Source organism: Drosophila subpulchrella, unplaced genomic scaffold (genome assembly GCF_014743375.2).
Source record: "Drosophila subpulchrella strain 33 F10 #4 breed RU33 unplaced genomic scaffold, RU_Dsub_v1.1 Primary Assembly Seq41, whole genome shotgun sequence".
Lineage (NCBI taxonomy): Eukaryota > Metazoa > Arthropoda > Insecta > Diptera > Drosophilidae > Drosophila > Drosophila subpulchrella.
In genome coordinates, this window is record NW_023665629.1 from 896612 (window position 1) to 968700 (window position 72089).

The 72089-nt window shown below is 46.2% G+C and overlaps 3 protein-coding genes across 3 annotated transcripts; 1 reads left to right on the forward strand and 2 right to left on the reverse strand.

Annotated features, from left to right (window-relative positions):
• Positions 1-5329: 5329 nt before the first annotated feature.
• LOC119562264 lies at positions 5330-9210 on the reverse strand. The gene is made up of 2 exons (XM_037875440.1): positions 5562-9210; positions 5330-5493 (listed from the first exon to the last, which is right to left on the reverse strand). The coding sequence occupies exon 1, from the start codon at positions 7363-7365 to the stop codon at positions 6736-6738; it is 630 nt and encodes a 209-aa protein (XP_037731368.1). The 5' UTR covers positions 7366-9210; the 3' UTR covers positions 5330-5493; positions 5562-6735.
• A 9378-nt stretch (positions 9211-18588) lies between these two features.
• LOC119562268 (protein-associating with the carboxyl-terminal domain of ezrin) lies at positions 18589-20796 on the reverse strand. The gene is given in 3 exon segments (XM_037875442.1): positions 18589-19161; positions 19164-20510; positions 20563-20796. Coding segments are annotated over 3 exon segments (2058 nt in total). The 5' UTR covers positions 20773-20796; the 3' UTR covers positions 18589-18660.
• Positions 20797-22656: 1860 nt separating this feature from the next.
• Positions 22657-24574, forward strand: LOC119562261 (serine/arginine repetitive matrix protein 1-like). The gene is made up of 2 exons (XM_037875437.1): positions 22657-22780; positions 23937-24574. Exons 1-2 carry the CDS (start codon positions 22657-22659, stop codon positions 24572-24574), a joined length of 762 nt encoding a protein of 253 aa, XP_037731365.1.
• The last annotated feature ends 47515 nt before the right edge of the window (positions 24575-72089 follow it).

A 72089-nucleotide genomic window follows, 5' to 3' on the forward strand; every position in this document is an offset into this window, starting at 1 on the left:
TCCAAGAGCGAGCAACGTCATTCGAAATCATATGTATGTAGACGATGTCCTTTCGGGAGCTGACTCCGCCGAGGACGCTAAGTTCATTGTTTGCGAGCTACAAAGTGCTCTAGATTCCGCGGGGTTTCGAAGGTTAGAAGGCGACGTCCGATGAGTTCTTTTTCGTCCCACCAGATTTAGCAACGGAAATCTCCCACACGAAACGCCAAGTCCTTTCCCAAATTGCCAAGCTGTTTGATCCAGCAAGAGATTTGGCTTCAGGATCTAGGCTGGGACGATAAACTTCCAATTGAGCTGTGCCAAAGGTGGAATAGCTTTCTCCAGAGCTATTCGGTCCTAGACCAGGTCAGAATACCCAGATGGGTTTCCTTCCGTCCAGAGTTCCGCGTAGAGCATCACGGATTCTGTGACGCCTCGCAAAAGGCATACGGTGCTGCGATCTATGTGCGCGTAGAAGTGGGCCACAAGACGATGGTGCACTTGCTCACGGCCAAGACGCGTGTGGCGCCAGTCAAAACGGTGTCCCTTCCCAGGCTGGAGTTATGTGGGGCTCTCCTTTTGTCCGAGATGGCCGAAGCCATTCTTCCTAATATGCCGAGACTGACCTCAAAATTCCATTGTTGGGCCGATTCCACAATTGTGCTAGCATGGTTAGCCAAACCAGCGTGCCATTGGACAACGTTCGTTGCCAACAGGGTGACGAAGATCACCGAGTCCACTGAGGCGGCCAATTGGTCGCACGTTCAATCCGAACATAATCCTGCTGATTTGGCTAGTCTAGGAGTTCCCCTTCAAGAGCTGGTGGATAACCCGCTTTGGTGGCATGGACCCACTTGGCTGCAACGTCCACGCGATCATTGGCCCTCCCTGGCTGGGAGACTGCCTGCCGACCTGCCGGTGACTGAGATCGAAAAGCGTGCCGTTAAAGTCCATGTGGCGTCTATGTCGACAGAAGATTTCCTAGATCGCTTTTCCAATTTAGATTGAGCTTTGCGGGTCCTCGCGTATGTCCATCGATTTGTCCAACGATGTCAAAGACGATCACCGCTTTCCGGGGTCCGTCTAGAGGCCCAGGACGTTGCCGCCGCGGAAGAACTTCTGACAATTTGCACTCAGCGCAGGTATTTTTCTGAAGAATACCGCTGCTTGAGTCAGAAGCGTCCTGTGCCCGCGGCAAGTTCGATTCTCTCCCTGAACCCCTTTCTAGATAAGAAAGGGGTAATCAGGGCATGCGGCCGCGTAACGGCCTCCGACAGTTTGCGGTATGATGAACGACAACCGATAATCCTGCCGTACGAATGTGCACTCTCGCGGCTTCTGGTAAAATTCACGCATCTCATTACGTTACATGGTGGTAACCAGTTAGTGGTGCGTCTCACTCGGTCCAGATACTGGGTTCCGAGAATAAAGAACTTGGTGAAGGCAGTGGTTAACTCCTGCAAGGTCTGCGTTATCCACAAAAAGAGATTGCAAGTCCAGATGATGGGAAGTTTTCCGAAAGAGCGAGTGTCTTTTTCCCGTCCGTTCACGTACACAGGGATGGACTACGCCGTTTGACCCGTTTGACATAAAAAATTATACCAGAAGAGCTTGGTATGTGTTGGTTTTCGTTTGTTTTTCTACAAAGGCCATCCATCTAGAGCCTACATCCGACTTAACGACTGAAAAGTTTCTTGCCGCTTTCGCTCGTTTCGTCTCTAGAAGAGGGTGTCCTCGCCAAGTCCAGTCCGACAATGGAAAGACCTTTGTCGGCGCCTCCACCGTGCTTTCCCGAGACTTCCTGCAAGCCGTTAAGGAGTCTGTGACTGATGCGTATAGTCATCAGCAGCTCACCTGGCAATTCATTCCTCCTGGGGCACCCCATATGGGAGGCCTATGGGAAGCTGGTGTCAAGACCTTCAAGACCTTGTTTTACAAGTCTACCGCTACACGGAAGTACACCTTTGAAGAGCTGTCCACCCTCCTAGCGAGAATCGAAGCTTGTCTGAATTCCAGACCGCTATCTCCCATGTCCGAGGATCCAACTGATCTCTTAGCGTTGACACCAGGGCACTTTCTTGTTGGTGGACCTCTTCTATCCATAGTGGAACCTGAAGTAAAGGGCGAATCCAAGTCCATTCTGAACCGGTGGCAGCACTTAAAGTCTCTCCATCAACAATTCCGCACTTGATGGAAGGATGAGTACCTTAAGGAGCTCCACAAGCGCAACAAGTGGCAAGTCCCCAGAGAAAATCTGCGTGTCGGCGATCTGGTCGTCATTAAGGATGACAATTTGCCCTCAAATGAGTGGCGATTCGGAAGAATAGACTCTGTTTTTCCGGGAGCCGATGGCAATGTCCGCGTAGTCGACATTCGTACGACACGCGGCATTGTCAAACGTCTAGTGACCAAGGTGGTTCTTCTTCCAAGAGAGCCGTCCAAAACTACCTCGTTACGAGCCGCGTTTCTTACACACCTTAGTCCGTAGCCATTATCCACGTCATTGTTAATCAGCCCTGTTTGTTTTTTCCTTATCCACACTCTAAACAGGAAAATGGCTCCCCGTCCACGTAGCGCTCAGGCTTTGGATAGCAGACGTACGAGAGGTACTCAGTCTGCCGCGGAATCCATCCTCTTCGGAAGTGTCAGAGGTTCCTAAAGCTGAGCGCAGAGACTGCGGGCAGTTCTTATAAACAAGTACTGCGCGAACTGTCTCGCACACGAGCACTCCACTGGGAGCTGTCGTAGCGGTGATCGGTGCAGAACGTGCAACCGGAACCATCACACGCTGCTCCACATGCACGAACTTGTTTCCCGGAAAAAGTCCGGCTCCAAGCAACAGCCCGGTTCTCCGCAGCGTTCGCGCCGGCAAGATCCGCCAACTCGCCAAACGCTTGCCCCTCCACCGCGCTCAGCATCCTCGACACCAGCTCCGTCGCTCGCGGCACTTCTCCAGCGTCATAGCGTCAATGTCCTCCCGACTGCTTTGGTGATCGTCGAGACCGGGGAGAAGACGTTCGACACCGCCGCACTCATCGATCCGTGCACCCCGAAGAGCTCCATCGATGCATCCCTGGCCGCCGCGTTTCGTTTGCCGACAACAAACGTGGGCGATGAGAGCATCTGCACGGCGACGATTCGTTCGAAGGTCGACGAGGCCATCAAGCTGGAGGTGGTCCTCAAGATCGAGCCGAACGTGCGCATCCGCACCCCCATCCGTGCGCTCAGTGAGAGCGTCGTCCAGAAATTTAAGGAGCTACCGCTCGCGGATGAGCGTTTCCACCGGCCAGCCACTATTTCATTGATCCTGGGCGCGGACGTCTACCCGAAGGTGATACAGCCGGGCTTCCACATGGTCGACGAGGGACTGCCAGTAGCCGAGAAGACGGTGTTCGGGTGGATCCTCTCCGGATTCAGGCCCACTGTCCGGCGAATCTGGACCGGCCCCGCTATCCAGCTGCACCGCTCTACCGCTCTCCCGCTCTCTCGCGCTCCCGCTCTCCTGCGCTGTTCCCAGCTCCCTCCATGAAGTCTCCGCAGCGCTTTGGAGCGCAGAGCGGAGCTTAGACTTAGTTAGTTCGATTTTGGAGTTCAATAGAAATAAACCGCGGTCGCACCCCGCCTACTATTTACGTATATTTTGAAGGTATTCAATGGGTTCCGTTAGCCGAAAGTGGATGACGAAATGTTTTGTGGCAAAAAAAATCCCGCAAAGGGTTTATACACAGCTCTAAAATGTAAATATACAAATTGAAAAGTAAAACGCATGTTTTAATCATATGCCCATACAATTTTTCAGGAGCGTAGGCCAAGAACTCCGAGAACCCGGACACATGTTTGAGAAAGGCGATGACGAACGTGAAAAATAAACTAGCAAAACAAAAAAACAGAAATACTAACAATAATTGTCCCCTTATTGAAATTCTGAATAATACGATTTAATTAAAATGAATTAAAATATAATTAAAATTGTATGAATTAAAAATTCTATATTTTCATAAGTGAAAACTCATGAAAAAAATTCTGAATTTTACAAGTGATTTCACTTGGGACGTGTCACTTGCAAGTTATTTCACAAGTGAAAACTCATGGAAAAATTCTTATTTTCATAAGTTATTTCACTTTGAACGTGTCACTTGCAAGTGATTTCACAAGTGAAAACTCATGGAAAAATTCTGATTTTCACATGTGATTCACTTGGGACGTGTCACCGGCACGTGACAGGCCATACGAAAAATGAGTATAAGGAACAAGTGAAATCCCGTGGGACTTCAAAAAATTTTCATTTGAATTTTCACTTGTGAAAATGCGGATATCCCATACATTTTCTACATGGAGCGTCACTTGTTCTTCACTTGTGCAAGAGGACATGTCCCACGTGATTCTCAAGGTGATTCACAAGTGAAACTTTTTTTTTGGAACTGAAGGGTAGCTTTTCGTAGCGGGATCATCTCCACCCATTTGGAAAAGATGTCGTGAAATACGAGGAGCATGGTGTTTCCGTATTTCGATCGGGGTAGCGGGCCCTACAAAGTCCGCGCGTAATATGTCGAAGGGTTCGTTTGTTACGCGGGCTAACATTTTTCCCACCACTTTCTTCTGGGTGGTTTTAAGCTTCTGACACGACTCGCATTGCTGGACGTAACGTTTCGCGTCTCTAAACATTCCGGGCCAGAAATACCTCTGAGACAGTCGAGAAACGGTCTATCGGACCCCCAGATGCCCAGCCGTGGGCGCGTCGTGGCATTCTCGTAGGACTCGGACTCTGCCTGGGCTAGGGACGCACTGTTTCCACGGGAAGTAGTCCTCGTCAACAGCTCTGTGCCCTAGATTCCGGTAGAGTGGTCCGTTTTCCACTACGTATTCTGAGAACTTCTCGGGACATTCTTTTATCTTTACTTTCATACCTGGGATCCATCTACATGGTGTCTCCACTTCGGCCATCTGTTGACTTCACAGGGTTGTCGGGATAACGTGTCCGCCACCAAGTTCAATTTGCCCCGTCGGTAACGCACGTGGAACTGGAACTGCTGCAACTCCAGCGCCCATCGTGCTATCCGACCAGAGGGGCTTTCGATCGGTATCCACTTCGAACCGATAACCTTCCAAGTAACACCGCATTTTCCTAATGACTAGAGGTGCAGAAACATCGATGTTTGCAGACATCGATGTTTTTTCGATGTTTTTCAAAAAACATCGATGTTTTCCGTAATGGTATTATAAAATATAATTTAAAAAATATTGATGGAATTTGTATTAAGACTAGAAAAACAATTCATTTATTCAAGTAATATGCTAAGAAATAAAAATAAAAAAATAAAAACAAAAGTTCAGTCCATTGAGATCATCTTAGATTCAAGGGGATTACTTTGTAAAGCTTTGATAATTTTTGTTAACAAACATAAGTTGGTCAACGAAACCGGACTTCAACCGGGTACGGCGATCTGATATTCAAGAACTTATCCATCGCTGAAATTTTAAGCAGCGTCTCGCCTACACCACCGATATTACTTCCTATAGTTGCAAGTAAATAATTAAACATTATTATTAACAAAATAGAAAAAAAGTAACAAATTACAAACCTTTAGCGTGCTTTTGTACTTCTTCTTCTTTGAACTGTGAGGGCCCTAGAAACATCGATGGTCCAAAAAAACATCGATGTTTTTAGAAATTTGAAAAACATCGATGCATCGATGTTTCCATCGATGTTTCTGCACCTCTACTAATGACCCATATGATGGCCAGACACTCCTTCTCTGTTGTTGTGTAATTGCCTTGCGTGGCCGTGTGTCGACGGCTGGCGTAAGCGATGACTTTCTCCTGGCCTTCGATGCCTTGCGACAGGACTGCTTCAAGTCCCACGTCACTAGCGTCAGTTTGCAACACAAACGTCTTGCCGAAGTCGGGACACCCTAACACGGGGGCAGTGGTTAAACTCCTCTTTACCTCATCTAGCGCGATCTGCTGTTCGTGGCTCCATGCCCACTTCCGACCCTTCTTCAACAGGGCCGTCATTGGCTGTACCACAGACGCGAAGTTCGGGACGAACCGGCGATACCAAGACGCCATGCCTAGCCACTGCCGGAGCTCCTTCAGACAGGTAGGGGGCTTCAGGTTGATAATGGCCGTCACTTTCTCGGGGTCGGTCTGGACTCCTTCGGCACTAATCACGTGGCCTAGTTAAACTAGTCTCCGCCTGAAGAACGCGCACTTCTTTGGGTTTACCTTCAGGTTCGCCCTCCGCAGCCTACGGAAGACTTCGGCCTGGTTGGCCAAATGTTTTTCCTCCGTGGCGCCTATAACGATGATATCGTCCAAATAGGCGAAGGTGAACGGCTCCATGTCCGCACCAATCACGCTATCCAAAGCGCGTTGGAAAGTTGCGCTAGCCGAGTGAAGTCCGAAGGGCATTGGCTATGAATTGGCGGCTGTTCTTGGCCATGGGTATCTGCCAATAACCGTGCTTTAAATCTAGCATCGAAATGTATCGGGCTTGACGTAGTCTTTCCAGGATGTGGTTGATCCTGGGGACGGGGTACGCGTCGGGCACTGAGTAAGCGTTCAATTATCTGTAATCAACGCACATGCGCCATTCACCCGTCTTCTTCTTGACCAACACTATGGGCGCGCTATGCGGATTCCGTGAAAGTTCGATGGCGTCTTCGCGAAGTGATTCGTCCACTTGGGTGTCGATCACGCTCTGCATTCGGCAATGATTCCTCGGGTAGTACCTTTGTTTCAAGGGTTTATCGTCTCTCATGATAATCCGATGCTCCGCCACGTGTGATACACCTGAAGCTCCTCGAAAAACGCTAACTCACGGGTGATGAATTCCCGCTGGTCGGGTCTTAGGTCATCCTCTTCCGTCATTGGATCTCCGCTCTCTGGTTCGACGATTTTGTCCGGCCGAAAGTCCTTCAAGGCCCTTCCCGGCTCGTCGCACCTCCTGATATCGTCTCCTCCGTAACCGATATTTCGTACTCCTGATGTGGTCATCTGACGCATGATACACGTAGTGCCCTTGTCGCCGGATTTCTGTGTCTCCGGAACCGTCGTTCTCCATCCTTCGAGTGCTTCCGGGTTCGTATCCTCTGACGACATCAGATCGATTTTACTTGGCCGCAGTCGGGGGTCTTCCGCCGACGGGCTCAATTTTACTTTAAGGGTGGCTCCTCCACACTGTATTCGCGTTCCCATCGCCGCCAAGAAATCCATACCTAATATCACGCGATCCAACATGGTTGGCATCACTAAGAATGGCATCCACACTTGCGTGCCAGCTAATTCCACACGAGTACGCCATAACTTCTTCACTGCCAGACTTGACCGATCAGCTAACGCTATTTTAGTGATGATCTCTTGCATCTCCTCACGCCTTGCTACCATGCGAGCATATCCTTCGCTCGCAAAACTCCTCGATGCTCCCGTATCCACCGTGGCGTCTACCCATCGGCCTCCGATCCGCACGGTAGCGGTGATCAGGCCGTTGCTTATCCTTAACGGTCGGTTTCTTGGAGTCGGGCTGTTACTTCGCTCATCTCCGCTGCGCCCGCATCTCGGCGAAGATGTTGTTCGTTTCCCGGGGCGTCTCGGCGACAACAATCGACGGTCAGTATGTTCCTACGACCGCAATCCCAACAAAAGTTCAGGCGTGCATTAGTACAACCCCGCATAAAGTGACCGACTTCGCCGCATCTACCACAAGCTCGCTGTTTGATAGGGGCTGCCTGATCATCCGATGAGTTGCATTGCCTCCTTGAATGAGTATCCCGGGATTTCGAAAGAGGTTCGGCGTCAGACGAGGGTTGGGTCCTATCCCGGTCTGCCGCGGGGTACATCCTCCTGGTTTGTTATTTTCTCCTCAAGCGATCTAGGTCAACGGGTCAGACGTTCCATCGAATCGTAGGTTCCATTTGTGCATCCGCTCGGCTAGTAAATGTCGGGGCAGAGTGGCGGTTACTGGGACTTCTGAATCTGGCGACATCGGCACGCCGCGGCATCCGAATGGTGGTGCGATGAGATCTCGTGACGTGCCGGGATGGACTCCTCGATAACTTGTCAGTCTATCGGGAGAGGCATGGCGACACATGGAACCTGACTATGGCTAATTTGCCACCCAGTCGGTTGAGACTTACAGCTCTCGAGATGTACTGCTCCTGTAGCTAAGCGAGCCGTTTCCACACCGACTCTGGAAACGATCCTGTACTCACAAGTGCAGCGAATCCCTTCTGCGTTTCTGCTACGGTGCCGTCGGCGCTGAACCGGAACTTGAGTGCTAGAGCGGCTAGCTCATCTTTACGGCGGGCATAGCTCCATCGTACTCCTATGCCCGGGTTTTCAATCAAATCGGCTTCTTCGTACTTGCCGTCGGACTCCTTTGGTTTATTGAAGTACACGAAACTCCATCCTTTTCCTTTTCAATATCGGTTCTCTATTCTTTCCTTCTCCTTTTGCTCGTCGCAGTCCTTCGCTTCAGCAGTTTGCGGGTCTCGGCAGGTGTTCGATTCTACAGGATAAAGATATTTATCTTTGTGGCTCTTTAAGCCACTTTGGTGTTGCTCTAGTTATCCTCAATGTCCCTGCTCGGGCGCCTCTTGTAAGGATGCTCTCTGGCCTGATCAGTTGTTGCGGTAATATTTTCAAAAGATAACGACGAAGGATAATTGGTAGATTTACGCTTAGCGTTAACAAAATTATAAAAGTTTATCGGATTCTGAGAGAATTGAGAATTGAACAAAGACTTAAATAGTTTTTGTAACACAGAGAGTTAGGCACTATAGAACTAGACCGAGCAGTTAAGTATCTAGAATAAATAGACTGAGAACCGGTACCTTTGAATTTCCTATAAGGTCTGGACTTCTAATTTTTTAAGTATGTCAACTTTTTACTGAACCAAGGTGGCTTGTTGGAGACTGACGGGTAGTATAACGGAACACAAGAATTGAAAAACGAATTAACTGTACTATAGAAAATATTATAGCATCATCCATATTTTGGGATGAGTAGATTTAGGACCAATTAAAACGTGATATATAAAGATTTAGCCGCTGAAAGTCAGCCTTGCGGAAACAATGTAATTGCTTAGTTGACTTCTCTAATTTTTATACCCTTGCAGAGGGTATTATGGTTTCAGTCAGAAGTCTGCATCGCAGTGAAGGAAGTATATATATTCTTGATCAGCATCACTAGACGAGTCTATCTAGCCATGTCCGTCTGTCCGTCCGATTCTACGTAAACTAGTCTCTCAGTTTTAAAGCTATCGGTCTATTACTTTCCCAAAAGTCTTTTTTCTTTTACAGGTAGTATATAAGTCGGTACCAGCCGGATCGGACAACTATATCTTATATAAAAGTCGGAAAAAAACTAAAAAAAAAAAGTGATATCTTTGGTGTTTTTTAACATATAACAACCTACGCTTGGAAATAACATATTTTAATTAGTTCTGAATTTCGAATTTAATTTTATTAAAACTGGACGACTATATCATATAGCTGCCATAGGAATGATCGGAAAATTGGTGGGAAAATAATGTGAAACAAATCATAGCTTCGGTGTTTTTTGACATATTATCTTATACTATTGGGAATAACATTTGTGTATTTTTAAGAATTTCGAATTAAATTTAATAAAAATCGGACGACTCTAACATAAAACTGTCAAAGAAACGGCCAGAGAAGTAATGAAATAATTGTTATACCCTTGCATTTAGTATAGGACCGTCCGTTCCTACGCAAACTAGTCTGTCAGTTTTATAGCTATCGGGTTCAAACTTTCCTAAATGTCTTATTTCTATTGCAGGTAGTATTATAAATCGCAACCAGCCGGATAGCTCCCATGGGAATAATCGGAAAAAAACTAAAAAAAATGTAGGATTTGAACTGGCGGGCTTATTACACGGCACACTCGAAGCGGGTTAAGTTATATGGCAACTCTTAATCAGTTTGCAATCTAAATCCTCGATAAAGTACTCGATTCTTTTAATGCCGCCGATACCTACACGAGTGAGCGGGGAGTCGTCGTTTAGCGTTCGTGAAGACAAGAATACAATTAATGTGACAAACAGAACTCTGTAAATTTAATCTAAGCACTTCTATGTTTAAACTTTATCCCATTAAAACATTGTGAATCTAACGATTCCCACAATTTGGGGGCTCAACCGGGATTGACCCAAACATTAGAGTGCAGAAGTTCGTTTTAACAAACACAACTACAATGATTGTTAAATTTCAAGCCTGGTGAAATGACAATTTGAGACAACCGCGAAGTTAATTTGGCAGTGTGTCCAAAAAAGACGACGAAAAAAACCAGAATTCGGCAGATGTGTGTGTGAAAACGCGCAAGGGAAACGCTTGGAGCCAATAGCGACTACAGTCCAGGAGGTAGTGTATCATAGATCCCATGAGCGTCGGTCTGAGATCCTGCCAGTCACGGTGAACTGGTAACTTGCAGAGGCTGATCTGTGGAAGACGTTGGGAGCAGCGATAGACAGAGGCGAGCGGAGCAAGTCAGGAGCGTGAAGCGGGTTGACGGAACCTGGAGGGCAAGATTTCCAAGAAGACCAGCACTGAGTTTGGAGTAGCAGATCTTGGTGGAAGGCAACGACGTCAGCGGACAAGCAACGGCAAGAACTTTTAAAGTTGAATAGTCCAGAAGAAAATCCAATTGGCAGGCAAGCAGTCTTGAGAAGCAGTGCATCGAAAGGGGTGGTAATCAGAAAGCTGACCCAATTAAATTGAAAGTCGGTCACAAGCAGTAAAAGTAGACTGTATGTATAAAACCAAAATTTGTCATTAACTGAAAAGTTATTCATATAATCTATATTTATAATCATATAATCTTTTTGTTACTGTTAAGCTAATATCAATACATTTTAAGGAAATTTCATCTCAAAATGCAACTCGAAGAGATAATGTTAATGCGATGCGACGATTTGCGCGCAAAGCTACTAGAACTTAATTTACCCACAGCCGGTAGAAAGCACGTTTTACAGGATCGACTCCTGGCTCACTTTGGTATTCAGGACGATGATGATAACAACGACTCGGATGGAGTCGAATCTGTAGCTACCGCTCTCGATTGTCCAGTGCAGGCAGCGCCTATAAGCCGTTCTTTGTTTTCACTTAAAGATGTAGAAGGCAGTGTTTCAAATTTTGCAGGTATAGGTAGTCCAGATATAGATCAGTGGATCCAGCAGTTGGAGGAATGTGCTTTGACTGTGCAGTGGAGTCAGCTTCAACTATTCATTTATTCTAAGCAGTTGCTCAGTGGGGCTGCAAAATCGTTCATTCGCAGTCAGGTTAACATTCGCAACTGGGATTCTCTTAAGGCAGCATTACGTGGCGAATTTGCTGTTAAAATATCATCTGCTGAGGTTCATCGCAAGCTGGGTCAACGTGCACAGAGAAAAGGAGAGACACTTCAGGAATATTTGAATGCTAAGCCAGATGCCAGATGCTAAGCAAACAAAATAATGTTGTATCAGGCGAAAACCATAAGGGATTTGAAGGAGCAGATTGAAGTATACAAGAAGGTTCGCGGCTCATACAAAATGCCCTACAAAAATGAAGCGCGTGTAGCTGAGGCAGAAGGATCCAAAAGCTTCGACTCAAAACACGTAAATGCTTTAAGTGCGGGGATCCGTCCCATTTAAAGAAAGATTGCAAGAAGAAGGATAACAATAATTGTTATCGGTGCGGACAGCCAGGTCATCGTGCTGCACAGTGCAAAGTCGAGGTTGAGGTAAAACAGGAGAGCAATGCTAATGCCGTTCACGTGGAGAACGCGGCTACTAAGCCAAAAAGCGAGTTTACGGCTTCGGGCCTTGAACTAAAAATTATCAAATCTCCCTACGCTCAATTCAAAGGACTCGTCGACACAGGCGCAGATCTATGCCTAATGCGCAGGAACATTTTTCTCAAGCTGGGCAACGAAACTCTTACCGGAAAAGAAAAGTGTTTGACGGGAATAGGCGAGAGTCAAGTTCTAACTTTTGGGAGCATTGTCATTCCTGTTAAAATAGACAACATGCACATGAAGGTGGAGTTTCACGTGGTTCCAGATGAGGACATGGGCTTCGAAGCAATTTTGGGCAGAACTATCCTGGATATTGTGGACATGAAAGTTAAAAAAGAAGGCACTGAGTTTATGCGACGGAACGTATCCAAAAGTAACGAAGATAAACATATCAATTTCGGATCCGAGTTTCTGCAAGACTTTAAGGGCATGTGTGCAGAGCAGGCAGCAGTTTCGGATCACGTTGATTTATCCCATTTGAATCAGTCACAGCAGTCTGCGGCCAAAAGTTTGATTGAAGAGTATGCACCCGAGCGCAACGCAAATGCTCCGGTACAAATGAAAATCATTTTGAAGGATGAAATACCTGTCTATCAGCATCCACGTCGTTTACCTGTCTGTGACCAGAAAACAGTTGACGATCAAGTTCAGGATTGGCTTGCAGAGAAAATCATCCAACCAAGTACCTCAGAATACGCATCGCCGGTAGTTTTGGTGTCGAAGAAAAACGGAAAGAAGAGACTGTGCTGTGACTACCGAAAACTAAAAGAGAAAATTATCCGAGACAATTTTCCGATGGCTCATATGGAGACCGTGCTAGACAAGCTGCAAGGGTCCAAGATATTCACTACTTTGAATCTAACAAACGGCTTCTTCCACGTTCCGATTGAACCAGGCTCTCGAAAGTATACATCATTTGTGACCCAATCTGGACAATTTGAATTCCTTTATGTACCATTTGGCATATCAAATTCACCTGCGGTTTTCACAAGATTCATCATGGCAGTTCTAAGGGAGCTCATCGCCACTAACGTAGTCGTTGTGTACATGGACGATGTAATTATACCCAGTCAAGACTTTGAAGAAGGACTTGATAAGTTGAAAGATGTCTTGCAGTTTGCTTCTCGGAACGGTTTACGTATCAACTGGAGTAAGTGCCAAATATTGCACAGTAAAGTACAGTTCCTAGGATACATCATTCAAAGTGGAACCATCACCCCAGGTCCAAAAAAGATTCAAGCTGTGAAAGTGTTTCCCACACCACATGACAAAAAAGCGATTCAGCGATTCCTAGGTCTGACTTCTTACTTCCGAAAGTTTATAAACGGGTACGCATCCATTGCCAGGCCCTTGTCGGATTTACTGAGAGGCCATTCCAAGTATGAATTTGGAGAGAAACAACAATTTGCGTTTGAAAAGCTGAAGACTGCTCTTATTAGCGAACCAGTCCTAAAGTTATATCATCCTTACTTACAAACGGAAATCCACACAGACGCGTCCAAGTACGGTTTTGGCGCAGTCTTACTGCAGAAGGACCCCGTAGATAGTGTTTTCCATCCAGTCCAATACATGAGCCGAAAGACATCACCATTCGAGGAAAAATACGATTCGTATGAACTGGAAGTACTGGCTATTATTGGAGCACCAGCCAAGTGGCGAGTCTATGTGCTAGGCATAAAGTTCACAATCGTAACTGATTGTAACGCGTTTAAAATTACAATGAACAAAAAGGAAGTTCCTCTTCGCGTAGCTCGTTGGGCTTTATACTTGCAGGACTTCAACTACAAGATCGAACATCGCTCAGAGACCCAAATGAAACATGCTGATGCCCTGAGTCGAGTCTCATGTTTCTTTTTGTCAGACTCTATTACTCATCGCTTAAAGGAAGCCCAGATTAACGATGATTGGACAAAAGGAGTTCGGAACCTTGTAGAAAAGGATGCATACCAGGACTTCTATATACAGAATGACGTTCTCTTCAAAGATCCGACTCGTGAGCTAGTCGTAGTACCTTCGACTATGGAAAATGAAATAATTCAGAGCATCAGATGCATAATCGTAAATGCCAAAGCCGGCAAGAAAGAGGGATTTCTAACTTCAATTGACAAAGTCGATTTACCCTTCATTACATACCACATCGACCACGTCGGGCCCATGGAAATGACGACCAAGCGATATAACCACATCCTTGTCATAGTAGACGGATTCTCAAAATAAGTCTGGCTATACCCAACTCGTAGAACTGGTGTAGACGAAGTTCTAAGCTGTCTGGATAAGCCATTTTGGAAATTCTTACCGCATAGTGTCCGATAGAGGCACTGCTTTCACATCTCTTGCATTCAAGGAATACTGCGAGTCACACAACATACAGCATCTGCTTATAGCGACGGGTGTACCACGCGGAAATGGCCAAGTCGAAAGACTTCACAAGATCGTCGTACCAATGCTAGCAAAGTTGAGCTATGAAAGTCCATTAGCTTGGTATAAATACGTGGGACGAGTTCAGCAAATTATCAACAGCACTGAGCCGAGAAGCACCAAGATTACGCCATTCAAGCTTTTAACTGGAGTTGATATGCGATTAGCCGACTGCCATGAACTGAAGGACTTGATGCAGAAGTTTGAGATAAAAGATCTAGATGAAAAAAGAGAGAAGTTTCGCCAAACAGCCAAAGAGAACATCAAAAAGGTACAAGACGAGAATAAGAAAGCGTTTGATTTGAAGCGAAAACAAGAAAGAGTCTATCAACTCAATGACTTGGTAGCAATCAAAAGAACTCAGTATGGTGTCGGATTAAAGCTTAAGGGGAAGTACAACAAGATTGTTGCAGTAAAGGATCATGGGCGGTACGAAGTAGAACGTATAGGTGATTCAGAGGGTCCATTTAAAACATCTACGGTTTCCGAGTATATGAAACCTTGGTCAGGTCCATTCGAGGCGAATGAACAGTCAGGAGGGCCGAGTGTAGGATTTGAATCTGGCGAGCTTATTACACGGCACACTCGAAGCGGGTTAAGTTATATGGCAACTCTTAATCAGTTTGCAATCTAAAATCCTCGATAAAGTACTCGATTCTTTTAACGCCGCCGATACCTACACGAGTGAGCGGGGAGTCATCGTTTAGCGTTCGTGAAGACAAGAATACAATTCATGTGACAAACAGAACTCTGTAAAATTTAATCTAAGCACTTCTATGTTTAAACTTTATCCCAATAAAACATTGTGAATCTAACGATTCCCACAAAAATTATATCTTTGGTGTGCTTTAACATATAATCACCTACGCTTGGAAATAACATTTTTAATTAGTTCTGAATTTTGTGTTTAATTTTATCAAAATCGGACGACTATATCATTAGCTACCATAGGAACGATCAAAAAATTGGTGGGAAAATAATATGAAACAAATCATAGCTTCGGTGTTTCTTGACATATATCCCTTTACTATTGGGAATAACATTTTGTGTATTTTTAAGAATTTCAAATTGAATTTTATAAAAATCGGACGCCTCTAACATATAGCTATCAAGGAAACGGAGAATAAATGATATAGTTATTTTAAAAAAAATTTTGCTTTGTTGGTTTTGATCGTATTCTACTCTGGGATATAGAATATTTTGACCTTTCAGCATTGCAAAATTAATTTTACACAAATATCACTGAAGCTAGCAACAATCCTTAAAAAATTAACATGGTGTTACTAACATTGATTATTTCTTATAACTTCAAAGGTATATAAACTTCGGCTTGCCGAAGTTAACTTCCTTTCTTGTTTTTCTTCTAACACAGCACCAATGTCGATTGAGATCTCGAAAGCTGGATGATATGGATCTTCAAGTTGAGTAAAGGGTCCTACTTTGTACAGAAACACGCAGTCCGGATTAGTTACAAAACACAGGTCCAGTAAACGGCCTAAGGAATTTTTAATGTAGTTAACTTGAGATAAAGATATGTCAAGCAAGCCTTCAGTGAAATCATTATGAGCTAAAGAAAGTAAGACATTCGTTTTTATATCTGTGGCCCACGTTATTCCAGGTATATAAAAGTCTCCCAGTCTTTCTAGTGGACACCTTTTTAAAAACTGCCTGCAAAAAGATGATCTAAGTACTCCGGGAACTCAGATGCAGGCGGAATGTACGAGCAAGAAATGTATTTAAAACTAACAGAGATCGACAGCTTTACACATACGAATTCAGTATTATTCAATTCAACACGTATCTTTTCCGACTTGAGGTTGGAGTCCACGGCTAACGAGGTAACATAGGTAAAATTAAATTGTTTCACGGTCTTTGTTTTATGCTCCAACACCTCGGAGGCCCTTTGGTCAAACCAATTTTTGTTTTTTTTTTGCAGAACAACTGTTAGGGGCTTGGTGCGGCCGATTGGGTTTCTGCAGGTAGAATATGCTCAGTATTAACTGACGGTGACAATTGCAGACGATTAAGATATATCTTTTTTAGCTGCTGATCCTAGCAACATTTGCGGATTTGTCATGGTCGACCGCTGCTCCATGATGGAGCTCTGATCGTCCCTTTCCGGTTGCGGGGCGTTCTCACTAGGCTGCCTACCACCAGTGTCATTTTAACACCTTGGAGTCTCATCCAGTATCTTCAGGCCATTACATTGTGAATCCAGCGCTAAGAGTAACTCATCTGCTCGGCGAAAATTATATCAAGCTTCGCCGAAGCTATTAATTACTGCCTTTAAGCCACTTTTAGTTTGGCGCATAAGAGATCTCATCTCGTGCGCAACTTCTAGAAAACAAAAGTTCCGTTTCTGCGGACCTTTTCTTGACTAGACTGCAATTGTTGACATGGCTCACACTGTCTGATCAGTTTATCCATTCTAGGCCACCAAATATATGAACGCGCTAACACTTTTGTTTTAACAATTCCTAGATGAGATCTGTGCATCTCAAGTAACACTTGCTTTCTTAGTTTGGTGGGAACTACTTACTACTCGATATCTCCATAAAATGCAATCAAATTCTACTGATAATTCACTATCCCTCCTCTTAAAACTAGAAAAGTCCTTACTGGTTATTTTATATAGAGAACCATCCTTAATTGCTTCACAAGCCTCCTGGATTCTCGGGAATATCCGTAAAATTTATTTTGAAGACGTTATTAGATTGAATGAATTGAAAATAGTTATTTCCTCAAAATCTCTAGCCTTCCTCAACTGTGGCATTCTAGAAAGACCATCTGCTATATTAATGGGACCCTGTACATCAGTGTGGTCCAAAAAATGAAAACTAGTTCTCACCATTTTACATGGTATATTAAGGTCTGTAAAATATGTAATCAAAAATAAAAAAAAATTTTGTTGTCTTCTCCCTTCTTCTTGCGGCGTTCAAACGCTTTATGTCCCATTTTGCCGCAATAATGACATTTAATTTGCGGCTGCGCCTAAAACCTCTGCCTGTCCGGTCCTTGAACCAATCCAGAGTAGTCGCTCACTTTGTTGAACGCAAACGCTTTTAAGAGATGCTGCAGTTCTTTCCTAGTTTTTATGTTTGTGGTGAAAACGGAACCTTGCAGGATGGGATCGATTTGGGACGTGTGGGCCAACACAAAAAAAACATCTATCTCCTTTGCTCATACATTTCCACTTCGTCAGCAGTGACGTCACCAGCCTGCTGCCATACTGACAAGGACTCATTTGCATTCGGCCGTCCGTTGAGAATGTTGAGCAATACGGCAGACGGTGGCTCGATGCCTTAATAGCGGTGTAAAAACAAATCCATGAATTCCAGCCAGGACATTACAGCGAAGCAAATTCGAAATAGCCACTGCGAAGTTTCCAAGAAGCGATTTGCTAAACGCCATGACTAGTGCTCCGCCTCCCAGTGGACGCTCGGATATGATCATATCCGCGGTTTTACACCACGCTGCGAAATCGGCACCAGGCGCATCAGGATTCAACATTGGCAATGTCACCGAAATATTTTGCGAGGCTGCAGTCGATGTTGTTTGCAGCTTTCAGCAACTTTAGGAAGTTTCGGTTTTGTGTCTCTAAAATCGCCTGCAACACACCGTCAGAATGTTCTTGTGGCGATGGGAATCCCACTTCTAATGTCGGAGATAGGGGTCTCTTCGCCGCTTATTTATTCTATACTACCTTTAATTTCAATCTCCTTAGTGCAGATTATAGAACATTCATATCAATGCCATTAGATTTCAAACTCAAGCGATACTGTCAGGTGTACATATAAATCAATTGACAATGCTATAAATCAATATAAAGCAATGAACTATGCGTTTAAATTTTTAAAGTCATTGGAACCGGCTGGTATGCCACCGCAATGTGTGAGTCTAAAATTTGGTTCTTTGATTTTATTATTGCGAGATAATTAACCGCCAAAAAGGGTGTAATAGCACCAGATTGGATAAGTTTGTTTAATACCGCTTATCGCTATGATTCCAAGTGATATGCCACTTGAGTTCGACCGACTACAATATCCTGTGCGTTTATCATTTGCGATGTCCATAAACAAGGCGCTAGGGCAAAAACTACACTTTGGTGGGAATTTGGATGAACCACGATTCTTTCATAGCTAACTTTATGTTGCCTGTTATAAAGTCGGTCAGCCTTTGTTTGTTTATGCTCCAAATGAAATAATTACTCTAAGAGTAACGCGTATTAAAAAGGAATGCGTTTAAGATATAGTTTGAATAAAGGTTCTCGCAAAGTACTTTTATACAATTAATTTTTCAGTTGACAAAGGGAACAAAGGGAAGATTTTGTGAGGTTTGGAAACTGCAAAATGTCAAGAAGTGATAACTGAAATAGTGCCGATAATAAGTGAACATAAATATACTTTACATTACTTTATTAAATAATTAACATTTTAATTACAACAAAGTAAAATATATTATGATTCCGACTTAGGACGTAACCGTTTCATTCGTCGCTCCCCATACTACGACGTCCCCGTCCTGTTCGTTATGACCCCAACCATTTTCCGCATCCACATCATTGCGGTTGGCAGTTAATGCAGCAGCAGCGAAACGGCTGTTTATACGTTCATTTGTCTCACAGCTACGAGTTTTTATTTCAATCACTGGTTCCATGTCTTTGAAGAAGTCAAACTCGGCTAACTCTGTCCCCTGGGTCACTGACTGTACTTGTATGTCCAGCGCACTCAGATCGTCTATAATCTTACGATCTGATTGCAACAGTGCTTTGCTGGCTCCAAGGGATACATCTAATATGGCTGTGCTATGCGAGGATAATACGGCTTGAGAATTTCGAATTGATGCACTGCTCTCTGTTACCAAATCGGTTAGAGTCTGCTCTTTCCGTCCGGTCTGTGTAACATGTAAGCGCTGCAGCACGTCTGTAGTATCCCAATGAGACCAAATCCCTTCCTCATCTAAGTTTACTAATATTTTTTTTTTCCTGCAACAGTTACATTTGAGTCAGTCTCGGGGTCGCTATTTTGACATACACTCAAGGATTTTTCATTTAAGTTTAAGCCAATCTTCCTGTCTTCACCTCCGTCTGGGCTATTGCGAAGCGACAAGGGGACATTATTTTCTGTTGGCAACGGACTCGAAGAAACCATGAAGTCGTCTCCAACGTCAAAAGCTCTAGTGTCCATAAGGGGGCTTATGGACCGAGGTTCTGGCATAGTATTCGGGCTACGTGTGGAGACGGCTGCGAGCGGACGGCCGTCAGAAAAGCATCGGCTACGCTCTCCGCCCAAAACATTGCTAGCTCCTAATATGGAAACCAAATCTGCCATGCACCTTAGCGTCTTAGCAACTAAAATGTCGTTCGTGTCGCTCATTCCCATTTGTAAATGTGGAAGAATCTCACTCTGTAGTTGCTCGATACCTAAAAGGCAAACGAAGTCCATAAAATAATCCAAGAGTATCAAACGGATCTGCGCATCGCGCAAACGGAACATCTTTAGTATGTGAGGCATTAAATATTGAACGTATGTACGCGGAGAAAACAATGACACCGTCGTATTAACCGTAGACTTTGTACGGAGTATATGGGGAGTCACGAATTCCTGTGCAGCAGGATCGAGAAGTACCATTCTAGAAAGCAGGTCACACGCCAGCTGCGAAGCCACAACTTCTTCGTCGAAGTATTGGAGGCGTTTAATCAAACTTCCAAAAAATGCGTGCCGCTCCTGCACCGACTTAAGCGGTAACTCAAATAAAAAGGAATGTATGAGCACGAATTCGTGATTGAAATATGGATGTAGAAGGACGGCCGAAAATGTGGGTCTTAACTTAGTATTTTGGTGTTTCAGGTGTGCGCCACAGTACTCACGGAACTCGTGAGCATGGGGAGTGCTATTACCGTCGCCACTATTAGTTCCACTCCTTTCAAGAACTTTCTCACACAGCATGGCGAAGGCAAACTGTTCACAGTTTTCTTCGCTGATGTTTGCATCTATAAGGGAATGGGCCAAGTCTATCAGCGGTTTGTCGACCTCTGTGGCCCTCCAAACATACTCGAAGCCAGCCAGGCGCCAGCTGCCCCTGTCCGTCACATAAATGGAATGCGTGTTTATGTTTAAGTGCCTGGCCAAAGCCTTCTCAATTAAAAATATTAGGCTGCACAGTATTGTTCGCAATCCAAGGCAGATTTCAAGGTCGGTCAGATGGGTCAGAACCTCATTTAGGGGCCGGACCCTCTCCGTGGCAAGATGCTTTTGCCCGGACTGGTCCCAAGTAGCTACATATTTTAATATGTACGGGTGGCGGTAGACCATTAGGTTCTAGGTGAAAACATTTAATGAGCTATGGTCTTCTTGTTTACTAAAAATATACTTTAATTGCCCTTTCCATTGGACCCATTCCGCCGGCCCACACATGCCTCTTGACGAACACTTCGCCTTGGAATATCGAGAGAAGTTTTCTGCAGTCTTCATCATTGCATGCTGCCGGTGATTCTGCGTTATACAGCTTCCAATACTCATTGGCTTCTACGGCGTTTTTTTCAAGGATTAAGCCTTTCAATTTGCTTCCCTCGCTTCCCATTGTTACCGTTGGTGTTATACTACATCCCAGTGTGACCAGGGCATTATTGGAAAATTATGCCAAATTAGCGTCAGTAATATAATATCATTATAGCCTCTGCACACAGACGCCTAAGATCGCTGTTGCAATTTGACGCGAAATCGAAATCGCTGAACGAAAAGCTGATCGGAAGGGCAAATTGAGTTTATCCGAAAGAAAAAAGTAAGACAACGCAAAACTAATTAAAATTGTAACGCTAGCGTGTGGAATGCCTTTAGCGCCACGTGACGAGGTTTTCATTCAGGCAAGCGTAGAGAAGGCACACAAGAATTTCCGCAAGTCGGAAACGTTCGGACCCTGTCAAGTATTTATAATAGCGTCTACCCACAGAGATCCATCCACCATCTACCATCTGTTGAACGGATGGTCCGTAAGGTTTTTCCGTTCCCCATCCAAATTTGACGGACTCTTTTATACGATAGTTAGGCAATGTTTTTTCGGGGCAACTCTAAGTTCTTCTTCTTGACAGTGGAAAATGAAACATTCACTACAAAACGTAAACAATAATGACAGGGAACAATCGAATGGAAGGCGCAGAAGAAACACAATTGGTTAGATTTGCCAAATCAGCTATTATCGGATGGTAGATGGTGGATGTGCTCTGTGGGAACTGGAGATTTACATTAGAAAATGGGAGGCGCTGAAGCAACAGGTTTGGTTTGATAAGCCACAGGTCTTCTGATCAGCTGTTATCGGATGGCAGATGGTGGTTGAGCCCTGTGGGAATGTCAAGAATACCAACCGTTTCGAACGGACGAACTCTATGGAAGAGGGGTACTAGACCTTCCTAGCATACGGATTTTAAGCCTCCCTTCAGTTCTGCATTAGGGACGCGGTGACATGGCTCAAGGCAAAAAGCTTTTTTGTTTTTTTTTTGTGGCTAAAACGTTGTGCCGCTGTTGACGTCAGCAGAGCAGTCGGCGCAGCGTAGAAGACTGCCTACGAAAACGATCGTGCAACAAAGAGAAGCAGATATTCGGAAGTTCCCTCTCTTTCTATGTCTTATAATCCGCCTGCACTCGGCGCTCTCAGAGACAAATTTCGGACGGTCAGTTATTTTTTTTGCGTCTCTCCGTTATGCTCGGCTAGCGACTAATATTTCGGCGGAAAAATTTTCGTGGCGCAGCGACATGTGAATGCCCTAATATCTTAGGAGCATTATTGTATATCGAAAAAAAAAACTAATAGTGTTTTATAAAAGTAAATTATTTGATTTGATTTGATTATTTGATAATTTGGATTTACTTATAATGTTATGTTTACTTATTATACATTTTTATTACAATATATTTTTATAGTGTAATTATAGAAAATTATTCCGTTAAAATTGATTTCAATATTTAAAACATTAGTAGTATTAGTATTAACATATTTAAAAAATTCGTATTGTATTTTTTACTTAAGAAGTACAAATTATATAGTCGTATATATTTCGCCTTAGAAAGGGTATATGTACAGTGGCACGCGCCAACAGCGAAGAGAAAACAAAAGAAATCAAGTAAAGGGGTTGTGAGGATGCGTGAAACACACCCTCCACATTTCGCCACTTCTATTCTTTCCGCCACGAAGGCATACAATTGGAGATTACGCCACGAAGGCCATTTATTTATAAGTTATAATATATAATATAATTATAATATAAGTCGTTACGCCACGAAGGCAATTTATTTAAGTTCAAACTAGAAGCTAAGCTTATCCGATTTAAATATTGCGCGCACCAGGGCTGGAAAACCACCCAGTGTTGGTCAACCGAGGGCCAACAGCTGATAGTGCCGATAGCGATAGGCGGGAGGTTCGATAAGAAACTGTGTTGGGAAACGAAGAAACCCGGCAGGCCGGGCTTACATGCGGCCGCAAGGGCGGAAGCTCGCGCTCATTCTCGAATGGCAGCCAAGGCGATCAGACCTAGGAGCGGACTTCAACCCGGAGTGGTACAGCGGGACGAGCGTCGGCACGCCGGATCCAAGGAGTAAGTGGGACAGACAATAGCGATCAGACTGAGTGCGAGTAGGGGTAGTAGTAGTAGTACTAGCGAATAATAAAGACAAGAGAGAATGAAGAAGTATGTGTCCGTGTGAATTTGTGTATTTTTCGGGAACCCACGTGCAGTGATTTGTGCCGGTCGGGAATCGTGTTGCGCCAGAGCTGCTTACTCAGTGCAAACGACCACCCGATCGCCCACAAGGAGCATAGGAAAGGATCGCCTCTGGCCACCCTCTTCTGGGAACCCCGCCCCAATTACGGTTTAGGTAGGCGCGAGCCACGTGCAGTGATTTGTGCCGGTCGGGAATCGTGTTGCGCCAGAGCTGCTTACTCAGTGCAAACGACCCCCCGATCGCCCACAAGGAGCACAGGAAAGGATCGCCTCTGGACACCCTCTCCTGGGAATTCCGCCCCAAATACGGTTTAGGTAGTCGCGAGCCACGTGCAGTGATCTGTGCCGGTCGGGAATCGTGTTGCACCAGAGAAGCTTACTCAGTGCAAACGACCACTCGATCGACCACAGGGAGCACAGGAAAGGATCGCCTCCGGCCATCCTCCCCTCGGATCCCTACCCCCTACCCCAGTAGCTTGTGAGTCGCACATCCAGGGGGGAACGGCCACGCCGTCCAGTTTTGTTGGTATTTTCTCAGGGATCGGCTACGCCACTCGTTTCGTTAGTATTTTCGCCGGGAGCAGCCCCGCCCTCCACTATACCTTTCGGGTGCCGTGTTGCGCTACTCGGTGCAACGCGGATACTCTGGCCTCCTTTCCCCACAAATCCCCGCGGCAACTCCCCGTCCAGTTTCGTCCCAATACTTTTCTACAAATTTAACTGTAGAGAACCCTGGCCGGACTGAGTTTTATCCCAGCCCATGAAAAAGGTCCTTACAGTTTGGCGCCCGAACAGGGACGGATAAGGACGACTAGATATCCTTCAGGAGAGTTGGGCTTTTACCACCAACCGCATGGCCTAAAGACCCATGTCCAGTAGACGAGATTTAGAGAAAGATAGGAGACCGCAGGAATAGTTAGAGTAGGGGATCCCGTAACGCTGCGCCCGCCAACGCCAACCCACTCCCGGAGCGCCACATAGCCACGTGGCCTCCCACGAAGCCGTCAAGCGCATACCGTGCCCCGAGCAGCGCCCACAGAGCGGCCCAGCAGCGCCCAACAAGCGCCCAGTGAGCGGCGTCAGTGCACCACCAGCGGCACCCACCCAGCGCTCCCACCAGGAGCACGCACAGCGCGGCCACCGCGCCCTCAGCAGCGTCACCCGCGCCGCCAGCCGCGTTATCAGCAGCGCAGACCCAGCAGCGTCCCGCGCCGTGCAGTGCCACCCACGTGGCCATCAGGTGCCCACAGAGCACCACCAGCAGCGCCAACAACAGCGCCGGACACGTGGTCACCAGCCACACAACGAGCGTCACCAGGAGCACGCAACGAGCGGCCCCGCGCCCTCAGCAGCGTTCAGCGCCCATCGGGCGGCGTCTTTTGCACCATCAGCAGCACCCACCGAGCGCCACCAGCAGCGCCCACAGCAGCGCCCATAGCAGCGCCCATCAGCAGCGCCCAGCCGCGCCCTCAGCAGCGCCAACCGCGCCGGATACGTGGTCACCCGCCACGCTACGAGCGCCACCAGGAGCGCCCAACGATCAGCACCGCCGCTCACCAGCCGCACTCACCGAGCGCCAACGGGAGCGCCAGCCGCAACCACATCGGTCAGCCAGTGCCGCACGGCAGCAGCACCTGCCGTGCGCCCAGCGCCCAGTCACGCCACTAGGAGCGCTCACCGAGTGATCCCCAGCAGAGCCATCGGCAGCGCCACCGCGCGTATGCCCAGTGTCTCGGGAAAGAAAACGTCAGAGGACGCAGAATCAAAGCCAGATCCGACAGCTGCCGGACTGGAAGAGGACAGGTTTTTTACCGCATCCGGGGGTGATTCCACGACCGCAAACATGGGGGTCAGGTGGATCGCCTACCGCCGGAAGGACGAGCTGCAGGCTCTGCTAAAAGAGTTTGGACTTGACCCGAACGGCCAAGTAGACGAACTACGACCACGATTGGCATCATTTATCGGCGGAGGAGACCACAGCCCGGCTCTACGAGAGCGCTTTGCCGCACTGGAGGCAATATACCCGGAGGCACCCACCCAGAGGACGTCCACCAGTCGGGCCACCTCACCGATGCCCGGAATTGAGGATCACACGCTTCCCGTGCCCTGCTTAGGGAACCTACGGAAAAGCCCTGGACGGGAGATACCGGCCGCCAACCCAGCCGCCCATCTTCCGCACAGCCCTATATCCGCGGCAGTGTTCGCCGAGAAACTGCGAGGATGGGGCGTACTGTTTGACGGACAGTCAGACCCCGTTCATTTTATAGAACGCATCGAGGAAGGTGCCACTGCCTACAATGTGAGAACGAGTGACATACCGCGGGCCATCATTGGACTTCTCTCAGGCCGCGCCGAAGGCTGGTACCGGGCATACCAAATGCACATCGAGCCATGGGAAACTTTCCGGAGAGAGTTTCTGGAGTTTTTCTTGCCTCCGCGGTACTACCAGAGCCTAGAAGATGCCATCCGGACCAGGCAACAACAAGTGGGCGAGCCCTTCAAAATATACGTAGTGGAATTACGCCTGATGATGCAACGCGCCAAGTACTCACTAGACCAGGAGCTCGAGCGGATCTACGAGAATTTGATGCCGGAGTACCAGCTTTTCATACGGCGACATGAGTTCTCCTCACTAGAGGGGCTTACCCAACTGGCAACTGCGTTCGAGATCGCACGGGATCGAGACCCCGTTCGACATGCAGCCCTAATTCCAACCGCAAGCTGGAATTCAGGCAGGGAGAGCAGCGGAAGACCCGCACCTAGACCCCAGAACTTTCTCGCTCCAACGCCCTCTGGACCCAGGAGGCCGGCGATATCCAACGGGATGATCGCCCAGGCAGCGGAACCACCGGTTGACATCGGCCGAGCTTGTCACCGCTGCGGAGAAATTGGACACTTCGCACGAGAATGCCGAAACCCACCGCTGATGCACTGCTGGGACTGTGGGAAACGAAACATCCGTACCATCGACTGCTGCCGCCGGACGGAAAACGGCCAGGGTCGCCGCCCACGTCGGGAGCCTGCGGTGACCCACTCGGTGCTCCCCCATCACTAGACTCCCCACTCCGCCTGGCGGGGGGGCGGATTGTTGCCAATGTTACCATCGAGGGACAACCTTTCTCGGCAACAATTGACACAGGAGCCTCGCGAAGCTTTGTCAGCGAAGCGATCGCCAAGCGCCTAGACTCAGGAACAGGAGAGAAGTCCGCTCCCGCATCTCTCTGGCGGATGGACCCCAGAAAGAGGTGACCAAGGCCCTCCAGGCGCAAGTCGGCTTAAACGACCGACCGATCGGGCTGACGCTACTAGTCCTGCCAACGATCCTGGATGAAGTGATGTTGGGCATCGACTTTCTTTGCGCCATCAGCGCAACTCTAATCTGCGGGCAAGTCTGCTTGCAACTAGCCCCACCGGCCACCCGGAAGGTAGAACCAACCCCAGATACGCGGGCGACTCCTACGGCCGCAACCGCGCAATCCCCAAGCACACCCGGTACGCCGCAATCATCGCAAGGCACCGAGGGGGGAACCAAAACAGTTCCAAAGCCTGCTCCGAGGACTCACATAAAGCCAAGCGCGCCAGTGCGGAAGACAAGTCCTGACCCCTCGGGACCCCCGTTGTCAAGGAACCCGTCAGGCGACACCGCGGGAACCTGCATCACCACGGAGAACAGCTACGGCCTACAGCCGCAGGCGGACGCCGCCACGGCAAAGGGGAAGAACCCGTTTCGACGCCCCTCCACGAGCGCCATGTTGGCCACCACAACGGTGGAAACTCACACGCGCAAACCAGCCACGTCACCTGGGCCGCGGGAACCACAACGGAAAATCGGTGTATATCAGCTGCCAGCCCAGTCGGACGCAGCCAGCGCACGGAAGCACAACCCGTTCCGGAGCCACTGTGCCCACGGACACCTGGCCACTGTAGCGGAGGACCCAACCAGGCTACAGGTGACCGAAGAACCTCACGCCGAGGAAACCGCCCACTTTCTACAGGAGGAGCTACAGCTTTTCGACGAGCTAAGCGGGCCAACGGAGATCGCCGAGCATACCATCACTCTACGGGATAATAAGCCACTAAAGCAGCGGTATTATCCAAAGAACCCCGCCATGCAGAGCATAATCAATCAGCAGTTGGACGAGCTATTACGAGACGACCGAATCGAGCCCTCTCGTAGCCCGCACAGCGCCCCGCTGGTGCTCGTGCGGAAGAAGACAGGGGATATGCGGATGTGCGTCGACTATCGACAACTCAACGCACATTCCATACCCGATGCGTACCCACTCCCACGAATCAACCACATATTGGAGCGGCTACGGAACGCCCGGTTCATCTCAACGCTGGATCTTAAGAATGGATACTGGCAGATCCCTATGGCGGAAGGAAGCCGCGAATGCACGGCTTTCACCGTCCCTGGGCGTGGACTCTTCCACTGGAAAGTCATGCCCTTTGGACTGCATTCTGCCCCAGCAACGTTCCAGCGAGCCCTTGACAGCGTCATCGGGCCGGATATGGAACCCCACGCCTTCGCCTACTTGGATGACATCATCGTCATCGGGGCGACGTGGGAGGAACATGCCAGGAATCTCAGGGAAGTCTTCCGACGACTACGGGAAGCAAAGTTTCGGCTGAATCGAGGCAAGTGCAAGTTTTTCCAGAAAAAGCTGGTATACTTAGGCCACTTGATCAGCGAAGAAAGCATCAGGACGGACCCAGATAAGATAGCTGCTATCCAGGGATTACGCCCGCCAACCAACGTCAAGGAACTCCGTCGCCATTTGGGCATCGCATCTTGGTATCGACGCTTCGTCCAGGATTTCGCCTCCATCGTTCAGCCCATGTCCCGACTCCTCAGGAAGGGGGTCAAGTGGAGCTGGGAGGAGCCCCAACAGCAGGCATTTGAGGCCCCACGGGCCGCATAGCCCGGTGGGCTCTGGAGCTGCAACAATACCAGTTTACCGTCCTCTATCGGAAGGGCAAATACAACTGTTTGTGCCTAACCGAAGTAGACACCTGCAGGACGATCGCGTCGCGGCAATGGTAACGATGGTTACTGCAATGCCGGACCACAGGCGATGCTGAACTGCGCTGAGGTTGAGCTAACGTGGTTAGCTGCTAGTTGAGATAGTGTACTACGAGCCCTATTCCTAGAGGTAGGAAGTAGAACCGCGGAGTTATAAGGTGTGTTGATAACTGATTTATTCTTCATTTGATACCTGCTTATATTCTACTTAGAACACGGAAGCTTAGTGTAATGGTTAGTAAAAGAAGCTATATTCTAAAGTAGGTCAGGGAATTATGATTACGGTAGCAGTTGCGTAGTTGGCTCGGCTGACACCGCAAATGTGCTGACTGCATTGGCGGGTCAGCGTATCGTTGTGACGGTGAGATGGTGAGTTAGTGAGACATATAATATGCTGACCAGCAATTCTCATCTGCAGTGAGTGCTACTGAGCGCCTGGTACTGTTCCCAACTTGGCTACTGCTTGATTTGTTGGGTGTGGTCATGTTGAGTACCTTTTGGTACGAACATTCTCCCCCCCATTGAGGGGTACCCTCAATCAAGGCGTGATGTCGGTCAGCCCTTGGCCGAATTGTATAGAAAGCACCTAACAAATCTTTGACCAAGGGGGATCTTTCCTTCAACTGCGGCGGTTCCTGTTTGTGATTCAGGTCCTTCACATCTTCTTGATGCTGCTTACCACTCCCCTTTGCGATAAAATTTACATTACCGTGGGGACTGAAATTGTGCCCTCGTAGAATTTGATCATTTGGCACGTCTATGGTATGTGGACGTTCTGCAACAAAACTAAGATCTTTCTTGGTTTAGTTTAGAAATGTTGAACCAAAATCAGCCTTCTTGTCGGTTTTGAATTGATGAGACGTCGGTTCTATATTCATCGGATTTTTATCTTTCGTTGGCTCATAAGCAGCGTTCGGTCCTGCAAAATCATCTCTGTTTTCTATTAGATTGGGGTTGATTTCCGTATCAGATGAGGTTTCTTTATTGAGATAACATGTGATTACATAACCAAGCCTTGTGCCTTGTGCCAAAGGTTTATTAGGTCCTAGTTCAAGACGTTCACCGGTAATTACACGAGAAAATACTTCAGCCCCTAAAGTTAGGTCAATGGGTCCTGGTTGCCGAAAGTCAGGATCTGCTAACGGCAGTCCTTCGGGAATATTAAGATCGGTTGTAATCGGTACTGACGGTTGGTCTGTAATGACTGTGGGCATAATAAATACCTCTAATAGTTTTTCAAACCCTGATGTACAGGATGAGAGCTTTAGTGTTGATCTAATTGCTGTTGATATCTTTCCTCCGATTCCAGATATTTCAATCGGTGACCTTTGTTTAAGAGATAGCAGATCTGCCATTCTCCTTGAAATAAGATTCACCTGTGATCCACCATCTATTACAGCGCGACATGTTTGTAATTGACCGTTTGGCCCTTGTAATGAGACCTTGGCGGTCGCGAGCAAAGTATATCCTCCTTCGTGGTCGTAGCCTGCAACGGTTACTGCGCCGGCCACTGGATTGGTAGTCGGTCCTTGGTGTAACAGTGAATGATGCCGTTGCTGGCAGACTCGACAAGTGGTCGGTGATCCACAGTTTTCAACCTTATGAGCTGTAGACAAACAATTTGTGCATGCTCCTACTTGAATAATGGCTTGGCGCCGTGTTTTGGGGTCCATTTCCTGGAAACGGCTGCATGCTCTAATATGATGTGGTCCTAGATGACAAATCTTACAGCTCTCTTCGTTGTGAACTGACTGATAGCGGAGTGTTGCTGTGGGTTGAGCGCTTATCGTCTCCAGCATGCAAGCGCGCCGCTCAATAAACGTCAGTACACTCCATAACGTTGGAATTTCCGTTGGTGCATCCGCTGAATTTTCAAGAGCAGCTAGAGACTGCTGGTCTAGTTTTCTTCTGATAAGAAAACATAGGATTGGATCCCAGGATTTTGTGCTGATATCAAGGTTTTTTATTTATTTATTTATTTATTTCGCCAACAGTTGGTACCTTAACTGGCTACTTGTCTATTACTAAACTAAATACTAAGGGACGAAAGGTAATTGTAAAGGGTTTTCTTAATTAATTCCCTAGGGGAGTATGGGTCCAGCCGCATGTGAGATGGAAGTTTGTTCCAGTAGAACAAGGCTCTACACAGAGGCTCATTAAAAGCATAGTTAGCTCTATATGCCGGAATAAAAAAAGGTTCAAATGACCTTAAAGACCTACCAGGTACGGAAAAGCCTATGCTACTCAGCAATGCAGGGCAGTCTATTTTGGAGGACAGCAGGTCACAAATAAAAACTAGTGCGCTAGTTGTTCTACGATCTTGTAGGGAAGAAAGGTGCACAAGACGACATTTCGCAGAGTAAGAGGGAACCGGGTCATTAAAGTTTAGAGAAAGAAGGGCAAAAGATAGGAATTTTTTTTGAACACGCTCAATACGATTGATGTGTGTAATTCCAGTCGGACTCCAGACAAACGAAGCATATTCCAATCTGGACCTAATGAACGAAGAAAATAGGCTTAGTTTCGTCTACGGATCTTTAAATTGCGTGGAATTTCGTTTTACAAAACCATACATAGCGTATGCCTTTGGAATTATGTAATTTATGTGATCCATGAAAGTAAATTTGGTATCAAACATAACTCCTAGGTCCAGTGATTCATTTCTTAAGGAGAGAACATGGGAACTAATGGAATAAGAGCTAAGGACATTAATTAATCGTTTGCTGTACCTAACGTAGAAACATTTTGACACGTTCAGAGGCAACTTATTACGAGAACACCAATTTCCCACTTTTACTAGGTCATTTTGAAGAAGTTCACTATCGGAGATTGAATTCACAGACCTAAATATTTTAAGATCGTCCGCAAACAACAGGAATTCAGAATTTGTTATGCAATAGCTTAAATCATTAATGAAGATGATGAATAGAAACGGACCCAATGCACTTCCCTGAGGAAGGCCAGAAGTAGCAACATACGGGTTTGAGAAAACACCATTGCACTCTACTCTATAAATCCGCCCATCTAAATAAGATTTAAACCAATTTAATATTGATGAATGAAATCCCAATTTCTGCAATTTTGCCAATAAAGCATTATGGGAGACTTTGTCAAATGCTTTGGCGAAGTCGGTGTAGACTACATCAACTTGATGATGACTGATAAACGAGTGGATGCAAAAAAGATTAAACGTAGCTAAGTTAGTGGTAGTTGACCTTCCAGGCATAAAACCATGTTGGTTAGGACTGATGATCCGACCAGCAAGAAAAGTTAGCTGCTTAGCTACAATTCGTTCAAACATTTTTGAGACATTACTTAGCTTTGCAATTGGCCTATAATTTGAAACAATATTTTTGTAACCAGACTTGAATATAGGAGAAACTGTGGCAAGTTTCCATCTATTCGCAAATACCCCAGTCGAAAGAGACTTGTTGAAGATCATTTTTAGGGGCTCACAAAGAACACCTATACAGTTTTTCAAAATAAATGGAGAAAGGCCATCGCAGTCTAATTTTCCTGAGTCGTTAAAACTCTCAGCCGCCATATGACAGTCCAAATCAGTAACATCTAAGCACCCAATATTTAGCATCGTGGCAATGGCACCGAGTGAATCATCGTCATTCCACAGCGAGCTCGGTTCAAAGTTAGATGCAAAGTACTTAGCAAATAGATTAGCGACCCCAATATCAGAAGAAGCTGAAAGACTTTCATATGACATATGGGAAGGAAAGTAGGAGGTTGTACGTTTAGAATTGACAAAGTGCCAGAATGACTTAGGGTTGGTAATTAGTTTACACTCTATATCAGCAATATATTGGCTGTATAAGAATTTATTGAGGAACTCAAACTCACGCTTATGTTGTTTGTACCGATCAAAGTCGGCAGCTTCACCGCTTTCTATGTAGCGCTTATAGAATTTATTTCGGAGATTTTTGTATTTTTTTAGTCCTTGTGTGTACCATGGTAGTCTATAAGAACTTTGAACTCTTGTTTTAGCATATCTGGCTATAATAGTAGAGAGAAAAGATATAAAAACTTCATAGGTTGTATTCACATCCGCATGCGAGAGGACTTCCGCCCATCTGGTATTAGAAATATCACTACGGATAGAATCTAAACTGCTAGAATTAAATAGGTAAGAGGCAAGCGAGAATTATTTGGTGAGAAAATATAACAAGTAATTAAGATTAATAGGGGCTTGTGATGAGCATCACACGCGGCTAGAGGATTATCGCTGCAGCATAGAGTAAGGCATAAATCAGGGTGTACAAAAATTAGATCTAGAAGCTTATTTAAGTTATTAAAAACATGGTTAATCTGGACTAATCCCATACTAAGAAGCTCATCGATGACTAAGATTTCGTGGGGAAGATGCAGATTACTGGGAACCATTGCTGAAGACTCAAGATCATGAGCCCACACTAGCGAAGATAGGTTGAAGTCGCCCAAAACACATATATATTGGCCATCTTCCAGCTCCTGGTATAGGTGGGCAATGTTGTCAACATGCGCTTTATATAAATCAAAACTGCTGCTTGGGGGTATGTATGATACTGTCAGGAAAATTGTTTCCGTAGGACCAGCGAGAGATACACAGAGTTGGTCGAGCAGAGAATCCTCGTTCTGGAGACAAATAGCAATGCAACGCAGCTCACGCCGCACAGCAATTAAAACTCCGCCACCTCTGGAGCATCGTGTTTTAACGGAATCTCGATCCTTACGGAACACATGATAAAGATTTGTATCAAAGAATTCATTATCGAAGAAATCCATGTTGAGCCAGGTTTCAACAAAAATGATGACGTCATGATCACCATGAGACGTTGCCTGGAAAAGGGATTGAGCTTTCGTACGCATACCACCGATATTTTGAAAATAAATATTGAAATTTGTATTGTTAGCGCATATCCGGTCATCCATGGTCATGCTATCAATAACTGGTCCAGCATCATGGCCCGAATCCGTAAGTGGCCTCGCTGGGATTTTATCATAATTAATAAAATTATTTGTAAGAACCTTCAGTAAAGTAGTGGTACGGATACGAATGGGCTGGTGATCGGCGCTCCACATATTAGGTGGGCAGTCAATATTAGCATTCAAGATATAACTGCCCGCAGGTGAATCCACTCCTGGTAATAATGAGCGAGAACGTACTACAGCAGCGGCAGTCCATTGTTGTTGTTGATGGCGAAAGCATCTCCAAAGAGCACCTTCAGAGAGAGCACTCTGAGAGGCTCGCCATCCAGCCAAATGTGTCGATAAAAGTTGTTGTAAAAAGTCGAACGTCAGAGAGGTAGAGACGGAGAGCGCATAACTATTAGGCGATGAAGAGTGAGAATCCACCCGACTTTCTAGGTACTTCCGAAGAGAGACGCAAGATGATGAGAGCGCAACTCCGAGGAGCGCGCCGATATTAGAGCCAGGCGGACGGCGAAAGTCGCGCACAGCGGACAACAACAGCTCCAGCTGATGTTGTTGACGGTGCAACGGGAGAGAGGCGCAAGATGATGAGAGCGCAACTCCGAGGAGCGCGCCGATATTAGAACCAGGTGGACTGCGAACGCCTCGCAAAGCAAACAACAAAAGCTCCGGCTGATGTTGTTGATGAAGCATCAGGAGAGCAACGGAAAATGATGTGAGCGCAACTCCGAGGAGCGCGCCGTTATTCAAGCCAGGCGGACGGCGAATGTCGCACAAAGTGGACAACAAAAGCTCCGGCTGATGTTGTCGATGGTGCGTTAGGAGAGAGTCAGAAGATGAGGAGAGCGCAGTGAGAAACGCAAGCAGCTGCCGATGTTGTTGCGAAAACGACTCCGACAAATGAGGAAAGGCTTGCAGACGATGTCCCGCCAAAGTATCGACGCCAGTGGCGTCGAACACTAGGGGTTTTTTGACGGCTGACTTGATGATGAAGTTTGTCCAGGCTCCGGCAAATTAGATAAAATTCCATCCCCTACCACAGTGGCCCGTTCTCTATGAATAAATCTTTTGACCTTAACTGAGTTCGGCCAGAAATCGTTTTTGAAGACTATATCGTAAAGCTGATCGGGGATACCAAGCTTGAAATTTACAAACTTTAAAGTTGTAACGTCGACATCTTTTTTTACAAGTTTTGCACAAATGAGAGAACTAGCATCCACCTTAAGCTTGGTGGACACATATTTTAAAACAGCATTCGGCTCTGTATCAGTTGCAAACTTTCCGACATGCAAAAATTTCTTGGTCGGCAAAACATGAAGGTCTTCGGCATTAGGAGCCACTCCAACAACATGTTTATTGGGCTTGTTGTTGTTCCTTCTCCTCTTATTTCGAACTTGTATGAAATTTCCTCTCTCCATATCCAGAGCATGATTAGAAGGGTCAACGACCGCGGAAGCCGTAGCAGCAGCAGCCGCATATGACAGGGGAGCTGCAGCTACGTTGGTAGGCCTCGGTAGACGAGGTTTGGGATTTACATTCTGATTCAATGCATCATCTTTAGGGGGGAACGCCTCCAAGAATTTATTTTGAAGGCCCTGATATAAGCGCTCCAGGGCTTTCAATTTATCATCGAATTCATCTATTTTAGAATGCGAATCATTCGCAACCACACAGCTATCACATTGCCATAGTATATTTGGATTTAGTAAGAGTTTGAGCACATCATCCGGTAGGGCTACGCAAGAAGTATGATAGGCGCGACGGCACAAAGAAGAGCAGCGGACAGCCTCCGAAGCGCGAAGCTGGGCCCATGTAACATCGGTTTTGCACTCGGGACAGCGGGGAAGTAACATAGCGAGAATTTTAAGCACGTCTGGACGCAAAGAAAGCTAGATGACGACTGACGACCTGTGTTTTTAAGAGTACTCATTGAATTTTTTATAGTGTCATGCAAGGCCCTTAGTTGGCGCGAGGAGCCGTCTATAGGCTTATGGTCAATAATTTTTACAATGGCGGCGAATACTAGTATTTTTCCGTTCTGGTACCTGGCCTTTAAACGCAACCAGGTGTCGTCATAGCCACCCTGTGAGAAGGCTGTGTCTGTCAAGACGTTTCTCGCTTCACCACGAAGCGAACTCTGTAGAATATGTAGTTTTTGACTGGCCGAATATGGTTTGTTATGTACCAATTCCACAAAGAGATCATGGAACCGTGGCCAGTCTAGATACTCGCCGTTGAACTCCGGAATGCTAATTGGCGGAAGTGCCAAGTTTAGGCTCATTGGCGCGTCGTTTTCTCGTAGCAGGTTCATTTCGTATTCCTCGTATAATGTGTGGAATTGGGCTAGCTCTGCTTCTGCCAGAGCTGCGGCCCCAGGTGTGCTATCCAATTCGTCGTGGGCTTGCCTTAGTAACGCCCAATGGAGATCCAGGTGCCTTTGTAGGGCTGGGGTGACAGTTCGGGCGTTCGAGGCTAATGTTAATGATGACTCCAATTCGTTGCATCTTCTCTGCAACTGTCGGATCACCGTGTCAATTGTGGAATCTCCTTTGACTTGATCTCTTGTTGTGATCTTGATGTTGGCCGAAGTTCGTCTGGGGGCCTTCGGAAGCCCGCTTCCAGTCGGCATGTTGTCCAGAAAGATATTCTGATATTTTTCGACCAGCTCCTTAAGTGCTACTAGTCGTGAAGAGTACTGACTTCCAGTGGGTAATGCCGCTTGTTGGACTTCTTCATCTAAGTCGCACAACTGCTGCCAGAGATCGTTTAACTGAGTTAGCTTACCGGAATAATAGCCGTCTCGGTGGCGTCGGTCGACAGAATCCTTGCCATAATTCTTAATGAGCTGTTGGATTTTCCCTTGCAGCTCGTTTTGGGTGTCTAGTAATCGATTGTGTAAATCGATTCTTGTGTGACTTGTTTCCTCAATGAATGAAGTAGACATATTGTGTGTCTTGGAAACACAGAATCTTGTGAAGCTGGATGAAGCTGAGTATCCTGTGAAGCTGGAAGAAGCTGAGTATCCTGTTAAGCTGGATGAAGCTGAAGTTCCTGTGACGCTGGAAGAAGAAGCGAATCCTGTGAAGCTGGATTAAGCCGAGTTCCTGTGACGCTGGAAGAAGAAGCGTATCCTGTGAAGCTGGATGAAGCTGAAGTTCCTGTGACGCTGGAAGAAGAAGCGAATCCTGTGAAGCTGGATTAAGCTGAAGTTCCTGTGACGCTGGAAGAAGAAGCGTATCCTGTGAAGCTGGATGAAGCTGAAGTTCCTGTGACGCTGGAAGACGAAGCGTATCCTGTGAAGCTGGATGAAGCTGAAGTTCCTGTGACGCTGGAAGACGAAGCGTATCCTGTGAAGCTGGATGAAGCTGAAGTTCCTGTGACGCTGGAAGAAGAAGCGTATCCTGTGAAGCTGGATTAAGCTGAAGTTCCTGTGACGCTGGAAGAAGAAGCGTATCCTGTAAAGCTGGATTAAGCTGAAGTTCCTGTGACGCTGGAAGACGAAGCGTATCCTGTGAAGCTGGATTAAGCTGAGTTCCTGTGACGCTGGAAGAAGAAGCGTATCCTGTGAAGCTGGATAAAGCTGACGATCCTGTGACGCTGGATGACGAAGCGTATCCTGTGAAGCTGGATGAGCTAGGGTTTCCAGGGCGGGTGGATGTAGTGAACTTAACGGGTCTTCTCACCAGTCAGAGGTTCAGCTTTTGGTAGGAAGGGGGTTGCTGAAGTGTGATCCTTTGTTGGTAAAGGATCACGTCGGGGTCACCAACCTATCGGTTGTCGCCGACGCCCTCTCCCGACAACCCCTAGGGATGCTTCAACTGATCGCGGAACACGGAACTCAGTGCAAATGGATCCAGAGGATGCAAGAAGAAGTCCAGAGGCGCCCCGAAAAGTTTCCGGATTACACTCTGGATCACGGACAGCTGTATCGACACATCGGACACACCTCAGACGTGGGAAACAGCTTTGCGTGCCTCGGGAGCAGAGACAACGAGTGCTGGAGGAATGCCACGACCACCCTTCTGCTGGTCACCTGGGCATACGGAAGACTCGCAGACGGATTGCCCAACGATATTTCTGGCCGGGATTACATCGAGACGTTGTGCGGTACGTCACCAGCTGCTTGGTTTGCCAACAATACAAGGTGAGTCAACGCAAACCGGCGGGCAAAATGCTCACCCGCCATCCCACGGAGCCATTCGCGCTCGTCGGAGCCGACTTCGTTGGACCTCTTCCTCGGACCCGACGAGGGAATACCATGCTGCTCGTATTTATAGATGTCTTTTCCAAATGGGTCGAGATCATACCCCTAAAGAAGGCCACAGCCGCCCAACTGGAGTTTGGATTTCGGGAAAGGATAATATCCCGCTTTCAAGACATTCTGTCGCACTAACGGCATCAAACTGGAATACACAGCCCCCTATTCCCCGCAGCAGAACCCCACCGAACGGGCAAACCGGACCATCAAGACAATGATAGCCCAGTACGTGGACCAGGATCACAGGACATGGGATCAGCTACTGCCAGAGATCTCGCTGGCCATAAACACGAGCATCTCAGATAGCACCGGTTTCAGCCCCGCCTATCTGGTGCAGGGTAGGGAACCCAGATTGCCAGGGGCCCTTTTTGATGTGGTCACGCCTGGTCTACACTCGTCGCCGTTGGACCCCACTGAGCGAGCTAAACGACTTCAGGAAGCTTTCCGCACTGCGCTGGAAACCAACCAGATGGCTTCTCAGGAACAAGGCCGCCACTACAATTTGCGACGTCGCGAGTGGAGACCTCAGCTCGGATCACAGGTTATGGTCCGCCTCCACCACCTGTCAAAGGCCAGCGAAGGCTTTAACGCAAAGCTTGCTCCTAAGTACTCGGGGCCATTTAAGGTGCTGAAGTTCCTCTCCCCGAATATCGTCAGGATACAACATATGGAAAACAGGAAGAGGCGAACAGCAGGAGTAGGCGACCTGAAAGAGTACCACCAACGCAGTGACCAACTAGGAAAACAGGAAGAAGCCAACGAGGAGGAGGACGACGCCAACGAGGAGGACGCAGGACCCGCTGCTGGCCAGGACCCAGGAGTCAAAGGAAACGCTCCCCAGGGTTTCGTAGACCCGCCACCGCCGGCCCTACCAGAGGCATCGCCCGAACCACCACCAGAGCGGCCCCCGAGGGCATCTCCCAGAACGCCGCGACAGACGTCACCCCCAGGAGGTGGAAGCCACTATACCAGTCCGCTACCACGAACGCCCGGACGTTTGCAAAGCTCCCCACGAACCCCGGAAGGGATGTTTCGACCGCACAGCCAGCGATCGCCGCACCCAATATCACCGGGCCTGGGCACCTCTGCGCGCGCCGTACCGCAAACTCCCGGCCGCACGATCGCACCAAGCGAGCTGGGCTGGGAACCGGACCTGAAATTGTTCCTCAGCAGGGAAGAGGAGGATGAGGTCCTGCAAGCCCTCCGGGAGTGTCCGGACGCTGGACAAGTTATGGAGGAGGCCCAGTGGATCGTCGCACCAGTCGGCTGGAGGGTAGACACCCACCAGCGACGACTGCCTACAGCCCTAGTCGCATCCATCCAGGAGCAGGATCGACGAAGGGTGCGCTACCTGCGCCAGATCGAGGGTCATCGGTTCCGAGTCACCATCACCGCCGGGCGGGAGGTGATCGTTTCTCTCCGCCATAATCACGCCGAAGAAAGGGGGGGTGTGAGGATGCGTGAAACACACCCTCCACATTTCGCCACTTCTATTCTTTCCGCCACGAAGGCATACAATTGGAGATTACGCCACGAAGGCCATTTATTTATAAGTTATAATATATAATTTATTTAAGTTCAAACTAGAAGCTAAGCTTATCCGATTTAAATATTGCGCGCACCAGGGCTGGAAAACCACCCAGTGTTGGTCAACCGAGGGCCAACAGCTGATAGTGCCGATAGCGATAGGCGGGAGGTTCGATAAGAAACTGTGTTGGGAAACGAAGAAACCCGGCAAGCCGGGCTTACATGCGGCCGCAAGGGCGGAAGCTCGCGCTCATTCTCGAATGGCAGCCAAGGCGATCAGACCTAGGAGCGGACTTCAACCCGGAGTGGTAGAGCGGGACGAGCGTCGGCACGCCGGATCCAAGGAGTAAGTGGGACAGACAATAGCGATCAGACTGAGTGCGAGTAGGGGTAGTAGTAGTAGTACTAGCGAATAATAAAGACAAGAGAGAATGAAGAAGTATGTGTCCGTGTGAATTTGTGTATTTTTCGGGAACCCACGTGCAGTGATTTGTGCCGGTCGGGAATCGTGTTGCGCCAGAGCTGCTAACTCAGTGCAAACGACCACCCGATCGCCCACAAGGAGCATAGGAAAGGATCGCCTCTGGCCACCCTCTCCTGGGAACCCCGCCCCAATTACGGTTTAGGTAGGCGCGAGCCACGTGCAGTGATTTGTGCCGGTCGGGAATCGTGTTGCGCCAGAGCTGCTTACTCAGTGCAAACGACCCCCCGATCGCCCACAAGGAGCACAGGAAAGGATCGCCTCTGGCCACCCTCTCCTGGGAATTCCGCCCCAAATACGGTTTAGGTAGTCGCGAGCCACGTGCAGTGATCTGTGCCGGTCGGGAATCGTGTTGCGCCAGAGAAGCTTACTCAGTGCAAACGACCACTCGATCGACCACAGGGAGCACAGGGAAGGGTCGCCTCCGGCCATCCTCCCCTCGGATCCCTACCCCCTACCCCAGTAGCTTGTGAGTCCAGGGGGGAACGGCCACGCCGTCCAGTTTTGTTGGTATTTTCTCAGGGATCGGCTACGCCACTCGTTTCGTTAGAATTTTCGCCGGGAGCAGCCCCGCCCTCCACTATACCTTTCGGGTGCCGTGTTGCGCTAGAGCTGCTTACTCGGTGCAACGCGGATACTCTGGCCTCCTTTCCCCACAAATCCCCGCGGCAACTCCCCGTCCGGTTTCGTCCCAATACTTTTCTACAAATTTAACTGTAGAGGACCCTGGCCGGACTAAGTTTTATCCCAGCCCATGAAAAAGGTCCTTACAGGGTGAGAAGACTTGGTGCATTCTGTTTGAGTGATTGAAAGGGAAGCATCCATTTTAATTGTGCGCAACAGAGTTACTTTAGTCGTCTCTTTAAGTTAATATAATAAAGTCAGGTAAGTGCTACGTAAAGTTTAAGATGTTGTGCATTGATCTTAGTATTCAATGGGTTCCGTTAGCCGAAAGTGGATGACGAAATGTTTTGTGGCAAACAAAATCCCGCAATGGGTTTATACACAGCTCTAAAAGGTAAATATACAAATAAACAAGTAAAACGCATTTTTTAATCATATCCCCATACATTTTTGAGGAGCGTTGGCCAAGGATTCGGAGGACCGGGCAAAGGTTTAAGGAAAGCGATGACCAATGTAAAAAGCCAATAACGTAACAGAAAACTAGGCTTACCATAATAATTGTCCTTTAACAGATAACTTAAATAACACTATTTAATTAAAATGAATTTAAAAGTAAATAAAAATGTATGTATTTTTAGTTCTATATTTTCATAAGTGAAAGCTCATGGAAAAATTCTGATTTTCACAAGTGATTCACTTGGGACGTGTCACCGGCACGTGACAGGCCATACAGGCCATAAGGAACAAGTGAAATCCCGTAGGACTTTGAAAAATTTTCATTTGAATTTTCACTTGTGAAAATGCGGACATCCCATACATTCTTCATTTGTGCAAGAGGACATGTCCCACGTGATTCCCAAGGTGATTCACAAGTGAAACTTTTTTTTTGGAACTGAAGGGCTTTTAGTCGGTCCCGGATTCTACTTTCACAACATTTTTTCATTTTACATTACTGTTTGTTGAATATTAAGTTGGAACCGGCTGGAAGTGAACCGATATTGGGACAGACGGATTATCGATAGCGAAGGCATGGTTTCCCCAATGTCGGTGACGCCCAGAATTTTTTTCCATTGGGCGATCTAGCTATTTATATGAATCCCGGATCGATCGCCCAATGACCCACTTTTGAGAGCACCAGGCTTAGAAAGTAGCGAAGATTTTCAAGTCAGTCACAGCCATATTGCCAAGCAGACATATGCAGTGGGATTTCGAATCAAGTGTTTGTGCCTAAAACTGAATTAAAGAGTTCCCCAGTTAGTTAGTTCTGGGCTATTACGTCCTACTCACTTTGGGGAACATCAGCGCCCACAAATCTCGCGGCGTTGAGAGGCCCGCCATTTTGAGTCGGGCGTCCGAACTTTGAACTCAGATTCCTGAGCCTCTTGCGCAGCGCCAGTTTGTTTCAGCAAGGTGCGACGATTGACCCTAACGCCCATAACGCTTAAATCTGTCTGCCGCCCCCATAACCATATATTGAGATAGCGGGTAGCCTAGTCGTAAATGACAGCATTCCAGCATGCGTTCTTTCATTATAAAATGGCATCAAAAAGGTGTTCCGGAAGTGATGAGTCTGTCCATTCTTTTTACACGGGTGCGGGACAAAAAAGTATGCACCCGTTGCATGCTTCTGGAAGCATATATCTGGAATGCACCTGGAAGTAACAAACTAAACACATTCTGGGTGCACTCTTTTTTAATGTACCTGGAAGCAACATACTAAACACCTTCTGGGTGTACTCTTTTTTAATGCACCAGGAAGCAACAACCTAAACACATTCTGGGTGCACTCTTTTTTAATGCACCTGCAAGCAACATACTAAACTCCTTGTGGGTGTACTCTTTTTTAATGCACCTGTATCATGTACCCAGGAATGCACCTAGAAGCATTCAAAAATCAAATTTCTGGAAGTTTTCCCTAGGAATACATAAAACTGGATTTTAATTTCATATTAATTATTTATTTTAATATTTAAGAACGCAACTAATTTTTGGTCGGAGTAACTCCCCATCTGTATGGGGCTTTGCTGCTTCCTTCTTGCTTATGTACTTTTATTATTTACGCAGTTCAGTCCTTGGTGTGCCCATTCATTTTTTGCGATTCTGAAAGATATAAAGCAAATTGAATATTATATATTTTGAAACAACAAATAATTATTATTTTATTTATTTAATTTGTTTTTAGTTAGAATGTTCAATGTATATGTACATTGTTATGTTCATATTGAACTGTGTTGTGTTCATATTGAACTAAATTATCTACACTTTACTTACCTGTGAAAATATTGATGTAAAATTGGTGGCAGAAAGCAACAAACTTTTTCAAAACACGTGGCACGAACTTCACTTTTCAGAAGTAAAAATGCAACTGACGAGAAATGCAAGAGACAAGAAAAACCGCGCGCTTCCTTGCATGTTCCCTTTTGTCTTTATTATTTGTTTGTCAAGAGAACAGTACCGAAAAAAGACGATTGTAAAAAAATGGGCATCGGCAACCTTCGGGTTCGAGTTTGGTTTTTACATTCCCACTAAAATACACATGGATGCACTATATTGAAATACACCCAGATGGCACCCAAAAGACTGCCCCCAGCACGCACATTTGCTAGGTAAATTTGCATACGTGCTGTTTTGCGTAAAAAAGATACGACCCAGAACTATGTTTTTTTAAAACACGTTCCCCAATATACGACTGGGAGGTGCCGCATTACAATCTCGCCATACTGCTTGCATAACTCCATCTCCATTTGGTCCCTTTAGCTGAATAACGGGTATCTGATAGTCGAGGTACTCGACTATAGCGTTCTTCCTTGTTTAGTTGTAAATTTATCTGGAATCAGACCCGAGATCAGTGGCAGATCCACGGGGGGGGGGAAATTAGGGAAATTTCCCCCCCCCTTGGAACCACAGAACCTGAAAATTTTACTTGTTTGCTAGAAAAATATAATTTAATTTAATAGTTTTTTGTTTTGTTTTGTTTTTTGTTTTGTTTGTTTAATAATTTTTGTTTTATAATTTGTACCGTATTTCTCTAGCAATAATAAGTTTGAACCCCAAATCGAAGAATAAGTTCAATTTCCCCCCCCAAGAATCGTCTCTGGATCCGCCACTGCCCGAGATCCGTAGTTGTCCTCGTCGTTTGCCTATAAGAAAGGTAGCGAGTATAAGTTTTTAGTGGTACAGATTACAGCGCATATTTCGTACCATTTGGCCCGTCCCTTCTTTTTCCCAAGAGCTCCTCAGGATTAGGTGACACGACACGAGCGCATCGCGTGTGTCCCTTGTTGTGCGCCGTGTTTTCATGCGAGCTCTACCAATATATGAATGATAAAGCATATCTTTCCGCGGCGCTTGTAGCCTTTTCCTGTGGGGAAACTTAAGACGGCGGCCAAGTTTTGGTGGAGACTTGGCGGGCAGAGCAAGAGTGCCGTGTGCCGGACTTTGGACTCTGCCGTGAACTTTGGATCGGGAGAAGAAGTGCCACATCTCGGCAGCGGAGCGGCACATAGGCGTGCCACCTGCATCACGGGAACCAGCAGGACGGCAGCAGTGGGCAGTGGGAAGCTGTGCGTAAAGGACAAGTGGGTAAAACAGGAGTCTCGGACTTTGGACCCGGAGTGGAGAGATTCAGCGGGCCGTGCGGGAAATAACGGTTCCCGGAGGCCCTATAAAAGACCGCAGACCCAAACTATCAAGATCAGTCAAGATACCAAAGTGAACAGTCAGTCAACCAAGTAAGCTACGTGGGAGCTACAACAAGTCGAGTTGTCGGAAAGCAGCGCCGTGGGAGCCTACAAGGAGCAAGATCGCTACGTCGAGACGTTCGGGATTGGGACATCAGGAATCTTCGAATGAGACACAAGTGGCGTTTGGTTTCCAACATTGTCACGACCACACCCTGGCGAATCGCCCGGCGGGTCTGTCAGAGTCAAGCGAAAGAGGCCTGCGACGAGGAACCGTGAGCCCGGGGGGAAAGTTGTCTAAGACCCAGCGTACCTTGTCCGACCAAGCAGGACCTGGTGCGAAGAACGAGCGGTGTATCGACTTGTAGTTTCAAGAGGAGTTGTCCTGGAGAGCCCTGCGATTACCGGCGAAGTCCCCGAAGTCCGCCGCGCGGAGCTAATTGGGGAGCGCAGGAGCGTAGCCGACGTCAAGCATTAGGCTGAAGACGGGGGGAACGTTCGTCTGCGCTAGGCGTAAAGCAAAGTGAACGGCTAGGCAGCTTACTGGCGTTGGTCTTGACTGTCAGCGAGATCTGAGCAAGAACCTAGCGGGACCGTCCGGGACAGAGCAAGGGACAGGTATTGCCTCGAAAGGCGTTGCCCTGGAGAGCAAGGCTTGTTCACCCCAGTCTGAGAACGGTGACGCTTCCCTAAGCCCGCATGGCTGAACTCTCTGCGAGTCCAAGGCGCGACAAGCGACCCCGACGCAGCGCGTCGTCAAGCGAACAGAGACGGCCACCTCGAGCATCCCGAGACACAGGAGCCAGCAGTTGTCAAGTCAACGCGTCGACAAGCCAGAGCGAGGAACATCAGCAGCCTGTGGAACCAAAGCGAGGAGATACCGAGACCAGCCCAGCCAAAAACCCGCTGTATTAATATCACGAGAATAAAACCCACTGTTACCATTCGAACCCTGTGTTTTCTCTCTGATCTACGGGGCAGTCACGTCATATAAATTTGGTGGGACGAACACACAATCTTCTGAGCTAGCCGCAAGAAACTCGTATCGAGCAGACCAACAAAATCAGTTCGTTACAGTATTGTGAGACAAATAGTTATCGATATCAATGTCGGGGAACTGTTGGCACAATGGGAGTATACCGCCCTCAGAAATTCCGAAGCTTTGCCTTCTTGCAGCCACCTCAACCGATGGCTTGCAGGGAAACGGAAAGCTGCGTGCAACTGCATCGGATGTGGTTGGCCTGGGGAGATGAAAGTAAGATGGCAGGAACCTGAGCAAGTCAGGAGGCTTGGCCATGAGAGGAGTCAAATTGCTCCCGGCCACAGATCGCAAATGTTGGGTGACCTGTGGGGGCATCTTGTCCCAGAAGGGAGAAGATTTGCACCCGCAGAGGTGGAAACATTTGCGATGAAATCTGTGATGAAAAACTGTGATAGATTCGTTAGGGTTGGTTGTTATTTATATAATTTAAAGTAATAGTTTTGTATTCTGTTTTGTTTGTATTGTTTTTTTTTGGTGTTCAGTAGGTGTTGACCCTTGGTTTATCGTGGGTGAGTTTGATTTTTCATCTCGGTGCTTAGCTTAATTGTGTGATCCGGGTAGGACTTGCGATGCACGATCACTGCGACCTGGGAATGAAAGAACTCAACGAGCGGCCGATGTCCTTAACTGGCGACTATCAACCTTAGTCGTTGATAGCCAGTCCAGTTGACGAGCGGGTGTGGGTAGGAGCAGATGACGGAAAATAAAGCGCATTGAAGTTTTCAGCACGGAGTCCAACGGCGTGTAACCGGTTCCATCTCCCCTGATTTCAACCGATAAGGAAAGAAAAATAAAGAATAGGTATAGGTTAGGTTAGGTTAGGGCTGCTGTCGGACTATGGTCCGTTGTCCATTGTGATACCGCATGATCTCGTTTTTCCTTCTCTTTCCATGTCTTCCACACGGAAGATTTAATAAAGGCACTTATGTTTTTGAGATTAATCTCCGATATTTCGTTAAGATCATCGATGAAGTGTTTCAGTCTGAGTCTGCATAGGGTGCACATTCTGGGTGCACTCTTTTTTAATGCACCTGGAAGCAACATACTAAACACCTTCTGGGTGTACTCTTTTTAATGCACCAGGAAGCAACAACCTAAACACATTCTGGGTGCACTCTTTTTTAATGCACCTGGAAGCAACATACTAAACTCCTTCTGAGTTTACTCTTTTTTAATGCACCTGTATCATGTAGCCACGAATGCACCTAGAAGCATTCAAAAATCAAATATCTGGAAGTTTTCCCCAGGAATACATAAAACTGGATTTCCATTTCATATTTATTTTTTATTTCAATATTTAAGAACGCAACTAATTTTTGATCGGAGTCATTCCCCATCTGTATGGGGCTTTGCTGCTTCCTTCTTGTTTATGTACTTTTATCATTTACGCAGTTTAGTCCTTGGTGTGCCCATTCATTTTTTGCGATTCTGAAAGATATAAAGCAAATTGAATATTATATATTTTGAAACAACAAATAATTATTATTTTATTTATTTAATTTGTTTTTAGTTTGAATGTTCAATGTATATGTACTGTGTTATGTTCATATTGAATTGTGTTGTGTTCATATTGAACTAAATTATCTACACTTTACTTACCTGTGAAAATATTGATGTAAAATTGGTGGCAGAAAGCAACAAACTTTTTCAAAACACGTGGCACGAACTTCACTTTTCAGAACTAAAAATGCAACTGACGAGAAATGCAAGAGACAAGAAAAACCGCGCGCTTCCTTGCATGTTCCCTTTTGTCTTTATTATTTGATTGTCAAGAGAACAGTACCGAAAAAAGACGATTATAAAAAAATGGGCATCGGCAACCTTCGGGTTCGAGTTTGGTTTTTTACATTCCCACTAAAATACACATGGATGCACTATATTGAAATACACCCAGATGGCACCCAAAAGACTGCCCCCAGCACGCACATTTGCTAGGTATATTTGCATACGTGCTGTTTTGCGTAAAAAAGATACGACCCAGAACTATTTGTTTCGGAATACGTTCCCGAATACCCGTTTGGGCATGCTTCTGGATGCATTGTTCTGAAACACATCTAGAAGGCACCGCAATAGAATGCACCCAGCACGCACATTTGCCTTGGTAAATTTGCATGCGTGCTGTTTTGCGTAAAAAAGATACGACCCAGAACTATGTTTTTTTAAAACACGTTCCCCATCATACGACTGGGAGGTGCCGCATTACAATCTCGCCATACTGCTTGCATAACTCCATCTCCATTTGGTCCCTTTAGCTGAATAACGGGTATCTGATAGTCGAGGTACTCGACTATAGCGTTCTTCCTTGTTTAGTTGTAAATTTATCTGGAATCAGACCCGAGAGCCGTAGTTGTCCTCGTCGTTTGCCTATAAGAAAGGTAGCGAGTATAAGTTTTTAGTGGTACAGATTACAGCGCATATTTCGTACCATTTGGCCCGTCCCTTCTTTTCCCCAGGAGCTCCTCAGGATTAGGTGACACGACACGAGCGCATCGCGTGTGTCCCTTGTTGTGCGCCGTGTTTTCATGCGAGCTCTACCAATATATGAATGATAAAGCATATTTTTCGGCGGCGCCTGTAGCCTTTTCCTGTGGGGAACGTACTCTCCGCTTTGACCGCGTAAAACTAAAGACGGCGGCCAAGTTTTGGTGGAGACTTGGCGGGCAGAGCAAGAGTGCCGTTTGCCGGACTTTGGACTCTGCCGTTAACTTTGGACCGGGAGAAGAAGTGCCACATCTCGGCAGCGGAGCGGCACATAGGCGTGCCACATGCATCACGGGAACCAGCAGGACGGCAGCAGTGGGCAGTGGGAAGCTGTGCGTAAAGGACAAGTGGGTCAAACAGGAGTCTCGGACTTTGGACCCGGAGTGGAAACTATCAAAATCAGTCAAGATACCAAAGTGAACAGTCAGTCAACCAAGTAAACTACTTGGGAGCTACAACAAGTCGAGTTGTCGGAAAGCAGCGCCGTGGGAGCCTACAAGGAGCAAGATCGCTACGTCGAGACGTTCGGGATTGGGACATCAGGAATCTCCGAATGAGACACAAGTGGTGAGGTCCGGAAGGCATTACACGGCTAAGTCAAGGCGTTTGGTTTCCAACTTTGTCACGACCACACCCTGGCGAATCGCCCGGCGGGTCTGTCAGAGTCAAGCGAAAGAGGCCTGCGACGAGGTACCGTGAGCCCGGGGGGAAAGTTTTCTAAGACCCAGCGTACCTTGCCCGACCAAGCAGGACCTGGCGCGAAGAACGAGCGGTGTATCGATTTGTAGTTTCGAGAGGAGTTGTCCTGGAGGGCCCTGCGATTACCGGCGAAGTCCCCGAAGTCCACCGCGCGGAGCTAATTGGGGAGCGCAGGAGCGTCGCGGACGTCAAGCATTAGGCTGAAGACGGGGGGAACGTTCGTCTGCGCTAGGCGTAAAGCAAAGTGAACGGCTAGGCAGATTACTGGCGTTGGCCTTGACTGTCAGCGAGATCTGAGCAAGAACCTAGCGGGACCGTCCGGGACAGAGCAAGGCACAGGTATTGCTTCGAAAGGCGTTGCCCTGGAAAGCAAGGCTTGTTCACCCCAGTCTGAGAACGGTGACGCTTCCCTAAGCCCGCATGGCCGAACTCTCTGCGAGTCCAAGGCGCGACAAGCGACCCCGACGCAGCGCGTCTTCAAGCGAACAGAGACGGCCACCTCGAGCATCCCGAGACACAGGAGCCAGAAGTTGTCAAGTCAACGCGTCGACAAGCCAGAGCGAGGAACATCAGCAGCCTGTGGAACCAGAGCGAGGAGATACCGAGACCAGCCCAGCCACACACCCGCTGTATTAATATCACGAGAATAAAACCCACTGTTACCATTCGAACCCTGTGTTTTCTCACTGATATACGGGGCAGTCACGTCATTTAAATTTGGTGGGACGAACACACAATCTTCTGAGCTAGCCGCAAGAATCTCGTAGCGAGCAGACCAACAAAATCAGTTCGTTGCAGTATTGTGAGACGGATAGTTATCGATATCAATGTCGGGGAACTGTTGGCACAATGGGAGTATACCGCCCTTAGAAATTCCGAAGCTGTCCCTCCTTGCAGCCACCTAAACCGATGGCTTGGAGGACAACGGAAAGCTGCGTGCAACTGCATCGGATGTGGTTGGTCTGGGGAGATGATAGTAAGAAGGCGGGAACCTGAGCAAGTCAGGAGGCTTGACCATGAGAGGAGGCAAATTGCTCCCGGCCACAGATCGCAAATGTTGGGTGACCTGTGGGGGCATCTTGGCCCAGAAGGGAGAAGATTTGCACCCGCAGAGGTCGAAACATTTGCGATGAAATCTGTGATGAAAAACTGGGATAGATTCGTTAGGGTTGGTTGTTATTTATATAATTTTAAGTAATAGTTTTGTTTTCTGTTTTGTTAGTATTGTTTTTTTTTTGGTGTTCAGTAGGTGTTGACCCTTGGTTCATCGTGGGTGAGTTTGATTTTTCATCTCGGTGCTTAGCTTAATTGTGTGATCCGGGTAGGACTTGCGATGCACGATCACTGCGACCTGGGAATGAAAGGACTCAACGAGCGGCCGGTGTCCTTAACTGGCGACTATCAACCTTAGTCGTTGATAGCCAGTCCAGTTGACGAGCGGGTGTGGGTAGGAGCAGATGACGGAAAATAAAGCGCATTGAAGTTTTCGGCACGGAGTCCAACGGCGTGTAACCCGTTCCATCTCCCCTGATTTCAACCGATAAGGAAAGGAAAATATAGAATAGGTATAGGTTAGGTTAGGTTAGGTCAGGGCTGCTGTCGGACTATGGTCCGTTGTCCATTGTGATACCGCATGATCTCGTTTTTCCTTCTATTTCCATGTCTTCCACCCGGAAGATTTAATAAAGGCACTTATGTTTTTGAGATTCATCTCCGATATTTTGGTAAGATCGTCGATGAAGGGACTTCTTAAGTGTTTCAGTCTGAGTCTGCATAGGGCTGGGCAGAAGCAGAGAAGGTGTTCTACCGTTTCCACTCCTTCCTCATCCCTGCATCTTCTGCAGAAATCATTTTCGGGGCTTTTAGCCTGCCGGCATGTTCGCCAACATGCCTGTAAGAGCTCGAACCAACATGCCACACTCTGTGCGGCTGCGTTTGAGTAATTCCGAGGTTTTTTTTGTTGTTTATCACAGGCCATGTCTGGTGAGGGATACGACACTGTGGTGCGTTTTGCGAATGGGTGTTGGCTAGTGTGTTAAAGTAGTTTCTTATATTTAGCTTGCAAGTTGCCATGGGCATACCGACATTCTCCTCTCCTGGGAGGAGAGGCTTTGTGGTGCCCTGCCTGGCTAGCTCGTCCGGACAGCAGTTGCGAATGGGTGTTGGCTAGTGTGTTAAAGTAGTTTCTTATATTTAGCTTGCAAGTTGCCATGGGCATACCGACATTCTCCTCTCCTGGGAGGAGAGGCTTTGTGGTGCCCTGCCTGGCTAGCTCGTCCGCTATGCAATTGCCTACGATGTCCCGGTGACCCGGAACCCATATTAGGGTGATAGTAAAATGATTTGCCATCTCGTAGAGAGATCTGCGACAGTCTGCTGTTGTACGAGTGTTTGTCGAGTAGATCGATTTAATAGCCGCTTGGCTATCACTATATATGTTTAGGTGTCTTCTTTGGAGGCTTAAGTTCCCTAAACAGGTTAGTGCTTCTTTTATAGCGTGGATCCCGCCTGAAAGACGCTACAGTGGTCCGGGAGCCTGAATGACTTCCCGATATCTAATGGTTCGGAGTATACACCTCCGCCAACGTGTCCTTCTAATTTGGAGCCATCTGAATAGAAACAATTGCGTCCGTCGTGCCCGGTCGTGCCCGGTCAGGGCCTCAAAGGGTGTGTGACTATATGAAATGGATTTGTATAGATCCGTGATCTTCGGAATCGATTTATCATGCTGGAGAATTTTAGCATGGCCATATAAATGGGCTTTCCACTGCCCTGTGTCCCTTATTCGAGTAGCTGCCGATTTGGCCCTTTCCATGCCTGCTAAGGCCAGGCTAGGGTGGCTAAAGATCGCATTCAGCGCTTCATTCGGGGTGGTTCAAAGGGCTTCACTAATACACAAAGCCGCCATTCGCTGTACTTTGTTTAGAGGAGTCAGTATGCATTGTTTGTGCAGGGCGGTCCACCACAGAGCCACTCCGTACAGTAGGATTGGCTTGACTACCGCTGTATATATCCAGTTGACTATTTTAGGGGACATGCCCCATCTTAGCCCAATTGCATTTTTACAGGAGTAAAGTGAAATGGTCGCTTTCTTGGTTCTCTCTTGGTTGTTTAAGCCCCATTTGAGGCGCTTATCTAATGCTAACCCCAAGAACCTGGCGTGATCGCTAAAAGAGAGATTACAATTGTTTAGAATGGGTGGGTTGAGTTGTAGAATTTTGTATCTATTTGTAAATAGAACAAGTTCCGTTTTCGAGGGATTTACCCCGAGTCCGTTCGCTATCGTCCATTCCGATAGTATTTTAAGTTTAGCGGTCATAAGATCGCAAAGTGTTTGTGGATATTTCCCATTAAAGATGATGGCGACGTCGTTTGTGTATGCCACGACCTTACAACCTCCTCCTTCCAGAATCCGAAGTAGTTTATTTACTGCGATATTCCACAAGAGGGGTGATAGTACACCTCCTTGCGGGTTGCCTCTGTTCACTAGTCTAGTCTGGGTTGAGGTCCCTAGTGTGGCTGTGACCATTCTGCTTATCAGCAATTTATGGAATAGCCCCGCCATTGGCGGCTCAACCCCTAGTTCTGTGAGAGAATCTGTTATAGCAGTGGGGAGCACGTTATTGAAGGTTCATCTTATCATCCTTTCAAAGCTCTTAAGCAGGAATGATGTTAGGCTTATTGGCCTAAAATCCTTTGCTGTGGTGAGGGTGGCCTTCCCTGCCTTGGCAATGAAAGCCACCTTCGTTTCTTGCCACGCTGTTGGTAGTTCTCCTACCGCCAGGATGGAGTGGAAGATTTTTTTCAACCAGTTTTTGTCTATTTGTCCTGCTTGTTGGATGTGTGCCGGTGTTATCCCGTCCGTTCCCGGCGATTTGTATGGTTTGAAACTATCAATTGGCCATTTCATGTTGCGGTGTGATAGTAGGGGAACTAATTCGATTCCCTCTCCTACTCTTCTTTCTGGAGGATGACCTGTTTGTTGGCTCCCCGGGAAGTGAGCGTCTAGGAGCAGGTCCAAGGACTCTTTACTGGAGTCTGACCATGATCCATTTTCTTTCTGAAGATAGCCCAAAGGAGCGGCTGTCTTAGAGAGTATTTTCCTGAGCCTTGCGCCCTCATTTTCTATGTCAGAGCAGAAGGTCTGCCAGGCAGTTCGTTTCGCTCTTCTAATGGCCTTTTTTTAAGAGGCTAGTTGATACTTGTAGTTCAGTCAGTTAGTGTCCTCATTTCCCGCCTTTGCTCTGTTAAACAGGCATCTGCAGTTGGTTCTGAGGATTGATAGTTGTTGGGTCCACCAGGGGGTTTTTTTGCTTCCCCTTGGTTTCTCTGTGCGGCATGCCACTTTGAACGCAGTGTTGCATGCCTCTGTGAATTTATATACTGTTTCGTCCAGCTCCCGTGGGCTTGTGATGCTTTCTGACGGTTCCATGGGGAGGATGTTTTTCAGAACTTCTTTGTACATGTGCCAGTCGGCTCGTCTGGGGTTAGCGAAGCTGACCGGCAAGGGCGAATCAAGGGACAATACGGTTTCTATGAGTCTATGGTCCGAAAAGGAGTGCTCGTCAGAGACTGCCCAGTTTTTGACTGCGCCTACGAGTGAGTCGGATACCAAAGTTAGATCTATGATCGTTTGGCAAGCTTTAGTTATGAATGTAGGGACATTGCCCCTATTGCATAAGAATAGGCTCGAATTTAGAATAAAATCAAAAAGAGACTCACCTCTGTCGTTGTTGTTTGGGCAACCCCACTGGGTGTGATGGGCGTTGGCGTCACAGCCTGTTACCAAACCTTTCCTGAGCTTTTCGCATTCCTCTGCCAGATTTCTGACCAGCGCATCTGGGAGGTTTTCCTTGTCAAAGGCCGAGTAGGCCCATAGGACCCTTATAGAGCCACTTTGCAGCTCCAGGCTTGCAGCGGTGTTGTCTCCGTTGCTGTAATTGCGAAGTAGACATACATATACTAAGATGCCTTTTGGCTAATACGCAGGCTCGAATTTTACCTTCTTTGGGGTCAAGCATAAGCTTGTATTCCTTTGTTCCTAGTCCAGCAAACTTGCCTCCTACTACCCAAGGTTCCTGTACAAGGACTAGGTCGGCTCCACCTTCGGTCAGGCGAAGCAGAAGTGCAGCACACGCTGCTTTACTGTGGTGAAGGTTTATTTGTAGAAGTCTTAGTGACATCTACAGCTTCAACCTCCACCACAGTGACGTCAGTCTCCTCTGTGTCGCTGAGGTCTACGTCCTCGATGGCCGGTCCGAGCGCTCGCATCTCTCTGCTTAGCGACGAATCGGTAGAGTAGCCATCCTCCGGCCCACCAGGTGCCTCTAACTCCTCAGCAAGCACCTGCTCGGCTGGGTTGCCGGCAGAGCTGCTAGCGGCGTTGGAGTCGCCCTTATACACCTTGACGTGGACCGCACTGAACCCGAAGTTCAGCACTCCTCGAGCAGTCTGAGCAACTGACTCCTTGTTTAGGGCCAACACCGCCTGGTTGACGTCCCCTTCATGCTCCTCCACCTTGACGACTTTCCAGTCCTTCGTGGGGAGGTGCGGGTTGCATTCTTGCAACATGAAGAGGATGTCCTCCGGCGCCATGATCGCTGCTGGAAGCCAAATCCTGGCTCGGGGCCTACTGGGGACATCACACCAGTCTAGCGCGACGATGTTCGCTCCTTCGCAGACCTCACCGAGCTTGCTCGTCGCCTGTTTGTACAAGTCGGCCGACCGCTGACTATCGCAGGCCACCACCTTTACGCTGCCTTGTTACCAGCCCGCGTCCATGTAGCAGGGCGAGGTGCCTGGCTTCTCCCGTACCATGCGCAGACAGATGAGGGAAAGGTGGGACTCCACTGCCTTCCACTTGTTCCTGGGGATCCTGCCCTCCGGATTTCCCCTGTCAATTAGGCCGAGTAGGACACAGTTCTTTGTGATTTCGGCGAACGAGACCGATGGCTGGATCTTAGATCTCTTCGCCGATGGTCCGCGTAGAACTACCTGAACGAGGGATCGCTGCCTTTTCGCCTGAGTCCTTTCTTGAGTGGGCTTATCCTGCCCGTAGTCCGCAGTCCGCCTTTCTGCGTATGTATATTTGTTTGCTCCAGCGGGTGGCCTGAGCGCCTTGGCAGTGCCTACCGCTGCTTAAGGCGCAGATGCGCCCGTGGCGGAGGCGTTTGCGGCTGGCTTTCAACCACCCGTCATCCCCAGTTTGGGATGCGGCCCTTTCGGGACCGTGCTGGTGCGGAACCAGTGTTCAGCTTATCCGAGGGTTTTTTGAGAGTTCCCGTCTCTGTGTTTCGTGTTGTTTTGTTAATTGACTTTGTTTGTTCCATAATTGGTCCCACGAGTTGCGGAGAAGGGGCGATAGTTAGAACAGGGGGTCGCCATGTCCCTGAGCACACCGTTTGAGACTGGGCTAGTTTTTGATTCGGGCCCCAGCCAGGCTGACTCTTGGCACGGTCCGTATTACAACGTAGTTCGGCCCGGAGTGAGATGTTGTTTGGGAGGGGATACGGGTAGGTGTTGTGTTGGGAGTGGGTTTGTGTAAAGCAACTATTTAGATGCGGCTGAACAACTCGCATCGTCGGTATTGCTTCGTTGCAATATACCCGATGGCTGTCCGGGACTGTTTATTTACTGGGTATTTACGCGATGAAATTTTCAGGATGTAGAAATCGCAGATGATAGAGCTATAATAATAGGGGAATTGTATAATCGAGCTCATCAGGGACTAGACGAAATTATAAACAAATCAGTAGATTATATTATTATTACTTATATTATTCTCCAAGTCGCGACCGCTGAAGAGAGCGGACGTGTCTTGTGCGAGCTCCGCGAAAAGTGCAAGAAAGTTGATAAATTAAATGCAAACAAAACACAAAAACTAAACTGGTTAATTTCGAATAAGCGAAAAGACGCTAAAACCCAAAGAAATTTAGGTTTCAACACACAAAATCGGTGTAATGACTTTGACTAGCACATACATTGTCTCATCTTATAATATTAAATAAGTGCCACGCTAATAAAAGCTCAATGAGCTACGAACAGAATAAAGAGCGACTCAGCTCCGCGAGCCGAAGAGACGGTTACTTTTCGTATGTCTCAACGCGTGATAGCGAAGTGCAAGAAACGACCCTACTGTCGGTCGATAGCCAAAGAGCACGATCTTGCTCACCATGCTTACTTACGGCTACCCCTACTCCGACGGCGTGGAGTCAACAATGCAAAACCCCCCCACCATCAGTTTCGACCCCTGGCGCACCAACAACATGCAACGGTAAAACTTCTGCATCCGCTCTAAATTTGTCAGCAACAACTACAGCTACGGCAAAAAAACCAACAACAACCACAGCTACGACTATTATTTCGGAATCGACTGCAACCGCAGCTCTAAATACAAGGGCAACAAAAACCACGACAACAAATCAAAACCAAAACAAAATTCAGCAAGCGGGTCCGGCCATACAGACCGGACTAGATCGGTACATCCATATCAAGCGTAAGCTTAGCCCGCAGAACACCGCGGTAGGTAACAAGGCAAAAATAAACCGTGTCCAAATAGAAGATAAATTACCCGGTAGATCCAACAGCAATAGATTTGCGCTTCTAGCGGAAAATGAACCAGAACGGGCTCAGGAGACCCAACCGAAACCTAAGCCCCTACCAATTTACATTAGGGAGAAAATCTCGAACGCCCTGGTCAACAAAATTGTTGCGCTGACCGGGGACGGAAACTTTCATGTTGTTCCGGTCACAAAAGGGGATATCCATGAAACCAAGCTTCAGACCAAATCTGAAGAACATTTCCGAGCAGTATCCAAATACCTGGAGGAAGCCAGGAAAAGCTACTACACGTACCAACTAAAAAGCAGCAAGGGCCTGCAAGTGGTACTAAAAGGAATCGAGCCCGACGTAACCGCCAAGGAAGTTATCGATGCTCTCAAGGAAAAAGGGTTTTCTGCAAAGAACGTCAGTAACATTATAAACAGGAAAAAAGAGCCGCAACCACTCTTCAGGGTCTAGCTGGAGCCAGACAGCAGAGTCTTGAAGAAAAATGAAGTGCACCCCATTTATAACCTGCAATAAAAGGAACGGCCCAGTGCAATGCACAAATTGTCAGGAGTATGGACACACCAGGGCATACTGTTCGCTTCGAACAGTCTGTGTAGCTTGTGGAGACTTCCACAATTCGGCTAACTGCCCTGCCAACAAAGAAGACCCCAAAAAGAAAAAATGCGTTAATTGCCAAGGTAACCACACGGCAAACTACAGGGGCTGTCCGATCTACAAGGAGATGAAGGACCGCATGCGAAAAGTGATAGCAACGCGCCATCAGAATACCCAAAATGCGAACACTTACTCGCGTACGACGCCGGAAGTATTTTTCGGCACGGCTGCAAGAGCATTATTTGGTCAACTAAATACCCAGAAGGGATTCTCATACGCCGATGCCCTTCGATCGGGGACGGAAAACCCACTCCAGTCTAATCTAGGAAACGCTCAGCAGATCCAAGTACAGTCGCAAAGCACTCTGGAAACTATGATGGTCACCATGCAACAAAGTATGATGGAACTCATGTCATTCATGAAAACGACCATGCAAACACTGGTTCAAAACCAGAACATGGTGATACAGCTACTTGTAGCTAAGCAGTCCAAATAATCAGATGGCAAATCTACGAATAACCATGTGGAACGCCAATGGCGTTTCACGGCACAACCTTGAAGTAACACAGTTCCTGAATGAAAACCATATCGACATTATGCTACTGGTAGAGACGCACCTCACAAACAAATACAACTTCTAAATAAGAGGCTACACTTTCTACCGCACAGACCATCCAGATGGTAAAGCCCACGGCGGAACCGGCATCCTAATCAGGGAACGCATCAAGCACCACTTTCACCAAAGGTTTTCAACTAATTACTTGCAAGCCACGTCCATCAAAGTGCAGTCAGGCATCTGAAACATCACCATAGCCGCTGTCTACTGCCCGCCTCGCTTTACAATTTCTGAAGGACAATTCATGGACTTCTACAACTTGCTTGGAGATCGCTTTATAGCTGCAGGGGACTTAATGCCAAACACACGCACTGGGGATCACGCCTTGTGACTCCCAAAGGAAGGCAATTACACAATGCAATCATAAAACCGAATAACAAATTAGACTATGTTTCCCCTGGCAGCCCCACATACTGGCCAACAGACCCCAAGAAAGTTCCAGACCTAATAGACTTTGCGGTGACAAAAAACATTCCCCGCAATATAATAAGCGCCAAAGCGCTTTCGGACCTGTCGTCAGACCATTCGCCAGTGCTAATAACTCTTCTTCAAAGCACAAAAACCACAGACCACCCCCTCAGGCTGACGTCGCACAGAACCAACTGGTTAAAATATAAAAAGTATGTAAGCTCACACATCAAATTAACCCCTCACTTCAACATCGAAGCGGACATCGACTGCTCTACCGATGCTCTTGAAGAAGTATTCGTGGAGGCAGCCACTATCTCAACACCACAAGGCAGGGACGTGCAAACCAACCATTTCAAAACTAATCTGCAAATTGAACGGTTAGTCCTAGAAAAGAGGCGCCTGCGACGTGCCTGGCAAACCAACAGATCGCCGTCATCAAAACAACGTCTCAAGGAAGCCACTCGCACACTAAATCGAGCTCTAAAGCAAGAAACCGAAAATGCACAGCTGCAGTACATTAAAAAACTTTCGCCAACCAGTAAAACATCCTCTGTGGAGGGCTCACCCAAATCTGAGCTCTCCAATCGAAACAGTCACTCCGATAAGAAACTCATCTGGCATCTGGGTCCGCAGCGACGAAGATAGAGCCGAAACTTTTGCTTTACATCTCAGAAACGTCTTCCAGCCGAACCCTGCCACTGGTTCATTTTTCCTACCACAAATCGAACCTGAATCTATTTCCCTACCACCACTGTTTCAGCGAAAGGAGATCGCGAAAGTCATTGGTGAACTGAAACCGAAAAAGGCCCCTGGCGGTGACCAAATAACCCCAAAAATGTTAATAGAACTTCCAAACTCTGCCATTTAGGTTATTTGTAAGCTCTTCAATGGGATTATAACTCTCGGCTACTATCCGAAAAAATGGAAAAAATCTATCATCATTATGATACCGAAGCCCGGGAAAGACCACACAATTCCGTCATCCTACAGACCAATTAGTTTATTATCGTGTCTGTCTAAGCTGTTCGAAAAATGCCTTCTAACTCGCATAACACCATATCTAGGAGCACACAATGTTATCCCTGCTCATCAATTTGGATTTCGTCAAAACCATGGAACTATCGAACAAGTTAACAGAATAACATCAGAAATACGCACAGCCTTTGAGCATCGGGAATACTGCAGCGCAATATTCCTCGATGTATCTCAAGCCTTCGATCGAGTATGGCTAGATGGCCTCATGCACAAAATCAAAACACACTTGCCTGATTACACTCACAAGCTTCTTGAGTCGTATCTATACAACAGGACCTTCGCAGTAAGGTGCAATACAACAACATCCGACGACTACATTATCAAAGCCGGAGTCCCGCAAGGAAGCGCGCTAGGGCCTACTCTGTTCCTCCTATACACAGCGGATATTCCTACGAACGAGCAGCTAACAACATCTACGTTCGCTGACGGCACCGCAATTTTAAGTCGCTCGAGGTGCCCAGGCCGAGCCACAACACAGCTAGCAAACCACCTCCTCGTAGTAGAGAGGTGGCTATCTGATTGGCGGATTAAAATAAATGAACAAAAATGTAAACACATAACGTTTACTCTCAACAGGCAAACATGCTCTCCACTATTATTGAATAATACGCAGATTCCCCAAGTCAACGATGTAACGTATCTCGGCGTCCACCTTGACAGACGACTAACCTGGAGAAGACACATCGAACGCAAGAAAGTACATCTAAAACTAAAGGCCAGCAGCTTCCACTGGATTCTTAACGCTCGTTCGCCCCTGCGTCTAGACTACAAGGTTTTGCTCTACAACTCCACTCTCAAGCCTATCTGGACATACGGCTCCCAGCTATGGGGAAACGCCAGCAGAAGCAACATAGACATTATACAGCGCGTTCAATCGAAAATCCTGCGAACTATCACTGGGGCACCATGGTATATTCGCAACCAAAACATCCACAGGGACCTAAGCATTCCTACCGTAAAAGATGAAATAGACAAACAAAAAGCGTCCTACAACGAAAAACTCTCTGTGCACCCCAATCGCCTCGCAAGAGGCTTGACTTGGGTTTCCAGCCGATCCCGTCTACAACGCAACGACCTGCCAAGCCAGCTATAACTTTCGGGCCCCTTTAGCACAACAGCAGTCATATGACTGAGAGATAGATTAAGTAGTCTAAGATTTGATACACTTATTGTTAGTATCCAAAGGGAGAAGATTCAATAAATAAATAGCAAAGCATTAAAAAAAAAAAAAAAAAACTTATATTATTCAATGATTTCCCCAAGCCAAAGTACTTATGACCGATAACGAACCGAGCTCTTTTGCACAAAGATTCGAATTAACTTTACACTACGCAGACCCGAGGCACAGTACCTCAAACGGACTTGTTCAAAGGGCACATTCGACACTAACAGAAAGAAATAAACTTAAACCAAGGTATAAAATGCAAATTGTTAAGGAGGTTATTATTAATAGTAGAAACAGAATTATACACAAAGATAGTACTAAGGATTATAAATTATTTTTTTAACTTACAGAAAATGCATTCCCTTATACCTCTTTTATCAATCATAATATTGACCAGTTCATCAATAATTGATTACTCGAACCATGTATTTTTTCTGTTTAAGGACAAGTATGTTCTTACCTATGAGTCGTACAACGATTTAGTCCACGTAACTAGTTTTAGTTTCTATAAAAAAAAACAAGGAAGAACGCTATAGTCGAGTACCTCGACTATCAGATACCCGTTACTCAGCTAAAGGGACCAAAGGGAAATGGAGATATGCAAGCAGCAAAGCGAGATTGAAATGCGCCACCTACCGGCGGTAGACAGATTTAAGCGTTATGGGCGTTAGAGTGAACGTGGCAATTTTTTTGGATCAATCGATAGGCGAGACCAACATTTTTATCTAGCATGAAAATTGTGGGCGCCACATGCTTGGGCGGCTTGTGTGTGTTAGAGTGGGCGTGGCATATTCGAAAAACAAACTTGCGCTGCGTACAAGGCTAAGGAATCTAAATCTGAAATCCCAATTTTCTGTCTTTGATAGTTTCCGAGATATCCGCGTTCATACTTACGATTTTTTGAAGTTTGTAGGCGATTTGTGGGCGTTAAAGTGGGCGTGGCAGTCTACTGAAACAAACTTGTGCTGCGTAAGAAGCTCAGGAATCTGCACCCCAAGTCTCAACAGCCTAGCTCTCATTGTTTCAGAGATCTCAGCGTTCATCCGGTCAGACAGACGGACAGACGGACATGGCTAGATCGACTCGGCTAGTGATCCTGATCTAGAATATATATACCTTATGGGGTCGGAAACGCTTCCTTCTGCGTGTTACATACTTTCCGACGAATCTAGTATACCCTTTTACTCTACGAGTAACGGGTATAATAATAAATAATGCAAAATAATTAAATAAAATTCGTAATTCTACAAAGTTTAATATTTAATATTCTATACACCAGAGTAAAAATCAATAAATCAATATTTATTAAAATTAAAATTTTTTAAAAAACAAGAAAGGAAGTTTGCTTCGGCAAACCGAAGCTTATATACCCTTGCAGCTATAATTATTAAATTTAAAAACACAAAAAATGATATTCCCAATAGTATAAGATAATATGTCAAAAAACACCGAAGCTATAATTTGTTTCATATTATTTTCCTACCAATTTTCCGATCGTTCCTATGGCAGCTATATGATATAGTCGTCCGATTTTGATAAAATTAAATTCGAAATTCAGAACTAATTAAAAAATGTTATTTCCAAGCGTAGGAGGTTATATGTTAAAAAACACCGAAGCTATAATTTGTTTCATATTATTTTCCTACCAATTTTGCGATCGTTCCTATGGCAGCTATATGACATAGTCGTCCGATTTTGATAAAATTTAATTCGAAATTCAGAACTAATTAAAAAATGTTATTTCCAAGCGTTGGAGGTTATATGTTGAAAAACACCGAAGCTATAATTTTTTTCATATTATTTTTCCACAAATTTTCCGATCGTTCCTATGGCAGCTATATGATATAGTCGTCCGATTTCGATAAAATTTAATTCAAAATTCAAAATTATTTAAAAATTGTTATTTCCAAGCTTAGGAGTTTATATGCTAAAAAACACCAAAGATATAATTTTTTTTCATTTTTTTGTCCGATTATTCCTATGGGAGCTATAAGATATAGTTGTCCGATCCGGCTGGTTCCGACTTATATACTACCTGCAAAAGATATAAGACTTTTGGGAAAGTTTCAGCCCGATAGCTTTAAAACTGAGAGACTAGTTTGCGTAGAAACGGACGGACAGACGGACAGACGGACAGACGGACAGACGGACAGACGGACAGACGGACAGACGGACATGGCTAGATCGACTCGTCTAGTCATGCTGATCAAGAATATATATACTTTATGGGGTCGGAAACGTCTCCTTCACTGCGTTGCAAACTTCTGACTGAAATCAATATACCCTCTGCAAGGGTATAATAATTATTTTATTATTTCTCTGATCGTTTCTTTGGCAGCTATATGTTGAAGTCGTCCGATTTGTATTAAATTTTATTCGAAATTCCTTAAAATACAAAAAATGATATTCCCAATAAGATAATATGTAAAAAAACACCGACGCTATAATTTGCTTCATATTATTTTCCCACCAATTTTCCGATCGTTCCTATGGCAGCTATATGATATAGTCGCCCGATTTTGATAAAACTAAATTCGAAACGCAGAACTAATTAAAAAATGTTATTTCCAAGCGTAGGAGGTTATATGTTAAAAAACACCGAAGCTATAATTTGTTTCATATTATTTTCCCACCAATTTTCTGATCGTTCCTATAGCAGCTATATGATATAGTCGTCTGACTTTTATAAAATTTAATTCGAAATTCAAAACTCATTAAAAAATGTAATTTCCAAGCTTAGAAGGTTGTATGTTAAAAAACGTACCACGCGCACTCTAAAGCCCACAAACGGCCCAAAACTGTGGTGACTACAGTTTTTATGATAGAAAAAAGTTTTTACTGAAATGTATTGGTCTCGTCAATACGTATCGATTGACCTAAAAATAAGTTTTTCACGCCCACTCTAACGCTCACAAACCGCCCAAGTCTATGGCGCCCACAATGTTCATGCTAGATTATAATAATTTATTAGTCTCGTCAATACCTATTTATTGACCAAAAAAAAAGTTTGGCAAGCGCACTCTAACGCCCATACCGATTAAATCTGTCTGCCGCCCCCATAATCATACATTGAGATACCCGCGGTGCCGCATTACAATCTCGCCTTGCTGCTTGCATAACCCCATCTCCCTTTGGTCCCTTTAGCTGAGTAACGGGTATCTGGGTATCTTAAACTAACAACAACAATTTTGAAGACTCTTTTTATCATTCTTATGCTGTATTAAGAACGGATTAAGTAAAAATATTTATTTTGTATATATAAGTAGATTTTCCAAAATTAATGTAAAGATCTTAAGTACCTGTAATGGCACAGAAATTTTTAGGTAAAATAAAGAACACAATAACGGAAATACCTATAATCAACTAAAGCAAATAGGTTAGTCGAATGCCATCTATTGTAATTGTAGAAATCGATTGCATCCTGGGCTCTGGGTGCAGTATTCCGATATGACAACCATCTGAAATGAAATGAATTATTATTATTATTATTGCATGCAAATTTTATTTAGACATTACCCATTGCTGCAAAACATTGTGAGAATCGTAGTTTCTCAAATCCTTCCACACACACTTGAGTTTTCTCTTCGGTCAAAAAGTTTGGTGACAAATACTCGGGAGTCATAAAAGAGACGACTTCGGTACAGAAATCGTTTAGAATTTTGCATACCATGGTTTTTGATATGCCGAATAATCTAATCGACTAATAGTAATAGTTCTGTATTCCGATGAAGGCCCAAGCAAATACAGGGAAACAGCAATCCCTTTATACAATGGAATGACTGGGCGAAACACAGTATCTTTTTTTCTAGGCTTGTCAGCAGCCCCACCAACAGCTCAAATGATTTCCTGTCTCCGCGGAAGGATTCCTTGAACTTATTTTAATGTTAATGGGATGTTTTATTTATATATATAAATAGTTATAAGCTTTCTTCTAGTTTCGCGGACTCTTCGCCATCTGCAGTCCAGCTCCGATTCCCAATATGCCAACATGGGCCTTGGAGTGGGAGCCGCGTTGATTCGCTGATGCTGCAGGAAGTCGACAGGCATTCTGGTAATGGCTTCTTCAGCTGTCCCTTAGCGGGCGGCCTCTTTCTTCTCCCTATAGAAGCCAGCGCGTCCTCAGGCTCTGCTTTAGCTGCCAAGTGGCCGTGGAGTCCTGCGATTCCCCAATGGAGAGCTCGTCGAAGATTGTATTACTGGTGGTTCTGCTAAATATATACTTATATTAGTACAACGTAACCAAATTTTTTTGGTCAGAACCTACATTCTTTGCGGGGATTCGTCCGACAGGATGTCCATGTAGGGAGCGAAGTGTAACTCGTCACGCTCCTTCCCAATGGGCTTCTCGAATAGATTGTCTCCAGCACTTTCACTATTCTGCGGACTTGCCCTGCAAGTGTTTTGGGTCTTGCCTTCGGGTCTTATTCAGCCAAAAAGCTAGTGAGATGGCTTGGAGGACGCGGAGCTGAAGGCTACCGAACCGGTCGCAGGTTGCGGATAGCGAGCGCCCTGGTTCTTCAGGGTAGCTATGAATAAGAATATGGAAGTTGGTACGGCCCGGCAACCGCTAAGCCCCAACATTAGGCGTAAATAAGAAGCCCCGGACAGTTAGCGGGTATCTGCGCCGTAGCAGTACCGATAAATAGCTCACGCTCTTCCCTGTCCCCCCAACATTCATCTCACCCCGGGCTGTACTAAGGTGTAACTCGTACCGTGCCGAGAGTCAATCTGGCTGGGAGCCCGAGTCAACAAATAACTGAGTCTCGAACGGTGGGCTCAGCCAAGTGACCACCTCCTTTTTAAGTCAGCCTTACCAGGCCTTACCTTTCTCCGCAGCTCGTGGCAATCTCTATGGAGAATTCGAAGTAAAAAAAAAAACAATTAAATTTTGAGTCCGACACTCATAAAAAGTCGGAAGTCGCAACCAGCGAGCAACGTAGCCGACTGGGCCCCAAACCAAACAATGACAAGCCCAAACCTCCCACTAGCGTAGGAGCGGCTAACCAGACAATCCAACCTGAGGGGCGTGCCAAGGCTGATCTTGTGGTAAGCACCAGGACCAAGGAGTCCAAGAGGACACCACCTAAACAGGCAGGACCTCTGGATTGGAAAGGAGTTTTTCGTGTCCTCAAACGCCTGGCCACCAACCCCATACGAGAGGACCAAGCGTCTACGGAGGGTTACCAAAAAATCCTAGAGGGCATAGCCTGGGCAAAGGCGGTAATCCCAGACTTTGACATCGCTCTTACTACAAGCAAAAGCAACAAGCAAAAGAGGTCGATGGAAGTAGCGCAACCAGCGAGCAAGAAGGTCAAGACAACCAACCACTGCACATGGTCTAGGTCCTTTGCGGAAGTGGTAAAGGATCGGAAGATCTAGAACCCCTCTCAGCGCAGCAGAACCGGCTGAACTATGGGTTCGACAAGGTGCAACTCCACATCTACGATATGGACAAACTAGCGGCAGACAACCTGGCTGCCTGCGCGACCTACGAGACCCCGAGTGATAACGGGATGGAACACAAGGAGGCCAACTATATATATAAATCTAAGGACCTCATCCTGGGAGGGGACGCTAACTCTTACCAACCACAATGGGGAAGTACAAACACAAACGAAAGGGGTGAGTTACTCTATGACTATCTCCTTCAATCAAGTCTACTTATTTGCAACAAAGGAAATGACAACTTTCATCACTAGAAATAGGAGGGAAGTCTCAGACATTACCCTAATATCTGATTCCCTGCTTATCCAGCTTAAAGCGTGGAAAGTGAGGGTCGAACACTCATTCATAGATCACCGATCCATAGAATTTGCAATAACTCTAGACGGTCCCCCCACCGAGAACTTTACAAATCTAAGACTAACCAATTGGGGTTACCACAAAAAACTCCTCACAAGGATTTTACACACTCCACCGACACACGTACTTAACAGTCAAGAATTAGATAGCCTAGTCAATACTTTCACTGACATCTGCAGTGAAGCCATAAAAATGGCTTACCCAAGCAGAACAGTCAAAACAAAGCACAAGACGATCTGGTGGCACAACCCTGGTGAATCTTAAAAGCGAGTGCAAAACTTACTTCAATAGAACAACAACAGCTAAGCTTGCTGGAACATATACTATACGAACCTAAGCCTATACAAAAAAGAAATAAGAATATCGAAACGAAGAGAACGCTTACTTCTGCAGTAGTATAGAATCTACCGCGGAGGATTCCAGACTCAGAAGACTCTTAGCAAAATCTCCAGCAACCATTGGATACCCTAAAACCAATGCTGTCACCTGGACGGGAAACAGCCAGGAAACCCTTGAACTCCTGCTAGACACCCAATCCCCAAACAGTGGAGAACCTTTACATAGAAGAGAACCTCGACGATCAGAGCATAGACAATATCTCAAGCCCTGACCGCATCAAGTGGCCTATTAACTCTTTTAAGCCCTTTAAGTCCCACGGCCCTGACGGGTTCTTCCCAGCCCAACTACAACGGACACTAAACACATTCCTCCCTGGGCTGACAGTCATTTTCCACGGCTGTCTAGCACTTAACCACATTCCATCCAGGTAACTGGACGTTAAAGTAATATTTATACCGAGGGCCGGCAAACCCTCCCACATCACCCCAAAGGACTGCCGTCCGATAAGACTCTCCTCCTTCGAGGCAAAGAAACTGGAAAGGCTAACTGACACCTACATCAGGCTAACTACCAGCCCAAGCCTACTCCCCATTGCACAACATGCGTACCGTAAAGGCATATAAACAACAACGTCACCGCAACGGCTATCACTGGTGCTCTGACTGAACTGGGCATTGAGCGGCCTATAGTGGGACTCTTACACATCACGCTTTTTAGCAGGGTGTACTCTCACCTCTTCTATAGGTTATAGTGGTCAACAAACTACTATCACTTCCAGAGAAAGCGGGCACTGAAGTGGTAGCCTACGCGGACAACGTGGTTATTCTACGGCAAGGAAAATCTTCTCAAACTCTGTGCAATCTGATGGAGTTAGCTCAGAAAAGACCGAACTAGTTCTATTCACAAGGAAGTATAAGTTACCAAGTCGAACTCTCCTAAAACTACACCAAAACTCAACTGGAGAGACAACATCATAGTCCGCACAGGTAAAGCGGGAATAGCACTCATCGCTTGTAAAAAAGCTAAAGGGAGAAAGTGAAGTTTTTCGCCCGTAATAGTTCACTGGCTATACACTGCAATAGTCAGGCCCATTCTTTTCTACGGAAACATCGTCTAGTGGCCTTCACTAGAAAATAATTGTAACCTAAGATCCTTCACCAGATCCAAAGAAAAGCAGAGCTCTGCATCAGTGAGGCGCTCCGCACCACCGCAACTGAAGCATTGAATACAATCCTCGACCTTGAGCCCCTGGACCTGCTTGCCAAAAGCTGGGCATCAGCCACAGCGCTAAGGCTCCGCGAAGCAGCGGCCTGGACAACAGGCTCAACTGGTCACTCCCTTATACTAACAAATCAGAAATCCGTACCACACATAACAGACTGCGTCCCACACAAAGTCAACTTCGAAAAAAAGTACAAGGGTATATACCTACCCGTACAGACTGGGACAACCTCCCACACCAAATCGAAAACGCCGTCAATATATACAGAGACAGCTCCAAGCTTAACTCGCAAACAGACATCTTCGTCTTTTCGGATAGTCAAGCAGCCCTCAGGGCCCTCGACTCCTGTACAACTAACTCAGTAACTATCTCTGAATGCCGCAAATCTCTGAACGATATGGCCACTCATCTGAGAATAAACCTCATCTAGGTGCCTGGACATCGTAACATTGAGGGCAACCGGGACAACAGCCGATATCCTTCGCGATAAGGACACGGTGGGTATGCCCATGGCTACCTGTAAGCTCTTCATCAAGCAGAGATTGTACACCCTCTCCAACAACCGATGAAACACAATCTCTAATGCCACACCAAAACTGAACTGGAGAGACAACATCATAGTCCGCACAGGTAAAGCGGGAATAGCACTCATTGCTTGTAAAAAAGCTAAAGGGAGAAAGTGAAGTTTTTCGCCCGTAATAGTTCACTGGCTATACACTGCAATAGTCAGGCCCATTCTTTTCTACGTAAACATCGTCTAGTGGCCTTCCCTAGAAAATAATTGTAACCTAAGATCCTTCACCAGATCCAACGAAAAGCAGAGCTCTGCATCAGTGAGGCGCTCCGCACCACCGCAACTGAAGCATTGAATACAATCCTCGACCTTGAGCCCCTGGACCTGCTTGCCAAAAGCTGGGCATCATCCACAGCGCTAAGGCTCCGCGAAGAAGCGGCCTGGACAACAGGCTCAACTGGTCACTCCCTTATACTAACAAATCAGAAATCCATACCACACATAACAGACTGCGTCCCACACAAAGTCAACTTCAAAAAATAGTACAAGGTCCTTATACCTACCCGTACAGACTGGGACAACCTCCCACACCAAATCGAAAACGCCGTCAATATATACAGAGACGGCTCCAAGCTTAACTCGCAAGCAGGTGGAAGCGTATTCTCTCCTGAACTGGACAATAATGTCTCATTTCGCCTACCAGATCACTGTAGTGTTTTCCATGTCATGTCCCACTTGGACACCTCGGAACATCACAACACAGACATCTTCGTCTTTTCGGATAGTCAAGCAGCCCTCGGGGCCCTCGACTCCTATACAACTAACTCAGTAACTATCTCTGAATGCCGCAAATCTCTGAACGATATGGCCACTCATCTGAGAATAAACCTCATCTAGGTGCCTGGACATCGTAACATTGAGGGCAACCGGGACAACAGCCGATATCCTTCGCGATAAGGACATGGTGGGTATGCCCATGGCTACCTGTAAGCTCTTCATCAAGCAGAGATTGTACACCCTCTCCAACAACCGATGAAACACAATCTCTAATGCCACAATTCCAGGCTCACTTGGCCAAATTACAACCCGGAAAAACCGAATCTCCTACAATGCAACAGGGAAGATATTTCCACTCTTAAAAATGACCTCACGGGTCATTTTTTTTTACGGACTCACGCGCGTAGACTGGGACTCAGTAACCACGACTACTGCCACAGCTGTAAGCAGGTATACGAAGAGGAGAGCATTGAAGACCTCCTATGCTTCTGCCCAGCACACAACCTCAAACGTCTTCAAGCCCTAGGAAGCTACACTCTTCCGAACCTTGCGGCCGTACAGGGCGTAAGCATTCCCAAACTCCTATGTTTCATAAAAAGAACAAACTGGTTCGAGAAACCCAATAACACATGAGCTTGGGAAAAGGATCTGTACAGAGATTACATGGTATCACAAGGGGCCCAGTGTGGCCTAAGTGGGGGGACCTAAGCTAACCTAACCAGCCTTCCATTTTTCAGTTTTCGTTTCAACTCGGCTTCTGCAAGTACAAACCAAAAGTTTAAATTTTTCATTCTTTGTCCGGCGGCTAACGGCTTTCATAGAGATTCACTACACTCAGGGAAAAAACCGTTCTCAGCGTTCTCGATTTCAGTATTTTCGATCTCAAAAGTGAGCCAAGAACGACTCATACTAAAAATACTAAGATCGTCATCGAAGTCTTCTCGGTTTGAGAACGGGCCTTTGAGAATGGTCGATCTGATCTGATTTCAGTATGAATCGTTCTCGGTTTCAACATCGAATCGATCTCAATTTCGAGAATAACCGTTCTCGGTTCAACATCGAAAAGATCTCGATTTCGAGAGTAACCGTTCTCGGTTTCAACATCGAAAAGATCTCGGTTTCGAGAAGAACCGTTCTCGGTTTCAACATCGCATCGATCTCGCTTCCAGATCCCTTTCTTATATATATTTTAGCCTTACGGCTTTAATGTCATTATTAAGGGTATAGACATGGAGGGGGGCGTTACAAAGTCTGTCAAATTAAAAATGTAGTTTCTTAATGGATTTTTGATTGATTGTATGCTATGGGCTTCAAAACATAAATTTGTTTGTTCTTCCTCATCTTTTGTATGTAATATTACCAAAGAAGAAACTTTTGAATGTCCTAATTCTGGCCAGTCTTGCATGAATTATAATTTTTTACATCATCTTGGCGAATTTTACATGTTTTTCCCAGAGTCTACAGACTTCGCTCCAATCCGATGAGTCTCTCTTTAAATGCAATTTTAATGACAGTGATTGTCCCTTGTCGTAGTCTTCAAAATCGTGTGGAATATTTTCATCATCTTCTTTGCTAGATAAAACTTTGCGACGTCTGTTCTTATACTTAGAATATAATTTTCCACTGGGGTTCTATGTTTTTTCCCCGAGGAATAAAATAATAGTCCTTAAGATAAAAGCAGAATGTTTAAAAATAAAATTAAAATGGTTTTTGATTGTGGTTTAAGTATTACCCGGCTTTGAGCTTCGCAAGGAAAAATGCTTATAATCTCGTCCAACAACAAATATATGAAATTTTATATTAGCTAATATTACATAATTTGTTTTCGGAAAAAGTTAATTTGAATAAGATGAGATTACCTGTTTCAGCACATTATTGGTGCTTTCATATACAAATTCAGTCGCTACTTCTTCCTTAACTGGAACTACGTTTGGCATTTAACTTAAAATATCTAAATTGTCAAAACAGAACAGCTACGAGCGTCATTATTCTTAAATGTATCATCACTTTTGTGGAACAAAATGTATTACGTTTTTAAGTTTTTTCTAATTTCTAGGTCAACCAAGGGCAATAGTTGTTATATTAATTTGTAATATTGTTAAGATATCTGAAATAAACAACAGGTATCCTTAAATTTTTTGTTTACATTTTAATTAAGGAGTTATTGTTAACTAAAGTATTCCTAAATTCCTGAAGCAGGTCCTCCAATTTTTGCTGGTCTTCGTTGTTACTCATTACACTGTTAAGCCGCACAGTTTCACCACATAGGCGCCGCTTATTTCGATAACTTCGATAACGGTAACTCCAAGAGAGGATTTTAGTCTCTCTCCTCTCCTCTCCTGTCACTCTCATTTTTTCTACGTCTTCGCCTCACGACCCTCGTCAACAACCACAGAACCGAGATTGATTTTAGTTCGGAATACAAAAATCGACATCGCTTTCGTCATGAAACCGAGAAGAAAAATGTGAGAAGACACAATACTAAAACCGAGAAAAACCGATCTCGGTTTCATGTTATTGGATTTTTGAATTTCTAATTACTTTCACACTCATAGACAACAATCCTGGGATATTTTGGGTGTGCGATCTTTCTCACGTACACAACAACACCTGAGGAAATGATGGTTTGTGGGCGCAAGTGTGCCGACTTTTTCACGTGCAAAACAACACCTGTTGAATATTATTACTCATAATGAGGAATAAAGTCACGGTATAACTTATATTACACATTTCTCCTTAACACTTTCGATCACTTACCGGTGTAGGTAGCCCGTAAAATCCTCAAGGAAAAATCATACAATTAAGATAGGTTTAAGAGGTTTTGTTGTGACTTTTTTGTATTGCATTGTTGGTCCTGAACTATTTCCGATGCTGCATTACCTTTGAAATCAATACATTAACAAAAAATAGTTGCAATGCAATACGTTTATCAACATTATCCACAAATTTGGAAGAATTTCAGATGGGCGTGGCATATTCGCGTAACAAACTTGCGCTGCGTACAAGGAGCACAGTTTTTGTAGGAGCTCATATAGTTTCCGAGATCTCAGCATACATCCGGACGGACAGACGGACATGGCTAGATCGACTCGGCTAGTGATCCCGATCAAGAATATACACACTTTATGGGGTCGGAAACGCTTCCTTCTGCCTGTTACATACTTTCCGAAGAATCTAGTATACCCTTTTAGTCTACGAATAACGGGTATAAATATCGATAGTACCGCCAAAAAACTCTCTCAATCGATCGAATATAAAACAGTTATCGACGCAACACATTACTAACCCTCGTTAGCTCACCCCCAGTGCAGGATTGTTCGCGATCATCATCCCGCCATTCCCATGCCTGCCATATGCCCCCTTTACCGGCGTAAAATTGTCAATCCATCAATAGTGGCAACATCGATATTTTCGAGGTTTCCTTTGCAAAATACCCTAGACAGATTACCGCATGGAGTCGCATCACTGGCGAATATCTTTCGCGTGATAGTTACCCAAGAGTCGACCTTGCAAGTCTTCTAGTTCGTAGTAAGATCTTCCCAATTTTCTTCGAACTCGGGCTTTTACAAATGATGGACCAAACTTGGCGTTATAGCCGGTCTGAAAGCAACTTTGCTTAAAATTGCGTCGAAATACCTCTTGCCCTTCAGCGTAGGAGACATCTGTCGAGCGCAAATTATAACGCTTTTCGTTCCGATCGTGAGCTTTCTGCATTTGCTTAGTCGCTTCCTCTCGGATTATTTCAAAGGAATCTTGCCTATTAAACATCAAGGAACGATCATCCAGCATGTTCAGTCTCCTTAGCAAGGAATAAGTAGAACCGGAAGTTACCATATGCTGGCCGAAAGCCATATAGTACGGCGTTGTACCGATACTGGCATGGATCGAGGATCTCAAGGCACAACATATCATATTCAAATACTCATCCCAATCTTTCTGATCTGGACGAAGGTAAGCTCGAATCGCTGAAATAACAGAACGATTGACTCGCTCAGAGGCGTTAGCTTGAGGCGAATGAACAGCCGTCAGCATGTGTGAAATCTCATACGCCTTCATTAGTTTCTGAAACGCTTCAGAACGGAATTGTGATCCGTTGTCTGATACGACAGTTTCCGGGACACCGAAAGTCATGAAGAGCTCGCCTTCGAGGTACTTAATAAAAACACTAGCCTTAATCTTCTTTACAGGTTTTAGAAATACAAATTTAGAGAAATGATCTAGGACTATGAAAATCCTGATATTCCCGCTTCTCGAACGCGGGTAAGGTCCGAGAAAATCGATGAAAATTCGTTGAAAAAGTCGCACGGTTTCTGGCGCTTTTCCTAGCGGTGGTCTGAGAACATGATTCGGTGGTTTAGTCGACTTACATGTCTCACAGGCATTAATTATGCTTTCACGTCAGGC

Bases quoted from the DNA above. Each gene is read 5' to 3' on its own strand.
- LOC119562261 (XM_037875437.1), top strand. From the start codon at position 22,657: ATGCGGCCGCAAGGGCGGAAGCTCGCGCTCATTCTCGAATGGCAGCCA. The intron at 22,781-23,936 runs GTAAGTGGGACA...TGCCCCGAGCAG, and splicing joins CGGCACGCCGGATCCAAGGA to CGCCCACAGAGCGGCCCAGC.
- LOC119562264 (XM_037875440.1), bottom strand. From the start codon at position 7,365: ATGGTAGCAAGGCGTGAGGAGATGCAAGAGATCATCACTAAAATAGCG.